The sequence below is a fragment of the Dermacentor silvarum genome, chromosome 4 (assembly GCF_013339745.2).
Source record: "Dermacentor silvarum isolate Dsil-2018 chromosome 4, BIME_Dsil_1.4, whole genome shotgun sequence".
NCBI classification, from domain to species: domain Eukaryota; kingdom Metazoa; phylum Arthropoda; class Arachnida; order Ixodida; family Ixodidae; genus Dermacentor; species Dermacentor silvarum.
Genome location: NC_051157.2, coordinates 190,044,053 through 190,107,921, shown reverse-complemented (window position 1 = coordinate 190,107,921; position 63,869 = coordinate 190,044,053). Strand labels below are relative to the sequence as shown.

At 47.2% G+C, this 63,869-nt stretch overlaps 1 protein-coding gene across 1 annotated transcript; it reads left to right on the top strand.

Moving 5' to 3' along the window:
* Positions 1-3,615: 3,615 nt before the first annotated feature.
* Positions 3,616-33,456, top strand: LOC125945089 (beta-hexosaminidase subunit beta-like). The gene is made up of 6 exons (XM_049666661.1): positions 3,616-3,624; positions 4,631-5,111; positions 27,597-27,712; positions 32,189-32,299; positions 33,260-33,361; positions 33,451-33,456. Exons 1-6 carry the CDS (start codon positions 3,616-3,618, stop codon positions 33,454-33,456), a joined length of 825 nt encoding a protein of 274 aa, XP_049522618.1.
* Positions 33,457-63,869: the final 30,413 nt, after the last annotated feature.

The window sequence follows — 63,869 nt, the reverse complement described above, 5'->3', positions numbered from 1 at the left end:
AAAAAAAGAAAAAAAAAGAAGAGGGGGAGTTAAAGGAAAGATACCAAGACCTGGTCGTGCCAGACAAAGTAAAGGGCGAAAGACGAGAAACACGAAAGAAGAAGAAATAACCTGCAAATGTAGTAACAGCGTGGCGAAATCAGCATGAAATTGAAAAGCAAGGGCAAAACACGAGAAACACGAAAGAAGAAGAAGCAGCCTGCAAATATGACAGTAACAGCGTGACGAAATCAGCATGAAATTGAAATTGAAAAGCAAGGGCAAAACACGAGAAACACGAAACAAGAAGAAATAACCTGCAAATATAATAGTAACAGCGTGGCAAAATAAGCATGAAATTAAAAAGCAAGGCACAATAATGTGGGTGGTTCGGTCCGCTCCCCCACTGGGGTAGTGCGCATTCTTTCGACATCACACACGTGTTCGGCTTGCCTATGCGGGGATTAAGTTCTGATTTTAGCTAATTTAACTTATGGACAAAGAAACGAGAGGTTTCCCATGTGTTCATTTATGCCGTGCGTGATTGTTCTAAATTTGTGGATAAAATATGACTCTCTTTGTTCCCGTTCACGAGAAGAGCGGAAGCCTGACTGGAGAAGAGTGACACGTATTTTATCAAATGAATGCTCAGGCAGACTGATATGTTTTGAGAATGGGAGATGTGGTAGTGCGCGGGTGTGAGCTCTGTGGTTATTTAGACGGAGTCTGAACGCGGTTCCAGTCTGGCCTATATACTGTTGGTCGCACACTTCACAATGGAGCATGTAGATCACATTGCTGCTGTCACAATTTAGAGGTTCCTTAATTTTGAATGCGAAATCAGAGGAAGTAGCCTTAGCAAGACAGGTTGATGTCATGTGCTTACAGACCTTGCAGCGGGGTTTACCACAAGGTCTGCAGCCTGATTCTATGTTTTGAACCGTGGTTGTCCTAGCTCTGACGAGGATATCTCTTAGATTTCTTCCCCGGCGATATACAACTCGGGGTGGCTCTGTGAAAATTGAAGACAAACGTGTGCTCTGCTGAATGATATTAAAGTGTTTGGCTAGGATGTTGTTCACGTGCGGTAATGTAGATGAGTAATGTAGATGTTGTTCACCGCACGTGAACAACATCCTAGCCAAACACTTTAATATCATTCAGCAGAGCACACGTTTGTCTTCAATTTTCACAGAGCCACCCCGAGTTGTATATCGCCGGGGAAGAAATCTAAGAGATATCCTCGTCAGAGCTAGGACAACCACGGTTCAAAACATAGAATCAGGCTGCAGACCTTGTGGTAAACCCCGCTGCAAGGTCTGTAAGCACATGACATCAACCTGTCTTGCTAAGGCTACTTCCTCTGATTTCGCATTCAAAATTAAGGAACCTCTAAATTGTGACAGCAGCAATGTGATCTACATGCTCCATTGTGAAGTGTGCGACCAACAGTATATAGGCCAGACTGGAACCGCGTTCAGACTCCGTCTAAATAACCACAGAGCTCACACCCGCGCACTACCACATCTCCCATTCTCAAAACATATCAGTCTGCCTGAGCATTCATTTGATAAAATACGTGTCACTCTTCTCCAGTCAGGCTTCCGCTCTTCTCGTGAACGGGAACAAAGAGAGTCATATTTTATCCACAAATTTAGAACAATCACGCACGGCATAAATGAACACATGGGAAACCTCTCGTTTCTTTGTCCATAAGTTAAATTAGCTAAAATCAGAACTTAATCCCCGCATAGGCAAGCCGAACACGTGTGTGATGTCGAAAGAATGCGCACTACCCCAGTGGGGGAGCGGACCGAACCACCCACATTATTGTGCCTTGCTTTTTAATTTCATGCTTATTTTGCCACGCTGTTACTATTATATTTGCAGGTTATTTCTTCTTGTTTCGTGTTTCTCGTGTTTTGCCCTTGCTTTTCAATTTCAATTTCATGCTGATTTCGTCACGCTGTTACTGTCATATTTGCAGGCTGCTTCTTCTTCTTTCGTGTTTCTCGTGTTTTGCCCTTGCTTTTCAATTTCATGCTGATTTCGCCACGCTGTTACTACATTTGCAGGTTATTTCTTCTTCTTTCGTGTTTCTCGTCTTTCGCCCTTTACTTTGTCTGGCACGACCAGGTCTTGGTGTCTTTCCTTTAACTCCCCCTCTTCTTTTTTTTTCTTTTTTTTTTCTTTTGCATGCTCAACTTAACATGACAGGCGTGTCCGTCAATTGTGCATGTGTAAGACGCTTAACAGCTGAACAGCGACTTTGCCCTTTGCTTCGTCTGGCACGACCAGGTCTTGGTGTCTTTCCTTTAACTCCCCCTCTCTTTTTTTTTTTTTTTTTTTTTTTTTTTTTTGCATGTTCAACTTAACATGACAAGCGTGTCCGTCAATTGTGCACGTGAAACAGGCTTAACAGCGACCTTGCCCTTTGCTTTGTCTGGCACGACCAGGTCTTGGTGTCTTTCCTTTAACTCTCCCTCCTTTTTTTTTCTTTTCTTTTTTTTTTCTTTTTTTTTTCTTTCTTTTTTTTCTTTCTTTTTTCTTTTTTTTCATGTTCAACTTTGTTATATATCTCGCTATCTCTCCTTTCTCACTTTTTTTGGCGCCTTCTTTCTCTACCTGAAGATATAAAAAGACTGTTGCAAGATTTTCCTGTATCCCTTGAAAAAGGTCGGTCCACCGACCGAAACTGTTGGGAAAATAATAAACCTAAGATAACCGCGAAGTTGTGCTTCTGATTTTCCTAAATACGCTTGGCCCATTGAAAAATCCAGTTACTACTATATATATATATATATATATATATATATATATATATATATATATATATATATATATCGTTTTCTTCCTTTACCGTTTTAGGCTGAACCTGTGGCCACTAATACTGTTCCCGAAGCAGCAAATGGCAGCACGTGCATGCATAACTATGGAAACACCCGGTCACCATAAATTTTTTTCCACTGGCTCTAAGAGGAAGCGATTAACCGTCAACTGACAATTCGAGGCTTAGTTCTGCCTGCCATTCACCCTCATGCACGGCCCTTCCTCTCTTTTGTGGTGAGCTCTGCCCTCTCCCCCTCCCCATTTTCTTCGCTGGACAATGCCATTGAAAAAGTGTATTTATTATAAACATGTTCTCGCGTGATTAGATTATTTAAGTACTTCCTGCGTGTGCATTTCCTACCCGCCGCGGTGGCTCAGTTAGCTAAGGCATTGCTCAGCACAAGGTCGCGGGATCGAATCCCAGTCGCGGCGGCCGCATTTCGATGGAGGCGAAATGCAAATACGCCCATGTGCTTGCGTTGTAGGGCACGTTAAAGAACCCCAGGTGGTCAAAATTAATCCGGAACCCTCCACTACGGCGTGCCTCATAATCAGAACTGGTTTTGGCACGTAAAACCCCAGAAAGAAGAAGTGTGCATTTCCTATGTGTCTGTAAGCAGTTGCCTGACAGTGCTGCCGACGGTCTTTGCAACTTCTTTGCAAATACTTCTCTTTCGTAACTACTTGCGCAATGTTTCATCAATGCTCTGTTGCTTTTATTGTATACATTCATGTTACATTATGTCCTTGAAGAAGTACACTTCCTGATAGTCTATACGCCTGCGATTACGTTATTTCACTTCCAGCATGTCTCCTGTATGTAACTACATTTCCCGGTTGTGCGTTTCTTCGTTGTCTGTTAGCACACGCCTGACGATGGTTCCTTGGCTCACGGGGGCAGTTGTGTCCTACTATGCATGAACTATGTACTGCGTAGCCCCAAGCTTTGTTTTATTGATTGTGTTTACATCTTACATGGAAATTAGTTGCGCAATGTAGCAACAATTATTATTTTGCCTGGAGTGTATAAACGAGCTGTCACGGGTCTGTAAAATCATTCTTTATCCCGCATGTGGATATTGTTGGCTTGGCTCACTCCGGCAGCAAGGTGTTTTTTCGTCCACTATTGTTTCCCTTTGCTTTATCATTTCCACATTTCAACTAAAACAACATATAATGCCCCCTATTATTTCCTTGGGTTCACTGTCTGTTGGCTTCATATTGTTGCTACGACATCGGACTCCTCGGTTTCCCCCCTTCCTCTCGTTCATGTGGTTCTGTGGTATCACACTTCCCTCCTTCAAGGAACACAACACTGCACGCATATATTGTAACATGCTGTTCTCTTGCTTCATTACTGTCACTTTCATGGTGCCCCAGATAATTAAAATCAGTTGTTTATCATTTGGAAACTTCCGGAAGGTTTATTGTGATCATAATTACATGCATGTGTCAGTGTATGTAAGGCTGATTTCGTTTTTCTCCAAACAATCTGCGCACAAACTTTATGTCATGTTGCAAAGTGAGAGAATATTCGACTATCGATTCCTATATTCGATGATATTCTTTGCTTTTCGGATTCGTATTCTATTCCATTAGGAAATTTCGAGTACAACTTGAAGCAGCGCGAATATGACGAGGACAAGAATCGAAAACAAACACAACAGGACGAGCGCTGTTGTGCTTGCTTTCGATTATTGTCCTCGTCTTATTCGTGCTGCTTCAAGTTATACTCAAGATGGACCAACTCGCCCAAATCAAGTTGTCGTTACTACAGAAATTTCGCTATTCAAACACCATTGCTTGATATCCCTCTTTATAGTGTCTCTTTATTGAGTGCCGTTTCGGTCGTGGCCGAAAGTCGGCTCGCACCGCAGGCCTCATCTGGCCGCGCCCTCAGAGCCACAAGGTCGGATCCGGCGTGCTCTTCCTGGACGCGGGCACCTTTTATCTCGCATTCTCACCGCGGGTGCCGCCGCCATCAACATCGACGGCCTCTCCGCCGACGGACCCTTCGCCGACTTCGGTGACAGCAACGCCACGGCCAGGCGCACACCCGGCACCACCCTGTCCGCTGGTGGAGCGAGCGATGCGGCGCTATCGCGAACGGTGGCTGTTCGGCGACTGCGTCTCCCGGCACTCGAGCGAGGCCGACGCCGCGAGTGCTCGGGCTCAGGCGAAGCTACGCTGGGATCGGAGCAGACACGACCACGCAGCTCTCTGGGGCACCCTCGTGGAGGCACTGATTGTCAACCTCACGGGGCCTTGTGAGGACACTCCACACGAAAACATGGATGAAAGCTGTGAGCATTTTAAAATGTATTGTTCACTTTATTTGCGAAAGACAATTTACAGAGCCTGTTACGAGAATAGTAGGTTAGGACTGACATTGCCTCACCAAGACCCTTTAGCAGCTAGAAATTCGCAACTAAACAAGACGCAAAAGAAGAAGAAAGAAAGTAAGGAAACAAACAAACTTGTTTATATCTTTCATACCTTTTCATCGGGCCTTTGTTAAAGTAACCCCTTCTTAACTTTATATATCTGTTTACCTGAGTTTTCCCGTTTAAAGGGTGCGGCCTTGCTGCTACCCACTTTTCGAAAGCATTCGCCAAATGCGTCGTTGAAATATAAAAATCAGACAGAACAGCCGGAATAGCCCGGGCTTCGTTCGCCATATCATCAGCACTCCCCCCGGCGTTTTGCGACTCGACCCCTTTTATAGCACTGCTGTATGTTGGGCATGCCGGGGGTCTAACCTGGATTACATTCTATTGCGATAGCAATTATATGCACACTCCAGGCGCATTTCTGCCGTTGTATAGTAGTCGCGATTTTCCCTTTAAAGTCCAAGCGCGATAACATAGTCCCCGCTCACCGTATGCTGAATGTGCGAGTGAAAGCTTGCAAGGGTCGGCCGACGATCGCGGCTCAATGTCGCGCGCGCAAAGGAGGAAAGCAAGGAGGAAGCGTGCCATCATCCGTCGCGCCCGAGGCACCGGGGTTAGTGGAGGGACGGGGGAGGGCGTTCTACTCAGGCGGCTGCTGCGTACGGCGCGGACGCGTGGGTGCGGTCTCTTGAAAGCGATATGCAATGTGGACAAAGTGCGTGGTCGCGCGGGTCTCATCTTCGAAGCGATCTGGGATGTGGACAAAGTGCGCCGAGTGCTGGTAGCTTCGTATAAGCTGTGCTTTCGACACTTAGTTCGTGTTTAAGTGAGAGGCAGCACGAAGGCAGCACGCTTCTTTACTTCAGCGTTTTGACAGCGAGCTTGCGCGGTCATTGAGTGAGATGCGATCATGTTTACCTGCGCGCGTGACACCGTGCTTGTTAATTTAGTCAGTGAGCGTATGTTTGCAAGTTTATACGGCCGATAAAACTAATATCCTTACTTCGTATAGCTGTGTACCAATTTGCTATCGCAATCGATGCTTCGCCTTTCGGGCAAAACTGCGACTTTTTCAGCGCCAGCGGACGAGTACAGATGGGGCACGTTTGACAACACAATGAGGTAACTTCAATAATTTATTCCCAGAGAAAACCACATTTATAAACGCGAGTGCCATCTTAGTATAATAATTTCGGAAAACGGGACCTGGCAAAATGCGATCGCACTCTTGAAAGAAAAACTCTAAGGTCGGAACGCCGACGGCAAGTTTTTGGGGAAAAGCTCAGAGGAAGTCGTAGATTTCCTGAAAGAAAATTCTGACATAAGGTTTTCTGGGTGCTCTTTTCACACAAATGACTTGCATTACTCTAATTGCCAGTTCTCGGACCAACACACGTGTTCGATATATAAGCCTAGAGCTAATAAGCACTTAATTTTGTTATCATAGAAATCCGCCCATTAAAAACATGTTAAAAGGAGCATTGCTAAACTATGTCTTGGAAATGCTTTAAGAAAGGGATGCCATCACAGGATTTAACCAAGCCTGAGGAATGAATCGGAACGGTTGTCTACTGATGGGTTTCCGAAGTCCTTGCAAGTTTCTGTAGCAGAGGATTTGCTAAAACTACGTGGTGTAGAAAATAGCACTCGGGACACCGCAAACGAACAGACGCAAAACAAGCGAAAGGTAGCGGTTGTGCCCTACCTACACATGACGGCACACTGTTTTAATAACATTGCTAGTTGCGTGAACACAAAAGTAGTTTTTTTTTCAGCTTTAGAAAACTTCGTAAAGTGTGTCGTTTGACAAACCCGTGCGCAAAATCTGTGATGGGGGTTCAACGGGACATCACAATCCTTTTGTGGATTGTGAATAGGCAGTGTTGTTCGAGTTGCTGCTGTCCTGCGATAAAAAGCACATATGACAGACAGGACGGTGTCTTAGTGATTGCTTTAGAGAGTATAGTTTATATGTGAAGAATTACTGTGACGGTCATCGGTCTGTTCGCTGTCATGAATGCGGCTGCATTCCTTTGTTTGGTGATTGTCTGGTTCCGGCCAGGCAAAGAGGTAAACATGTGCGTGAAATTGTTGAAGCACAGGCTATCAATCGGAGTGGTAAAATTCGTGTAAGCACCCCATCTATCGACCTGTTATATATAGATAAAGAAACTGCCATTCTGGAAAGCTCAGTTTCACGTATTGATCAGGTGTGGCGCCAGTGCGCGTGGTGTGTGAAGGTGGATTTTTCTGGGAATAAATTGTTGAAGTTAGCGCACTGTGTTGTCAACGTCTCCATTCTGTCTTCGTCCGCTGTCTCTACAATGTTATTGCAGTTAACGCTTTTATAGCTATAACATTTACAGACCCTGGAAATTGGTGCATACATTTGCGCCCGTTTTCGCTCGGCTTTGGGGCCGTAGCTGACACGCTGGCGCAGGCGAATACCTCTGCAGCCTTTGTCACGAATGCTAACAACAATAATTCATACAAGGTGTGCGCACCACAGTTGCACACTGGAGCCCTCCATTCCCTTCCCACTCCATTCCGGAGAGTGCATGGAAATCGCCGTTAATTCCACTCCTCCAGCATTTCGATGGAGGGCGAAATGCGAAAGCACCCGTGTACTTAGATTTAGATGCACGTTAAACAACCCTTGGTGGTTCAAGTTATTCCGGAGTCCCCCACTACGGCGTGGCTCATAATCAGATCGTGGTTTTGGCACGTAAAACCCCATAATGTTAACCCCACTCCTTTTAAGTCCCCGGAATGGTGAGAGTGGCTGTGCTGGTCCAACCCGTTCCTCCAATTCAAGTAAAGGAAACGCTTTCTCTATGATCGTTTACATCTTGCGCTTGCGTGCCTACCAAAAAAAAGAAAAAAAACTAAGACACAAAAATTTGGCGGAACCCATCTCACGATGACTGTCTCCGGTAATGCGTTAGCATTGAATCAATACAACACCACAACGTATTGCCACCACCAGAACGAGTTATGACGAGGTGCGTACTGCAGCGGGACCTCGCTTTTGCACTTCCCTAAGAACACTGGCAGCCATCCAGCGCCGCCGCCGCGAAGCCTGGGATGGCATCCAAAATGCATGGCTCACCGGTGCGCGCGAACGCTGAGAACCGCCTCATGCGGCAACGGGGCTACAGTGGCTAGAATTCTAGCCACTGTAACGGGGCTCCTCTCTCGCCCTTCTTTCTGTACACGCTGTTCCTTCTAGCGGCGCTACCCAGAAGTCCGCCCGTGGCCTGTGAGACGAGAAGCGCGGCGAGCCGGTGCGTGCGAACGCTGAGAATTGTTCCCTCGCTTTCCACACACTTAGTGCGCCATACTTCGTGACCCGAGTTGGCGAGACGCTCCTTGAAGAGCGGCACATACCCAGTGCATTTGTGGCGCAACCTGCTAATGCCTCGGGTTGTAGTCCTTGAGGAGCCCTTGTGGCGTGGGCTCGTTTCCACTCGGGATCTGAGAAATGTAAGGGATATTTTTCGTCATTGTATAGTGGCACATACCTATAATTACCCCGGTTGGCGTCAAACACGATCATTGAAGAGCGACGCATACCTACTGGCTCATACCCAGTGAAGAAAGTTGGCATGAAAGAGGTTCAGTGGAGACCAACACAGATTGATTGGCACATAGCCAGTACTCTAAGTGGGCGTCAAAGACAGCGGTGCCTACCCGGTCCCGCATCTATAGTGACCCATGTCGGTGTGAAAGAGCTTCGTTGAAGAGAGACACGTATGTACACACTGGCACAAACTCAGCAACCCAAGTTGATCCGGTGTTTGGTTAGAACTGTGTTACCTTGGCACAGCTGCCCGATGCGCTAAACATCCGACCATGGACTACCCAGTGACCCAGATAGGCGGGACAATGGCTAGATGCATAAATACATACAACCATACGCACATAGATAGCCCACGGAAAGTACGTTAAGTACGCTGAGAATGCTGACGCATTAAAAATAATATATTTGAAGCCTTCACAACCTAACAAATATCTTTACGCACGATTTTCTCGCGCAAGGGGAAACACGCTTTGCGGCGTTATGTCTCCTCAGAACATTGTTGCCTGCTATCCCTGCAATTATTAATCATTCCAGTAAAGCAAGTACAAAATAATCTTGCCGTACTTCCCGTAGTGAGTGCAGCGCAAATATTTTAGTTAGAAGCTGGCAATCAAAATTAAGATGATGGCATTAAGGCTGAATGCTGCTGTTGCGGTAAATGAGCTCAGAACAGATGCAATCGCTGCGCTCTATCTGCTGCCTTTTTTCACATTTACTGGCATATTAACGGTAACCATTTTCCAACGCACCTCTCTGACCGCGTGTTGTCGCGGCTTATAGAGATACTCGAGCGTAGGTGAAAAAAATATCATGCGCTTTCCAAATCACCATCACGGACTGGCGTAGAGGGTAACAATTTGCGACCTGGCCGTTTTTGCCCTGCATTCCTTTGTCGTAGTTCAAGCAGGCTCTTGTAAAATTGAATATTTCCTGGCAAACTTAACTCCTTAACTAAGTGTTAAGAAGTTAGCTAAATCTAAGGTGTTAACTAAGTTAACTCCTTAAAAACGTTAAGGAGTTCACTCTAAGTAAAAGTTGCTGTCTTTAAATGCCCTCGACCAGCGTATAACGTAGAAAAGTTCCCGGGTTATCAGATGTGTAGAATGAGAAAACCGTGTTGTTTATAATTATTGTTGCAGACATAGTCGCATATCGGTGACTACCTTCACGCTCGCCTATTACTGAAAGAGGAAAATTGAGGAACAATTGATAAATGTAGTAAATTCGTCCCATGTACTTTTTCAAACTGACGGATTTACCGGTTTTGTAACTACGCTGAAAATCAACATTTAGTGCGCCGGAACCATGTGCCCATTCTATTCAAGCGCCCCTCCAGAATATCGGGCTTCCATTCCGTTCGAATTTCATGTGCCAGAGTGGTGCCATCATTCCATTCCCATTCCATTCCGGATATTTGAAAATATGTAATGGTTCGGTGATCGTTTCCAATCCGAGGTTGCCATTTCGGAACACATGGTGTGCACCCGATAATGTTTAGGCTCTGTACTTAGCGACATGTTACTCGCGCACTGCGACAGGGAAGTTGCAACTGTCGCGTCTCACAAGGGCGTCTTCCTGTGTCGACTGTTCACCATGGTAATTCTTGACACTGCTAACCACTCGTTCCACGCTGCGGGTTGTCGGTGCGATGTATACTTAGAGATTGTCTAAAACCCAGAGTCACGAGGTACTAAACGTAAGGGTTCACTAAGGTTACTCGATTCCAGATTAAATTTTTATACTGAGCATGTTTGTTGAATGCGTGAACCCTGAAATAAGAGGCCTTTGTCGCGGTATCACCTCGTCCATTCAAAATTGAAGCGCCATTTGAACCCTTCATAAATCCAGGTACCCAGAGATGCTGTTTGGCCTGTTGGCCCTGCAGTCCCGCTCGGGAAAGCAAAGTGTCACGAAAAGTAACTAAAAAGCAGCACTGAATTACGGTTATTATTATTTATATTCACGGCGTGTCTAATATAGTCAGGAGTGTAGGTAAGCTAGCGAAGGTTGCAGTTGTCCTATCTTTTCCCATGAATTTTTCACAGCTCTTCAGAAAAAGCTTCTGGTGCATAAAAGGCGCTGAAGCTCTAATAATTGCAAACGGCACTTTAAATGAGCAGACTGTGTGGTTTATAGTCCGTCTTTCGTGTGGTAGATGTTACGCACTTCAGACGACCGGCTAACACAGCATGAAAACCTAGTTCTCCGAGAAGGCGATACTAGTCTTTCAATACACCGTAAAGGCTTTGTGTCACCACCGCGCTTTTTTAATTGCACCATCATAAACTGCGAACAAAGACAAGTGCTCGGAGGAACTAATCGCAGCCGCAGAAATTGTGCTTCCCCCCTACTTGTTCCTTGTTGTCCCTTGTTGTTCCTAATTACTCAGTATACCAGGTGCGCTTTGTTCAAACAAACTTTCTTTAATTCTGGCAGATAGCACAATTGTAGTCCTGCAGCTGGATTACTCGAATTGGCGGCCGTTACTTGCACGACAAGCAGAAATATATGCTTTAATATTAATAATGGCCAATGTTTAACTTTTAAAGAACTACACTAAAGGGACACTAAAGCAAAACGATAAATCAACTTAGATTGATAAAGTATTCTTCGAAAACTCTCCTGTCGTTAATTACAATGCAATAGGTCAATTATTACAATAAAAATGAAGCTCAAAGTTATGTTTTTTAAGTTCGCGCGGTAACCCCGACGTCAGCACTTCAGTGTGACGTCACGACTTTTAAAGTAATTTTTCGTATTTGGGGCACGTTGGCTCAGTAAAAGTTCGCGAACCTTGCCATATGCAGTCTTGGGCTCCTTTAGAACACAATGTAGTCAATCTTTACCGCTAAAAAATTAACTGGGACATAGAAAACTTGATAATGGCAAAGCCTTTAGCGCAATTAAAAAAAAGGACAGGAATGTGACAGAGACACAGGACCGCGCCAACTTTCAACGGACGTTTATCGAAACACGGAGGCAAATATGTAGCGAAGCAGGTATGAATGATACAAAAATACAAAAGATAAATCACACTCTACTCATGCGCACGTCAATACCGTCCAGGAACGCGAGTTCCTTGTCGGAAAGATTAAATGACGGTGTACTAACACAGTCTGCTCCCTTTTTTCGAATCAGCCGGGCTTCGATTATCTCACGCATGCTGCGGTCCTTGCTCCTGGCCTCCGCTGTACAGGTGCCGAATTTTGGTTTGCACGTTTTGCTGGGACAATCATTGCAATGTTCAGAAAGGTTTCCTTCCTTTGGTTTTGCCACATTTCGTTTGTGTTCCGCAAGGCTTTTATTGGGACATCTCCCAGTTTGCCGTATGTATATATCCGACCACAAGTTAGCAGAATACGGTATAAACCACCCCTTGCGAGCACTCCACAAACTTATTCCTATGCTTCGCTTTACATCCCTTTGATTGTTTAGGAAAAGGGTCTGTGAGCTTACACAACTTTGATAGCTTCTCTGGAGCAGAGAATATCAACTTCACATTCGCCTTATTAGCAATCTCCTTCAGCCTATGGTAGATACCATGCATGTACGGAATCACCGCCTTATTTTTCTTTTGTGTGGCTTGTTCACCGCGGCTCGTCTTGCACTTCCTCATCAAGCCACATTTCGCAGAACATGTCATTCGTGTCACTCTGAACGTCGCTTACTTTTTTAGAGAGACCGGCCACCATTCTCTCTTTTTTCTTTCGCCATTCTCGCTCTTTTCTAGAGAGACCGGCCACCAACGTCAGCTCGCGCTCTAGAGCGCGAGCTGACGTTTGTAGCATGTTCTGAAATTCACCCGATCACCCGAGAGCATCTATAGGTGATTTGATGACGCAATTATTAGATGCGAAGCATCTTATGCTCGGGACTATGGCACTCCCTCCCTCCCTCCCTCCGCCGTGCGGCGTCCACTTCCGGTTCCGCTTCCGGTCCCACTTCCGGTTCCACTTGCGGTTCCGGCTTCCGGAGAACACTTCCGGCGTTTTGCCCGAATGATCCCCAGGTGCTTCGCCCACTCATCATCATTCACTTCGTCCTCTCATTCTCCTCCCGCAACGCCGCGATGAGTGCCACGGACAGCGCCAGCGTCAACGCCAGTGTCAGCGCCGTGGACAGCGCCACGGAGAAGGGGGCTCGAGCCGCTGCCACGAAGCGGCAGCGGCGACAGGCCGATCTGAAAACTAATGGGAACTTGAGTCGACCCCATGGCTGCTTCGCATACTACTCAGGGTTCCGCTACGGGAAGATGGTGTAATTTTTGGAAACGGTCTGACATGGGCCCCGCCATTCGATTCCATAGTCGCCGATCGCGCTTTTTGGCATCACCTCCGAACGGTTCCCTGGTTTCAAGCTCACACATTTCTTCAATAATTGGTTAATAGCTTATTCCTCTTCTTCACCTGGCCGTGCAGAGCCACACACACGGAAGTATGCATTCATGATTCTCCAACGAAATGCATCCCTGCTCCAATTAAAATACGGTAATTGTTTCATGGGCTTTAATGTCCCAAAGTTACTCTGGGACTCAGAGAGAGGCCGCAGTACAGGGCTGTGAAATAATTTAGACCACCTGGTGTTCTTTAACGTGCTCTTAAATATATGTACACGGATGCGTTTGTATATCGTTCCCAACCAGCTTTTAAATTAATGTGTTGCATTGCGTAAGACGGTCTCTTGATTAAAGAAATTCCCGCCGAACAACGGTGCACAATTTTGTCGCTGGTTTGAGGGCGCTTGTATCAAATTTACGCGTGCAGATGGAGAATTTATTATTGCAGTTTGTTCACTAAAAGTTATGAAAGCTTAGCAGAGTTCATAGAATCAGTTTGTGACAGGTGGGAAAAAATGAAATGTTGCCACTGCACTTATTCGCAGCAGCGCACCAACGATAAAGGCGAGGCCCGAGTGCTCTATCCAAAAGCTTTCGCCCTTTCGCTGATTGATTGAGCAGCGAAAGGAAGCGCATGTGCGTTAGTTTTCAACACTTTTGTTTGATATTTCATTACATTGTGTTTCTTCGTTTTCGGCTGTGTATTGAGACGCCGCGATAAGTGGGCCTAGCCGCACGTTTGCATTGTTGCTCATGTTATTGCGCTGTGCCTTCAACCGGAGCGCCCGTGAACTGAAAGGTCCTCAAGTTGCATATGTCCGAAGCGGAGAATCAGTGCAAGAATGTCATGAGCCAATAAAGGAAGAAAGAAAGAAGAAGAAAAAAGCAGAAGATAAGAACAGAACAAGAAGACAAGAGGAGTTGGGGAAGCCACAGAAGTTGTCGGCTGACAGTTGCAAGTTGACAGAAGCACCAGGCCCGGCTGCGCAGGTGCGCCAGCATCGTTCGTCCGCTCTCAAGCCGAACAGCCTTGCCCGAGATCGCCTAGCCCTGACCCAGCCTACTTCCGGGTTTGCTGTCAAGTAGCCGGCGGTTATTCTCTTACATTTATTGTTTTATTTCACATCTTTTTTGATTGAAAGTCGTGGTTCTTTTTGAGTTGATGTCTGTCTCATCTCCAGGCCAGAGGGCCTCCCTCTGGTCTGCTTCCATTTCTCCTCAGGATATATCGGTGGAGCTGTTTCTTCGAAGCGGAACCAGCAGCGTTCCTGTGGCTTTGGTACCCACAAATGGGGGGATGATCCGTATGAAGAATCCAAAAGCCATTCAAACGGAACTTCGGGCAGTCTCCAATCACTTCCAGCTAATCACCGAGGTTCGACAGTTTGGACGAGGGGGGATCCTCTGCTCGTCGCCGGACCAGGCTTGTGTGCAAGATCTGCTAAAATGCACTAATTTCGCTTCGCACCCGGTGAGCTGTCACATCCCTCCTCACTTAGCTTGCTGCAAAGTCCTAGTCCGCGGTGTAGATGTAAGCCTAAGTCCAGCAGAAATCTTAGACATTTTTTCCCCGACAGGTGTAGTATCTGTTTATCGATGCACAAGGGTAGTCGACAACAAGAAGGTCCCTACTGAAACAGTTATCGTAACGTTTGCAGGGACGGCTCGCCCATCAGAGATTAAGGCCTGGCCATTGATTTACAGGGTTGAACCCCTAGCCCCACGAGCACTACAGTGCCTGAAGTGTTGGCGTTTTGGCCATAGCACTAACGGTTGCCGATCAACCACTCATTGCCGTAAATGCGGGGATGAACATAGTGACAACAATTGCACATCTCCAGATGAATCATGCTGTTTGTGCAATGGAAATCATCCCGCTGACGATTCTAACTGCCCCGCAAGATCAAAGGAGCTTCAAGTAGTTGAAATAATAGAAAGGAGACGTTGCTCTCGTCGAGAAGCTCTTGCAGAAATTTAGAGCAGAACACAGGGATATGCTGGAGTTACAGCCCGCCATTCACTCAGTATGGACTCATCTTTTCCCAGACGATCACAAACGTAATAGAGAAAGCTGTTGAAAAAGCAATAGAAAAGCTTCTAGGAAATCTGAAAGACTCATTGGCGCAAGTACTGTCGACACAATTCTCAGAGATATCTCAGATTGTAACAAAATGTAATGTCCAAAATCAGATCTCCACTCTTTCTCAGTCTCCTAAATCACAATTGCCGAAATCACTCCCCTCTGCGAGCACAGATTTAGCGCGGGCTTCAAGTTCACAACAATTCGATCAAGAAGTTCACTCGGAATCACAGTCGCTAGGCAATCAGGATGTAGACATGGACCCTCAGACTCATAAACGCACCAGATCTCCTACTAACAAACTGCCTAATTCTCCTACTAACTCCAAAACAAAAAAGTGTGCCAAAAATTTCCTTAATAGGACAGACTTTCTGAAAGAGAGCATTTTGGAGCAAGCAGTGGCTGCTGCTCAGCTTTCGTCAACATAGGGTGCCTTAGGGTACTCCAATGGAATTGCCGATCAATACTTTCTGCTACGACTGATTTATTATATCTAATTACCCAACATACTCCTGATATTATACTGTTGCAAGAGACATGGTTGACAGCTGGTCAAGATTTTCATTTAAGAAACTATCGTTGCTTTCGATTGGATAGGCCTTCCCGAGGTGGCGGGTTGGCTTCGTTCATTTCATCTAAAATTTGTCATACAGCGAATATTTCATATCAGACTACGACTCCTGAATGCGAAATTTTAGTATTAGAGATAACACTTCCAGGCTGCGCACCACTTTCTGTAGTCAATACCTACTTCCCTGCTGCGATACAAGATGTCAGTACACTTGAGGTCACCTTGACCTACTGCAAAAAGAACACGTTGTTCACGGGTGATTTCAATTCACATCATGTGGCGTGGGGCTTCCGCACTGATGCATCCGGGAAACGTTTGTGGGATTGGGCTTCTTCGAACAATTTTACTTGCTTAAATACTAAAGTTGCAACTTTTGTTCGCTGTCAGCCGCGCTCTGTCTTAGACTTATCATTTGCTAGCTCAAGTTTATCATCCTCATCTTGGGCTGTCGTTGATGACGCCACAAGTAGTGATCACCGTCCTATACTGATGGATACTGTCTGCCCCTTAATTTCTTTAGATAATGACGTACATGTATTTGTAGACTATTCAAAATTTAAGAAAACATTACAGTCCACGTTAGCATCTTTGATAGGTATGGAGAGAGATACTAAAGCTATACGCCTTTGCGCGGTTTCGAAGGGTACCCTAAAAAAATCTGAGTTTACAGTATCGAAAGCAAAAGCTAGTTCTGGCTGTCCCTGGTGGAACTCTGACTGTGCACGAGATTATAGACACCGAAAGGCTGCGTGGAATAAACTTCTTCTTAACCAATGCCCTACAAATTGGAGTAACTATACGTATGCTACAGCTACGTTTAAACGAACAGTATCTTTAGCAAAAAGTAATTATGATGAAAAACGATATAATTTTCTGTCGAAGAGTGGCAATAAAAAAGCGCTTTTTAGGTTTCTTCGGTTTCGCAAGGCTATACCAACGCCAGTAAATATTGATTCAGTAATCCTATCGCCTAAAGAATTATCAGAATCATTGGAAAAAATTGCCAGAGGACTAGAAAACCGTTTTACAGCTCAGCTACAATTGAACTTTGTCAAGATTGCATCCGAGGACAGTTTAATAAATGTGACGATTGAAGAGCTTGCGCACGTTGTAAGACAGCTACCTGCCTCAGCTCCAGGTCCAGATGGCATAACAACGAGCATGCTAAAAATATTATTCGACGTATCTCCACAGGACCTACTTAATATCATCAACTACTCCCTAAAGAACAGTTGGATTCCTCCAGATTGGAGGCTTGCTGAAATTCTCCCCCTACTTAAGAAACAAGGAGCGGGATTGCATATGGACAACATAAGGCCCATTGCATTAACATCCAACATTATGAAACTAATAGAAAGAGTGTTATACATCCGTATAATGAGGTTTTTAACGACTAACACATTACTGAGCTCATGTCAGATCGGATTTAGACCGGGATGCTCGATTTGGTGTGCGCACGTTGATTTGGAGGGACGTATTAAGCTTGCTCGTCACAGGCGACAGTTTGCAGCGCTAGTGGCTCTTGATATAGCTAAGGCATACGACAGTGTAGAGCATATCATTCTCCTCAATATCCTAAAGAACATGAATTTTCCTCCATATATCACAAATTGGATTTATGAATTCCTAAGATGTAGAAAATTCTAGTGCTCACAAGGCGGTGTTTCGACGTCAAAATATAATCAGTCCAGGGGAGTTCCACAGGATTCCGTTCTTTCTCCCATTTTGTTTAATATTCTAATGAGCTCAATTCCACTGTGTGATGATGTATGTTTACGCAAATGACGTCGCATTCTTTGCATCAGCGAGCGACATTCACTCTCTACAAAGAATATTACAATCATATCTAGCAATACTTGAAGATTGCCTTGATGATATTCGTATGACATTAAATGTTAGCAAGAGTGCCTTGCTTGTATTTCCCTTAAATATACCGGTTAATGTCTCCCTTCAATACGGTCAAGAAATAATCCCTCAGCGTGACTTTACTAAGTATCTAGGCGTTATATACGATCAAAAACTTAGTTGGCGCAACCACATCGAACATGTTACGTCTAAGGCAGCGCGCGCTGCTGGCATGATTCAAAAACTCGGTCACCGCCGCTCTGGCCTACGCAGAGACACTCTCATTATGATTTATTGTATGTATGTTCGACCCATATTGGAATTTGGGTGTGTTTTATTCTCTGGTGGTCCAGCATACAAGATCAACCCCCTCGTTCCTCTAGAGCGACAGGCCCTCCGGATTTGTCTTGGATTGCCAAAATTTGTTGCTAATAATGTATTATATCAAGAAGCCCGATTACCCACACTCGTTATCAGATTCCGCATACTTACAGTAAAAACATACTTAAACATTTACGCATCTTCATTGAGACGATTGCAGTATGTATTTATTACGGAAAGATCTGCCTTCTTTGAAGAAACATGGTCCCGTCTATACAATCCGCAGGTTCTTTTTGTGCAAACTCAACTAGAACCATTAAAGGTTCAGATACGCGAGATCATTCCCCTCAAAAAACCCATGAATGCTATCAGAATTGAATTTGATGACATATTTCCTTCCAATGCTAAACTCCTGCCAACTAAATATCTAAGCGGATTACTGCAAGATCATTTAGCGCAAATGAAAATCAATACTGTAATAGCGACGGATGCTTCAGTGTGTGGCGAGAAAGCGGGTATAGGTATTTTTTCTGAGGCGCTATCCTGGTCTTATTCAATGCGACTGCCTGATTTCACACCTATATTTCAGGCAGAATTATTAGCAATTATATTAGCTCTTCGTAAACTTCCTGGAAATTCTTCGACAGCTGTAATAGTAACTCATTCGTTGTCAGTTTGCACAGCACTCACCTCATCCTCAGACAATACAGTTTTGAACGACCTAGAAAGATTAATCCCTTCGACCTTACGTCTCGTGCGTTTAATATGGGTACCAGGTCACCATGGTTTGTTCTTAAATGAAATGGCCGACGCCCTCGCACGTACATCCCTACAGGGACCAGTCATGCATGTTCTGCCCACTTCTGCCTATATCACCGCGGCTAGGTTTAGAAAACTATGTCTCTTAAATTACTCTGCAAAACATACATTTCAAATCACAGACTTAAAGCATTTGCTTTACCCTTGGGATAATCAATGGTGTGCCACACGTAAATTGGAAATCTCAATTACAAAATTACGATGCCGTATTCCACCCCTAAATTTTTATCTACACAGGTCTGGTCTGGCGATGTCCCCTCTATGTCATTTCTGCAATGAATCTGAAACCATTGATAATTATTTATTAAACTGCCGCCGATTCGCAACCCAGAGAAAGAAATACTTCGAAATTCCGTTCCGAAAATTAGGCATCGCTATAAACACTGAAAATATTCTATCTTTCGGGGCATATACACTGGGTTTTAGCCACAGGAACGTATGCAGGGCCGTATGCGAGTTCCTCGGTGAAACAAGGAGAATACCAAGTTAATTTACTGATATATTGTTTATTATTATTTTACAAAATTCCAATTTACGTTAATTTACTGATTGATTATTTATTAATTTCGAAAATTCCAATTAAACTGATTGAAATTTATTACCTTCTACCTTGATCTCCTTCCAAAAAGCACACTAATTCCCTATGACATAAAATAAAATACGGCTCTAACATCAGTTAGTTTCATTGCATAATTTCAACCCATCTGTTTAACCGCCGGCTTCTTGGCCAATCCCCCGTGGTGGGTATGCGCCATGGCATAGGAAGCAAGCAAGCAAGCAAGGAGTTGGTGGCAGAAATAAAGAAGCTAGAAAATAAAAGCATCTGAATAAAAGGAATACAATATGAAAGCACACGAAGAAGCGCAAAAGTGCACGCTCAGCTAATTAAAGTCGCAAAATCACAATTATTATTATTATTATTATTATTATTATTATTATTATTATTATTATTATTATTATTATTATTATTATTATTATTGAAAATTTACGTCTATCCTTTACTGTATTTAATCTATGATTAAATTCATATTGCTATTCCTGTCCAGGCAAGGCTGACTAACTTAGTATCGACTACTTGATTCTTTTATTATCGCTTTCTTTCTAATCTTCAATTATTCATTTATTTTCATTTTTATTACTTATTTATTTATAAATCAATTTATTTTAAATTTATATCATAATGCCACCCGGTTCGTGGCCTATCCCCACAGTGGGTTGTGCCATTGATTCAGGAATCATCATCATCATCATCATCTACGTGACCAACGATGCGAAAGGACACGTAGCCGATGAGAGCAGCCCAGCTACGCTCTTGGACGAAGGCAGGCAGATGGAGCTGAAGGTGGTACAGGACGCGGAGGCGGCGACAACACAGTGGAAGCTGTTCTTCAGCTGCCACGGCCACGACCCGCGAGCTGAGTGGACGACGTCCCACCGGAAGCCGCAGCTGCAGGCTGACGGCGCCGCTTCCCGGATTCCCTGCGGCTACGATCCGCAGGCTTGCGGAGTTGACCGGGTGCTCTAGGCGCCTAGGTCACCCCACCTTCCTGAACCCCTGACCAGCTCAACCGTGGGGCCGAACGTCGGACTCAGCGACGCCGACTTTACGACACATCAGCGGGCCCAACAACGTCTCGCCGAAAGCAGTGACGACGACGTGACGTGGCCACGTCGATGGACTTTATGTAAACATTTTCAACTTTATAATACGTCGTGTGCGAGGACTTAAGCCAATATTTTCAATCAACTAGCTTTGTATATAGTTTGTCGTATGTTAAGGTTTTGCTATTGGGTTGGTGACGCGTGCTTTCTAGATATATGTATTTTTCTAATGCTCATGCCCCATAAAGGCTTTTCCTAACTCAAACGTTCCTTGCGTCGTGTTTACCACCCTGAGACCGTGACAAAATATTGGCGAGCCTGCCAGGATTTATTTCCTGAATACTCGGTCTCACACTTCGCAGGAACATGGATTATGAGAAGCTGTTGGGGGTAGCCAGTTCTCTGGGACTTAGCCGCGAAGAATTGCTGAGCCTTTTTGATCGAGCACAATAAGAAGCTCGAGAAGCATGCGAAGCGGGAAAAGAAATTTTGTTGTTAAAGTTGCGTTTGGCCGATGTGTCTTTCGGAAGAGATGATGCGGACAGATCTTCGGTTTCTTCGGAAATGGAGCCGCAAAGAACAAAGACAATATGTCCACGAAAGATAATGGCTACATTTGACGATAAGCGATGTGACCTTGAAGGTTATCTGCATCGTTTTGAAAGGATTACTTTAGGACAATGCTGGGAGCGATCTGAGTGGGCGACAGCGCTTAGTTTGTGTTTAGTTGGAGAAGCCTTGAACGTGTTCGGAAGAATGCCAGCATCTGAGTCAATGGACTACGACAAAGTCAAGAAAGCATTACTGCAGAGATTCAGGCTAACTGCAGAAGGATTGCGTGAGAAATTCCGGAATAGTAAACAAGAGCAATCAGAAACTGGTAAACAGTTTGCTTGCGGTTTCACAAATTATTTTCATAGATGGATGGAAATGGCAAACACAGAGAAGACGTACGAAGGAGTCAGGGAGCGCATTGTGATTGAGCAGTTCTTGACTTGTAGCCCAAAACTGAATGTTTTTATAAAGAACGTTCATTTAAACGTCTATATGACTTCGCTGAATCTGCTGACTAATTTCTGGAAGTGCAAGGCTTGAGGAATTTAGGTAAAAACGAAGACGGAACTCGTAAAAGAGACGATGATGTAATCCAAGTTAGGCAAGGTGTGGTACCTAAGGTACTTAGATGTTTCCAGTGCAACCGAGTCGGTCATCGTGCAGTAGATTGTCGTGTAGGAGGGAACCGCGACTACAGGCGCATATCATTTGTCAGCACTGCAAGAGACGAGGACACCACACAGAAGACTGCAGATTACAGAACCGAGAAAAGGCAGCAGGCGTGGTTTTGTTAAATGGCGGAAAGGCAGCATCATCGCAAGAATCGACCAAGGATACCCAGGATACACAGGATACGTCGTAAACCATGGTCTCGGACAACAAGGACGCGTTCGAGAAGACGAGACTATCACTGGGTGTTCCTGTAGTTAACGGAGAGATAAACCGAATACGAGTCTCGGTTCTTCAAAATAGTGTACAACACGGCATTGGTGAGACGAAGTTTGATTCGGGAGCAAGAACTAACAGGAGAAACAGCGGCGGCTATCGTGGTTGACAGCACGGTTAGGCATTTACCTAAGGCCAGAATTCAAGTTTCTACTCCCTACTACTCCGGATGGCTGATAGTGAAGTGTGTAGATAAGCCGCTATACGATTTAATATTGGGCAATCTACCAGGGGTAAGAAGCGTAAATGACAATGATATCAAGTGGAAAAGCAGTTGCGCCGACATGGGAAAAGCGAAGGAAAAAGAAAAACAGCAGGAGTGCGATCCTAACATGGCGACACAAAGAATTAAGATTACGGAGGATATTCAAGCAGTGTCGTTGGCGATAGCTACAAGATCAAGTACGCAGCGAACATTAAGGACACTGAAGGTACCTACAAACGAAGTCCTTGCGGTGACGCCAAAAGAATTTGCGGGAATGCAAAGAAAGGATGATTCACTACAAGCCTACTTTGAAAAGGAAGGAAAGGTGACTACAAATAAAAGAGGAAGAACCATTTTTGAATTCCAGAAAAAAATGGATTGTTGTACAGAAGATGCAAGTTTACCTCGGGCAGAGAAGTGATACAATTGGTGGTTCCTAAATCACTACGGTGGACGGTCTTGAATTTGGGACACGACAGCATCATGGCCGGGCACCAAGGCATGAAAAGAACGGTGGCGAGGATCACAGAAGAATTTTTCTGGCCAGGACTACAAAGCGAAGTAAAAAGATATGTAAAATCCTGTGACATTTGCCAGCGGACGATACCAAAAGGACGGGTGAACCGAGTTCCACTTGGGAATATGCCAACCATTGACATGCCATTTCAGAGAGGAGCGATAGACATCGTAGGACCAATAAAGCCGGTATCAGCAAAAGGAAATCACTATGTTCTCACGATGGTCGATGTGACGACAAGATATCCAGAAGCTATTGCCTTAAGAGGCATAGATTCAATTCAGGTTGCCGAGGCTCTAATAGAGATGTTCTCTCGGTGTGGTCTTCCCCGAGACATTCTTAGTGACCGGGGATCCAAGTTCACATCTGACCTAATGAAGGAGTTCAACAGGTTGCTCTCGATAAAGCAGTTGCTCACAACGTCGTATCATCCTATGGCGAATGGCCTGGTAGAAAGATTTAATGGCACGTTGAAGAACATGATAAAGAAGAGGTGTCAAGAAAGACCTACGAATTGGGACCGTTACCTACCAGCATTATTGTTTGCATACAGAGAAGTGCCACAAGCAAGTCTCAATTTGTCACCGTTCGAGATGTTGTATGGACGCACGGTTAGAGGTCCGTTAACTATCCTCAAGAAGGTATGGGCAAATGAAGGACTCGACGCCGAAGTCAAAACAACATACACCTACGTGTTGGAACTTCGAGAGAAGCTGGAAGAAACGTGCAAGTTTGCACATCGTAGTTTGGAGGGAGCCAAAGAACGCTATAAAACCTATTACAACAAGAGGGCAGTAGCAATACGACTCAATCTAGGAGACAAAGCACTTATCCTTCTACTCAGTGATGGAAATAAACTGTTAATGCAGTAGAAGGAACCATTTGAGGTAATCCAGAAAAGGAACGAGATGGATTACGAGCTCCTGGTGAACGATTCTAAAAAGTATTTCACATCAACATGTTAAAGAAATATGAAAAGAGACCTAATTCGCAAGAATCCGAAGTTGTCAACATGGTAGTCACAGAAGAGAAAGACGACTTGGAAGTACACACCTACAACTACAAGAAAACCATGGGGCTAGAAAAAGCTGTCATTAATCCATGTCTGGACGGAGAAGAAGCAGCAGAGTTAAAGTTATTATTGCAAAAGTATGAGAAGTTATTCTCAGACCCTCCCAGGAAGAACAAATGTTACTGAGTGCAAGTTAGAATGCACCACGGACACACCAGTGTGCGTCAAACAATACCCATTGCCACTTGTGGTTCAAGAGTCTATCGAGAAGAAGTTGACGAGATGTTACGTCAAGACATCATTGAGAGGTCTACATCAGCTTACAACGCACCTCTGGCCGTTGTGAAGAAACCAAATGGCTTTAATAGGCTTTGTGGAGACTTCAGGAGGTTAAACAGCGTATTAGTGTGTGACTCTGAGCCAATACTAAGAGTGGACGTTGTTTTTGCAAAGGTGGCAAGAAAAAAGTTCTTTTCAAAGCTTGATTTAGCGAAGGGGTACTGGCAAATACCCATGGAGAAGACATCCAAAGAAAAGACGGCATTTTCAAGTACAAATGGGCTATTTCAATTCAAGTACATGCCATTTGGACTAAAGACAGTCGCTGCAGTATTTACGAAACTCATGAGAAGAGTACTTCATGGTCTGAAAAATGTGGAACATTATATTGACGATGTTTTGGTGGTGACAGACACTTGGGAAGAGCAGCTGGAAGCATTAGAAAGATTATTTTATAGATTACAGGAAGCCAAGCTGACCATCAAGCCAACGAAGTGTGAATTTGGTTTTTACGCGGTGTCGTTTCCTGGACACAAGTTAGGTATGGGACGCATTTCGACGAAAGAGGAAATACTAGAGAAGATTTAAGAAGCAAGCCCAACGAAGAACAAGAAAGAAGTACAGTCTTTTTTGGGATTGACGGGGTTTTAGAGGGACTTCATTCCACATTATGCGGAGATAGCTGATCCTTTGGTGGAATTAACAAAGAAAGGTGCAAGCAATATAGTGATATGGACAAAAGCGCAAGAGGACGCATTTGTAACACTCAAGTAGCACATGACCAATCCTCCGGTTCTTGTGGCGCCCTACTTAAAAAGCGAGTTTGTTTTGCGCATATATGCTTCATAGAAAGCGCTTGGGGCGGTGTTGCTGAAAGAAAACGACAAGGTATTACATCCGGTATTCTATGCAAGCAAACGATTGCTCGAAAGGGAAAGGCATTGCTCGACTGTGGATAAAGAATGTTTAGCTCTTCTATGGGCAGTCAAACGGTTTAACTTATGCCTGTATGGAAATCATTTTAGGGTGCGGAGAGATCATCAACCCCTTGAGTTCTTAAATAAATCAAAGTTGACTAATTCCAGAGTGATGAGATGGAGCCTTGCGCTTCAAGAATATAGCTTCCATTTAGAATACATCAAGGGAAGAGAAAATGTTGGAGCAGATTTTATGAGTAGAACTTCATAGTACATCGCGTGACAGGTGTTATAACAGTTTACTCTCGCATTTAGGAGTATTGGACAATGACTTTTTGTGTGCAATAGTGAACTCGCCGATGTGTACAGCGCAGTGAATAAGTGAAGTAAAGTGATGTGTGGGGAAGGTACCCAGTGGTTCAAATGACAAAAATGGTGGAAGACATCAAGCGTTAATGTTGGACCGACATTTGAAGACGATGGAAACATCCAATACAAGGAAAAAGAAGCAGTTTTTCATATGGAAAAACTCTTGAAGGTGGGCATATGTCATAAGCCAATAAAGGAAGAAAGAAAGAAGAAAAAGCAGAAGATAAGAAGAGAACAAGAAGCCACGAGGAGTGGGGGGCAGAAATAAATAAAAAAGAAGTTAGAAAATAAAGCGTCTGAATAAAAGGAATACAATATGAATGCAGACGAAAAGCGCGAAAGTGAACGCGCAGCTACGTGGCCAACTATGCGAAAGGAGACGTAGCGAAAGAGAGCAGATCAGCTACGCTCTGGGACGAAGGCAGGCAGAAGGAGCTGAAGGTGATACAGGACGCGGAGGCGGCGACAACACAGTGGAAGCTGTTGTTCAGCTGCTGCGGCCACGACCCGCGAGCTGAGTGGACGACGTCCCACCGGAAGCCGCAGCTGCAGGCTGACGGCGCCGCTTCCCGGATTCCCTGCGGCTACGATCCGCAGGCTTGCGGAGTTGACCGGGCGCTCCAGGCGCCTAGGTCACCCCACCTTCCTGAACCCCTGACCAGCTCACCGTGGGCCGAACGTCGGACTCAGCGACGCCGAGTCTACGACACATCAGCGGGCCCAACAACGTGTCGCCGGAAGCAGCGACGACGACGTGACGTGGCCACGTCGATGGACTTTATGTAAATATTTTGAACTTTATAATACGTCGTGTGCAAGGACCTAAGCAATATTTTCAATCAACTAGCTTTGTATATAGTTTGTCGTATGTTAAGGTTTTGCTATTGGGTTGGTAACGCGTGCTTTCTGGATATATGTATTTTTCTTATGCTCAAGCCCCATAAAGGCTTTTCCTAGCTCAAACGTTTCTTGCGTCATGTTTACCACCATCAGACCGTGACAAAGAATTAAGCAGTGCGCAGAGCGCCAGCGAAATAATAAACGCGCAACGCGCTATCGCACGTAAACTTAATACGTGCTGCGGAGAACGGAGGAAGCAGCACACAGAACCATGTCCTGACAGGGAACTTGTCGGTCATGTAGGTCCTCCATTTCCACAGGACATGATTGTGCCGCCTGATGCACAATTTCAAATACCAGGCTCGAAGGGAGCATCTAACGCGAATGGAGAAACCACACTTCTAATTACTTGCATGCATGTAGCGGTCAGCCTACCACTTTCTTATGCAACGTGTTTTCTTGAGGACGCAATGGAACTGGGACATTGTATAGCAATGCAAGATTGGTATACTGTCTTGACACAAAAATTCGAGAGCGACTGAGGAATTCTTGAGGGCACTATAGCTCACGTTCGAAGCGCACGTTACTGAAAAAAGAGGCTCGGAGTTTAAGTTTCACTTTCAAAGCAATATGCCTCTTGAAAATATCGTCTGGACGGATATACTAGGGTGCATGTTCGCTGGCGTACATTGTTTGTCAGTGACAATGCAATGACGTCTCGTGTTGAATTAATCGCTGAAAGATGAAGGCGATTGTTGTACTTCGCCGTCCTGAAAAGCCGCACGGTGCCAATCGCGGAACCTCGCAGCGTACAGCCGCCGGGCAATTACGCCGTAACAAAGATGGCGGACGTGGCCAGTGTTGCCAAATGTCAGTGTATTCTGAATATATTCGATTAGGCAAGTATAAGTGCCAAGTCTTTTATGGAACCATCCAAACCACAGAATGCGTTTTTCTTGCGGAGAAATTTTAGCAAGAAAAAAGCAGCGTATTATTTGTTGCCGATGTTAAAGGGAATAAACGTATAGGTCTGTTTCAAGAAATGAGTAACACCGAAAAGAAGAGTGCTTCAGAATTACTTTCACATACAGGAAGTGATGTAATGTACACCGAAATATAAGTATTTAGACTCAATCTCAACTCATTTACAGCGCAGCCCAAGGTACAAGGCGTACACAGGCAATAATATTGCACAGCGGAATACAGTTTCGGGCGTAACTGTCTGATCAATTTCAGGATTAGAGTTTTGTTACTGCTCGGTACACGGTACGTTTCAGCGATACGTGATATCTAGTACATTTGCGCATGAGCGTCGTATACGGCGAATTCAGCAGCCGCTGAGCAGGTGACGCGGCGCGGATGAACACATCTCGAGAGGCATTGCGCCTTTCTATTGGCTACGGAGTCTTGCATCTTCCACAGTGCTACAAGCCATCTGTGAGATGGAGTACAACTAAGCATTTTCAGTTGGAGCCTTTCGGAATGCACCCAGCGCGCGCGACCATAAATTTTGTCCGCGGCTTTGTGCTCTATAGCACAATGTCGTAGCCATGGAGCCACTTCTGTGGATGACTCGTTAACTTGCAAATCTGCCATAACTTGCAGACCACCTAGTACTTTCATGCTCACGGCCGTCGGTACTGACCTCCCGCTCTACATGGGGCCTTATGCGCGGCCTGGAGTCCTTCAGTCAACTCGTGCGCCGCTACAACGCCACACATGTGAGTTCTTCATACTTCGGTTAGAGTACTGTAATGCAAGGTACTAAAATTGCTCACTTCTTGTTATTCCTTCAAATGAAGTTGCCGGCTATAACTTGCAAATCGAGTCGCATTCTTCAACATGACTAGGACATCAGTTAATTTATTATTTTCAGTTATGAGTGCTCCAACATGCATTAAATTCGGCAATGAGAATGTTAGCCACCTTTTTTTTACAATGTCAGTCACCATGCCGTCCTTGTCCGTTTGATTACCGTTTCACTTTGCCCTTTTATTGCGATAGCAATTATATGGACACTCAAAAGCAGATTTCTGCCGTCGGCGTCGCCGTCGCCGTGAGGTTCCGTATGACGTCATTTGGAGATGAAATAGTCGCCGCGCACCGAACGCTGCATGTGCGAGTGAAAGGGCGCGAGGGGCGCGTCTTTCACGGGGAGTGAACGCACGGCGGAGAACAAACGCGCGTTCTGCGCCGTGCTCGCTTAAGGGCTGCAGAAGTAGGCGTCTCTTTTCTCCTTTAGAATCACCATATATGTAGAGCAAACGTGCCTTCTTCAGACGCGCGAGAGGCCGTGGGGGAGGGGGAAGGAAGGGAGGCGACGTTTAGCTGCGGCACCAAGTGCCTATTTATATCAGAGGCTCCGGCAACAGTCACCAACGCCGCACGCATTTTGAGCTAACGTGGGCAAAACGCTGATGGCGTCGACAACAGTTCTGCGTGTTGCCGATGCTGCTGCATGTCCAAGTTTATACAGCTGATAAAGCTAATATCATTACTCCGTATAGCTCTCTACAAGTTTGCTATCGCAATTGATGCTTCGCCTTTCAGGTGAAACTGCGACAACTTTTGTTATCCGATTCTCTTCATGCACCCTCCCTTCACTTATATTGGTGTTCGTGGCCTGTTCAGAGAGCAGACATTGCAGCTTTTGTGGCATGCTTTGATGATGCTTTTCTTTCACTAAGTGTCCAGCTCTATCCCTCGGAAACGTGTTGCAGTGCGTCTCTATAGTGACTGCTTTTAGGGGCGAAGCTCCTTAGGGTGTGGGTCGTTCCCTCCTCTGTAGTAGTAGTAGTAGTAGTAGTAGTAGTAGTAGTAGTAGTAGTAGTATGTAGCCACCTCTAGTTTATGAATTGCTCAATAGATGGCGTTGTGTGTCCGTAGCCACCTTTAGTTTTATGAAGTGTTCACTAGATGGCGTTCTGGTTCCGGTTCCACTTCCGGTTCCACTTTGCGCGCGTTCGGTGCGAACGGGGGCAAAACGCCGACGGCGTCGACAACAGTTCTGCGCGTTGCTGGTGCTGCTGCATGTCCAAGTTTATACAGCTGATACAACTACCTTGAGTCGACCCCATGGCGGCTTCGCATACTACTCAGGGTTCCCCTACGGAAGATGGTGTAATTTTCTCTCTCGTTCCCGACGCGCGCTCTCTTTATCTCTCGTCCGTAGCTGTGGTTTACCCGAATGATCCCCCGGTGCTTCGCCCACTCATCATCATTCACTTCGTGGATATGCTGTGATTTTTTTCAATCGGAAAGACCAGCGCCCATAGACATACGTGCTGCAAATGTACAAGTTGCAGGCAGATGCAGGTGGTCTACAATTTGGTCAAATATCATAGGTATAACATCAAATATCATAAACTTAATACCGTCGTCAACCTATGACATAGCCTATGACATAGCCTATGACATAGACTGGTCAGACGCACCGCTGTTCTAGCCTCGGCGGCTAATGCAGGGTCTACTCGAGCTCATGCAGTCGCTATTGCTTTCGGTACCAATGCCACAGGTGGCGCCACTATAAATGTGAGCTACTTTTGTGCGTAAAGGAACGGAAACGCTTGGAGGAAGTATGACGTCAGGCAGCTAGCCTCGAATAGCCAACCTTCTTTGACACCATCCCTCCTTCTTTCTCGCTCCCTTAAGGGTGCATGCGCGACGACTTTTTGGAAAGAGGTCTTCCACACTATTACCGAACTTGTTTGGTGAATGGTAGCTCTTATGGTCGCGTCCGCGTCACTACCAGCCTACATCTCTCTCCATCCTGCTGTCTACTACGTTTAGGGCGGCGGGAAGTTTCCCCTTGCTTAACACGCTGAGATGGCTATTTTTCCCATTAGCCTTCTTTTACATATCCTGTGACTTCTAGCCTTTTTCATTTCCTCGTGCCTTTGTGTGCTCTAGCAGTGTCTTTGATTTGGCTAGTTTGCCAGATATACTAGTAGAGGTATTCTGGCGAAAAAAAAAATCGCAGCCGATCCACGAAGTGAATGCTGATGATGGAGCGAAGCTCCTTGGACGATTACAGCTGCTGTTCGAGCTTTCGCTTCGGAGTCTTGCTGCCGTTGCCGGCGTGCTGCTGCTTCTCGTGCTCGTAGCTCGGGGTTAGCTTCGCCGCGTTGCCGTTGGGCTGCCGCGTCTCGTTCTCGAAGTGTAGGATCAGAGTCACGACGTTTGCGCTTACGTTCGCGCTCCTCCATCCGTGGTAAGTGTAGCGACAGCGGCGCGGCGCCGGCGCAACACCTGCGCGCGGTCGGTATGCGCGCTGCGTGCGCTTTGCGAACGGCTCTGCGCATGACGTCATGCGCTTGCTGGGAGAGGGGTTTCGGAGCGGCGCCGGCACAGTGCTACACCTGTCTGCGCTCGGTATGCGCGCTGCGTGCGCGACAGGGAGCTACGACGACGACGGCGACAACGTACATCGTGAGAGCCTAAGGAGCTTCGCTCCTAAAAAATGTCACAGTTTCGCCATAAGGGCGAAGCAATGAATGCGATAGCAACACAGCAATGTCATACGAAGTAAGGTGAGCGGCTTTGGTAGCAATATGAATTGTAGTAAACATGAGCTGATTATGTAAGCAGGTGTGCTGCGGCGTAAGTAGACCGACATGAAGAGAGGCTCGATGACCACGAGAAGGCGCGTGTGAAACGGTGGTGTTGATGAGAAGCGCTTCCCGTGGGCAGCGCGTGCGAAGGGACACACCTGTAGCGCTGCACTACGATCCGGGCAGCATTGCATGTGTAGCGTGCGTTGGAAAATGTTACCCGACTATTACTAACTGAATGAACAAGCGTGGTGTGAGCACGCACAAACAAACACGAATAGATCACACTGAATGACTGCAGACAACGACTGTCAAAACGCTGGCAGCAAGCATACGCCGCTGCGGGCGAAGGTACGTGCGGTCTATCGCTTCAACGGAAACTGAGCGGCGAATGCACGGCGCATAAAGGTCAGAGCCGTGTGGAGATAAGAGACGGTGCGGACGAGCGACGAGCGCGGTTGTTGACGGAGTAGAAGTGCGCCCCCCCCCGCTCTTTCCGGCGCTGGCTTCTTGCTTCCTTGCTTGCACGTGGGAGATTGAGTGCGTTCGCTCTCCGTGATAGCGCGCGTCCCCGCACGCTTCCGCTCGGGCATACGGCGCGCGGCTAAGATTTTATCTATAGGGAACCTCACGGCGACGGCGACGACGACGGCGACGACAACGGCAGAAATTCGGTTGAAGTGTCCATATAATTGCTATCGCAATAAAAGTTGTTGCAGTTTCACCTGAAAGGCGAAGCATCAATTGTGATAGAAAATTTGTAGAGAGCTATAACGGAGTAATGATAGTAGCTTTATCAGCTGTATAAACTTGGATATGCAGCAGCACCGGCAACACGCAGAACTGTTGTCGACGCCGTCGGCGTTTTGCCCGCGTTCGCACAAAATGCGTGCGGCGTTGGTGATTGTTGCCGGAGCCTCTGATATAAATAGGCACTTGCATTGTGCCGCAGCTAAACGTTGCCTCCCTTCCCCCCCTCCCCCCCCCCAACGGCCTTTCGCGCGTCGGAAGAAGGCGCATTTGCTCTACATATATGATGATTGTAAAGGAGGAAAGAGATGCCTACGTCTGCAGACCTTAGGGAGCACGGCGCAGAACACGCGTTTGTTCTCCGCCGTGCGTTCACTCCCCGTGAAAGCGCGCGTCCCTCGCGCCCTTTCACTCGCACATACAGCGTTCGGCGCGCGGCGACGATTTCATCTCCATTGACGTCATACGGAACCTCACGGCGACGGCGATGGCGACGCCGACGGCAGAAATCTGCTTTGGAGTGTCCATATAATTGCTATCGCAATAAAAAAACACGAGTACCAATGATACGAGGATCCGTCTACAGGATGATGACGCCCACGCTGACGATGAGTGTTCTTTTGTACTGGCTTTTCTCGCGTCGTAATCATTTGTGTGTTCCTTCTTACAAGGTATTTATTGTTCAGCGCCAAGAAACCAGTTAAGTTTACGAACAGGGGTAGTTGGTTCGGGTTGAGCGAATGCATTCATTTAGCGGAGTGATTAAAGACGCCGACAGGGACATCAAGAACATGTCAACTGTAGCATGTTGCGGTAAAAAGAAGCGACCGAAAATGACTTCGTGGATGGCTCCATGATTACCACGGCTGTGAAACCTGTGCTTCCGTGTACTTCCAGTTCTGGGCCAACGAAAGCGAGGTGGTGGACGCTCCCAGGTTCTCACACCGTGGCCTACTACTGAACACCGGCCGCCATTTTCTTCCAGTCGCCACCATCGTCGAAGTGCTGGCGAGTGCCCTTTTTGTCATACGCGTTTGTGCGCTTAGTCTTTTGCAGCTATAGTCAGTTTTAAGCTAGGAGTACTGGACAAGCTCTTCAAAAAAAAAAAAAAAAAGCCTGGTGCGCATGCCAGGTGCGCCTCCGCGCGTCAAGATATAGCGCCTTTGCAGAATCTACCAGGTGAAGTCAAGGAACCGCCGTTCAGCGGCACCACACTCGCCAGCATCCTAAATCGCCAAGTGCGTGAATAAAAAAGCTTACAACTGAGACAGATTGTTTGTAAAGGCACTATTAGAAAAACTTAACATTTATTTATTTATGTATTCTTTTATTTATTTATTTATTTTGTGGAAGGGAATTATTCGCCAACTTTCACAATCACAAGTTTGTAGGTGTGCGCCACGGAAGTTGAATGACCCCGTTGATTTATTCGCAGTGGGCGCGTCTCCTGGTTCCCAGAGAAGGGTGATAAGTTTCACTACAAGGATAAGGCTATCCGGTGGCGCATAAATACATGTTCCCTCCGATGGGCACTTGCCGCTTTATTCTTGAACTGTCACTCAACGTGTGGTCAGGCCACTTAACAAAGCTGTTCCAGTTCTGTGAAGTCTCTATCATAGCACATACGAATCTTGCCTTGTTAATAAAGAATTCAAAAAGGTGTCTACGATTTGGAGGGGCACACCAAATTTTCAGGCCTTATAAATGTCCAGTGAACAAAAGTACTGAGGCTTGGTTCAATTCTCCTGCCATCCCGGTTGGACGGCAGCGCACTTTCATCGACGTTGCAGTGCTCTGTCATGCCTGAAATGTGTGAATGCTACGTTATGCTGGGGCGCATTCCAAGATATTCTTTTAGGTATAACACTGAGCTCTGGAAGCTTCATCAGCTTCATTTCTTGTGCTGCATTTCGTCGGAGACTGCACACTGGTTGTGGCAATGGCTCCTTTTTTTCATTTCGCGTGCAGGACGCCATGTCATTCAACAAAATGAATGTCCTTCACTGGCGCATCGTGGATGAATATTCTTTTCCGTTCGTCAGCCAAGCGTTCCCGGACCTCAGCTTGAAGGTGGGTTGGGTCTACACTGCAGAACATTAATAGCGTTTGCTTCACATTGTTATCTTTTCTTTTGATGGACCGCTTTTGTGTTCCTTTAGGGATGATGTAGGAGTGGCAACGAGAAGGCATCAATGCCTGCGGCGGACGCACGGGGAGAACTGCTAAGCAGTAGAACTGCTTATAACATACGGTTAGATTGTACTTTCTATAATTTAGGCCGCAAAAAAATTGCAATTCGCAGAACGTAGTAATCAGAAGTATCTTGAGACTGCATCTATAAACAGCATCCAGCAACTCCGCAGTTTCATTGCAATAAAGAAGAGGTGTAAAAGCTGCGTGTGCATGAAGATTTGGACAAGGGTGATTTATTCGTTTTCGAAGCACTCTTTTTCCATAGTTTCGCCTTCCTTGTACTTATAACATACGTCGCAGGCTTTACTACATGTTAAATGTTCTTTTAATGTTCAAATAAGATATGTCCAAAATAATGGACTGAACATTGGGATGATTCTGTTCGGATGATTATCACATTTTTTCAAATAGCGTGTTGATATTAGTACACAATAAGTCATTTCGCACTGTAGTTTCTTGCACTTGGTGTTGGCTTTAGCTTTGGCCTTGATCGCTCGTTATTACTTTATTTTTGACAGATAGCTATTTTGACCATGAAATTAGCACTCTTAAGTTTTCTTATTAACTCTGTCATAGAAAGCCCACGGAATACAAACATCCGCGCAGTTTCCTTCTGGGTCCTCGTTTTGCAAGAAAGATATGTAATATTGATAGCACAGCCATAAACAATATCAAAAGGAGCACAGAATTTTCTTTTAAGGGAGGGCTACTCGTGATGTGCGGATTGAAATCTGTCTTAAACTTATAAACAAATAGCTTTCCCGTCGAACTTTTAGCCGTATTGATCACTTTTGTGCAGGACACGTGCCACGCCAATAGGACGCCTTTGAAAGTAGCTGGGTTGCTCCCTTCTATATTGCTTGAGGGGGTACACCTGCGTAAATCTGTGTGTGTGTGACCACTGTCAAAGGTGGCACATTGCAGCTGATGCGCAGCCCGTTTACACAAAGAAAGCCTTAATATTGGATTAAGGGAAAAGAAGGCGATCGCCGGGACATTGCGCGCGTTCAGCCATCTTGAACATCTCTGCAAATAGTTTGTTTATACACCGTGCTTCTCCTTTCATCTATTTGACGCCCCGTCACACATTGGTAGAGTTGCGGGGTATTCTCGCCAGATGACGGAGCTCCGAAGCGGTCGGCGCTGCGGTGTGACCACCATGGCACAATAACCAGAATCTGCATCTGCGCCAACAATTGTGTTAGCCCACCCTCGAGCCCCTGGAACTGCGGCACACCCCTACAATCCTGACGCTGCCATGACATGGTCCAGCCGCTCGCCGTCACCTAGAGGTCACCAGTCGCGTTCGCAACCGTACCGCCGTCCGTCCTCCCGCTCCCGGCCACCTCGCCGCGCGACGTCGCCGAGCAACCGAGGCTCCTTCACACCGGAAAACTAGACGGTGCAGTACCCGGAGGTAAAGCGTTATCCACGACTCCGCCCCAAAACACTCTAGTTACTCTGCCGACGCTACGATGCATGCTGGACGTTGACGTTGATGGCGTGACGATCTCTGCACTTGTTGACACCGGGGCTTATATTTCTGTCATGAGCTCTGGTCTTCGCCGTCGCCTAAAGAAGTTGGTCACACCTGCTGTATCCCGCGTTGTAAGAGTGGGCGATGGCGGAACTCCCACCATCCTTGGAATGTGCACCACCCGCAACACCATCGCCGCTCACCCAAGTTCTGTTTTATTTGCAGTTCTATGATCAATGTCCTTATGACGGTATATTCGGTCTGGACTTTCTAACAACTCATTCTGCCCTAATTGAGTGTGCCACTTCATGCCCTCCTGCAGCTCGAAATACCTCACCTAGCGGATTCTCCAACCACGCCTTCGGCCTGTCTCTGCTCTCTCGACTATGTGCGCATGTCCCCGCAAGCCGCCATGCATATCGCCATGGTCTCGAGCCTTCCTGTCGCTGATGGCAATTAAGTGCTATCCCCGGTAACAGACGTTCTGCTCGCCAAGAACGTCGCCGTGCCTAGCACCCTCGTGACTGTCGCCGGCAATCGCATCTCCATTCCCATTTTAAACTTCAGCGCCTCTCCTCAACTGACTCCGGCAGGCACGTCACTCGCCACCATCACTGCTGCCGAAGACTACGGAATTTGCGCGTTGGATCCCACCAGTCCCTCCAGTTCGTCCTTCATTTGTACCACAACCAGTTCGCCGGGCGCTGCCTTTGTCGCAATGATCCTTGCTGACCTTTTTTTATTTACATATTCTGCAGACCAATATATGGTTATAGCAGGAGTGGGAACATTATACATTACTACACATTAAAAACATTCACATACAGAAAAAACGAAAAAAGGAAGCGATTTACATGTTAGCGAGGTGCTTAGTGGTGGTAGCTATGAAATCTTTTAGTGATAGTGAACGAATGTCGCCGGGGAGAGAATTCCATAACTCAATTGTACGTGGAAAGAAAAAAACTGTATTTGAATGTGTTAGCACGGGCGAAGATAGATGTTATGTTCAAGGCGTGGGAGCTCCGGGTACAACTTGCGTTTTTAAATGTGATGTAGTTACAATCAAAAAGACCAGAGGTGGAGTTATTAATTGTGTATAAAAGATTTAAGGCCTCGATGCGATAACGTGAAAGTAATGACTCGATGTTCAGAGATTGTTGAGCCTGTGTCGGCGAGAAATTGCGGCTGTAATTTTGGCAAATGAGACGGATAGATTTTCGTTGAACATTATTGAGTGAAATTATTTCACAATGTTTTTAGGGAAACTAGACAACAGATTCACATTCTAGAACTGGGAGAATTACCGTTTTATATAAGTGTACACTCGCGAAGGGTCTTAGCTAAAGTGCGGCGCAAATAACCTAACTTTTAGGGCTTTCCCGTTTATATTGTCACGGGGATTCACAAGTACACTGGAGAGAGAATATATACAGGCTGCTGCTACCAGAGAAGGGCTGACAGCATCACACGAGGCTTGTCCCGTTTTCTTCCTCTTCGCCTAGCACAGCGGTCCTTTAATGGCAGGCTCATACACAATGCCTCGTAACATCACCGCCGGGGGTGATGTTACGACACGCTGGCCCCCGACATAACCCCCGACAGCGCAGACACGTTGGCCACTGAGATGCCTTGCGGGAGAGCTTGGGTCGAGTTGCTGAAGTTGAGAAGCGGGAGCTGGACGTGGTTGTCGACCACAGTCACGAGGGTGTGCGGCACAGCAATATTTCTGGTCAACAGTACTTCAACTAGTGGAGACACTATGTAGTCGCCATCTGGAACTGGTGATGCGGTTGTCAAGGCAACACACGTGGCGGCTTTCGGTGACAACCAAACATATTCGACAGAGCATAAGCGGTGTGACGGTAAATCCGGAACATCTGCCAGCTGAGGAAGCTCAAGTTGAAGGACGCCGGTTGCACAGTAAATGAGAGCTGCATGGGCCGACAAGAAATCGAGTCCGAGAATGACGTCGTTGGGGCACTGCTCGAGAACAGTAAACAAAACAGATATATGGTGACCGGCGATGGTGATGCGAGCTGTGCACATTCCGATGACTGCGGGACTTCTTCCATCAGCGACGCGAATAATACCAGTAGCGGCGGAAGTAAGTACTTTCTTGAGGCGGCGACGAAGGTGATTACTCATCATGGATATTTATGCCCCAGTATCGGCGAGTGCGGGAACAGTTAAGCCGTCAACGTCAACGTCGATCAAGTTTCGTCGCGTCGGCAATACGAGGAGAGGATTTGAGGTGGAAGTCGAAGATGCAGCGTCACCTCTAAGAGCTGCATCCCTTAGTTTCCCTGTTGAAAATTGAGCGGCGATGTCGAACGTCGTCGTAGAGGCGAAGGAGACGACGGCCGATGCGCTGGCGGCGAACGGGACTGGTGACCTCGGGGCGACGGAGAACGGCGGTGCGGCGTAGGGGTGGCACCGACGGTGTACGGCTCAAAAGGCTGGAAGCGGCGGTAGCTGTCAGTGTTGTATGGCTGGTATGACTGAGCGGGCTGAAAACGGCGGTAGCTGTCGGTGCGGCTAGCAGTGTCATCCCGGATTAACGGCGACACCCAACGGTTGTTGCAATGGCGCGCGACGTGACCGATACGGCGGCAGTGGAAGCAAATCGGCCGATCATCGGCCGTCCGCAATTCAGCCGGATTACGAGAGCGCGGATAAAACCGTTGTTCCTGGGGCGGTGATTTCGGGCGATGCGGCGGCCTAGGGCGAAAGTCAGTTGTCCGAGACTGAGCAATGGTGCAGACGGCGAAACCCAAGTTGCCAAGTTCCTCCCGCACAATGGACTGGACCAGGGAAACGGCCGGCAAGTGAAAATCGCCGTGGCCGTTGTTGGGGAGAGCAGGGGCAATTGCTTCAATTTCCCGACGAACGATTTGTGTAATTTCCGATGGTGGCGACGACTGCAGACGAGGCCTCTCCGTCTTCGCATGATGACGTCGGGGTGGTGTTCGGTGGCCGAACGAATGACCTCGCAATACGCCGACTTTTGACCTGCTCAAAACGCCGGCATTCTTAAATAATTGCGTCGATGGTCGCACAATTTCTGCACAGTAATAGGTCGAACGCATCGTCTGCGATTCCCTTTAGTACATGACCAACCTTGTCCGACTCCGTCATGTTCATGTCCACTTTACGACAAAGAGCCACGACGTCCTGAATGTAGGATATGTATGGTTCCGTGGACGTCTGAGCGCGGATGGATAGGTCTTGCGTAGCGGCCCCCTTTCGACCTATGAGCTTCCCAAACAAGGCACTAAGTTTTGTTTTGAAAGTGTCCCAACTTCCAATCTCTGCCTCATGGTTCTCGAACCACACCTTTGCCGTTCCTTTGAGGTAAAACAGCACGTTCGCCAGGATCATCGTCGGGTCCCAACGATTGACCTCACTGATGCGTTTATAATTGGCAATCCAATCGTCGACGTCAACTTCATCCGTACTGCAGAACGTTCCCGGGTCTTTAGGATGCGTAACGACGATCGTTGACGTTATTGTCGGGGCTGGTGCAGGTGTCGCACTGGCTGGCGCAGGCGGCGTGGTCGTGGTCTCGTCTGTCATAATGATGACCCCGACTCGACGACCACTGCGGAGCTTCGTTGTACAGCGCTTGATGATTATTGTTGTTTATTGGCGCAAGGGCCAGGTGTGGCCAAAGAGCGCCAGGACGATGGTAATGGCTTGTTAGTGGTATATTAATAGTCAATTATATGAAGGTTAGATGTGGCATGGCTGTAAAGGGGCCTAAAAGCAGTCGCTGTAAAGTGCGTAAAATCTATACGTAATAAAATTATGGCAATGACTAATGATGTGTACTATAGACATGAACAATACATTGCGAAAGAATGATATGACTTCCAAAATATTGCAGATGCAAGAATTAGCCAGAAGCGCAAGTGCCTAAACAGAGCCCTTGAGACACAAGGGCCTGGAGGCATGTGCTATAAAAAACAATCACAGCAACATCCTCTGGAGAGAGGATGCGCTACGAACTTGTTGGGCTAATAACATGTAGCACAACATCATTCAGGAATGCGAGGACTGCTTTGGTGTTAAAGAGCGGTTCTTTACCGAGAAACATAGTGGGATGTAGAGGGACATAATAGCGATATGCTAGAGGAAAGTGTTTCTTCCTTTCTCTTTCGGCTTCCCGACACTCCAGGAGAACGTGGAGGACGGTGAGCCTCTCGCCACATCTACCACAGGTTGGAGGGTCATTACCACTCAATAGAAAATTGTGGGTGCCGTACGTGTGTCCTATTCTTAGACGACAGAACAGGATATCAGTTCGCCGGGTTTTTGTTATGGAAGGCCAGTAACCTAATTGCGGCTTAATCAAATGAAGTTTATTACTTGTTTCTGCGTCCCACAAGCGTTGCCAGTGGCTTCGCAGTTTCTTTCGCAAGAAAGGTTTTAAATCTGTTGCAGGAACAGCAGCTGTAGGGTTGATAGCGGGTGATGTGACTGATGTGGCCATTTGGTCGGCAAGAACATTGCCCTCGATGCCTCTATGCCCTGGCACCCAGCATATAATGACATGCTGGTTAGTTGCGTATGCTCTACAAAGAACAGAATAGAGCTCAATGAGAACAGGGTTTTTCTGTTTACAGGGTGACTTCAAGGCTTTTACGACGTTTTGGGAGTCTGTAAATATAATCGTTTTTTGAAGTTTAGATTCCTTTATATGCTTTACAGCTGACAATATTGCGTAGGCCTCAGCCGTAAAGATGCTTGTTTCGGGGTGGAGTACGCCGGATTCCGAGAAGGACGGACCGACGGCTGCATAAGATACTCCGACATGTGACTTAGAAGCGTCTGTGTAGAATTCTGTGCACGAGTACTTGGATTGTAATTCTAGGAAATGCATTCGGATTTCGACTTCTGAAGCGTGCTTTGTAACCTCTACAAATGATATATCACATGCTACTACCTGCCACTCCCAAGGTGGTAACAGCTTGGCTGAAGGCATTAGGCGATGTTCGAAGAGTGGGATATCCATTTCTTCACTAAGCTCCCTGACACGCAGTGAGAAAGGTTGTCTTACAGAGGGACGATTACGAAAAAGTGTAGCGCACGTCATATTGTTAACGGTATTAAAACACGGATGCTGATGATTAGAGTGGACTTTAAGGAAATATGTGAGGCTGGTGTATGTTCTCTGCAGATGGAGTGACCACTCATTTGATTCGACGTATAAACTTTCAATGGGGCTTGTTCTGAAAGCGCCAGTGGCCAGGCGGATACCTAGATGGTGGACGGGGTCCAACATCTTCAACGCGGTTGGGGTGGCTGACTGATAAATTATGGCCCCGTAGTCTAGGCGTGTTCGTATGAGGCTTTTATACAAGTTTAACAGACACTTTTTGTCACTACCCCATGTAGTGCGTGACAGCACTTTTAAAATATTCATTGTTTTCATGCATTTGTTTTTTAGATGTTTTAGGTGTGGTATGAATGTTAGCTTTGTGTCAAGAATTATGCCTAAGAATTTGTGTTCCGTTTTTACAGGTAGACTCTGTCCTTGCAGGTCAATGTCGGGGTCAGGGTACAGTCCTCTCTTTCGAGAAAAAAGGACGCAGGTGCTCTTTTGTGGATTTAGGCAGAACCCATTCTCGTCTGCCCATTTAGCCACCCTGTTCAGACCAAGCTGAACCTGCCGCTCACAGATTGCAAGGTTGCATGATTTAAATCCAATCTGTACATCATCGACATACGTTGAATAAAACATGTTGCGTGGGATGTATAGACGCAAGGAATTCATTTTTATAATGAAGAGAGTGCAACTGAGCACCCCACCCTGTGGGACTCCAGTTTCCTGCACAAAAGGTCGTGATAAAGCGCTGCCAACCCGAACACGGAATGTGCGATTCAGCAGGTAACTTTCAATGACATTTAACATATTACCACGTATACCAAAGTGGGAAAGGTCTCTCAATATACCAAACCGCCATGTGGTGTCGTAGGCCTTTTCCATGTCTAGGAACACAGATAAAAAGAATTGTTTGTGAACAAAAGCTTCACGTATCTGTGCCTCAATGCGTATCAGATGGTCAGTGGTGGATCGACCCTCGCGAAAACCGCACTGGTATGGGTCAAGGAGCTTGTTTGATTCTAGGAAATGTATCAGACGGCGGTTTATCATCTTCTCGAAGACCTTGCAGAGGCAGCTTGTTAGAGCTATGGGCCTGTAACTCGATACGGACGATGGATCCTTGCCCTGCTTCAGGATGGGGATCACTATGGCCTCTTTCCAGGCAGAGGGGATCTCGCCGGAGGTCCATATAGAATTATAGAGACAGAGAAGGGTTTTCTTCGTTTCAGAGGGTAGGTTTTTCAACATGTCATATAGTATACGGTCAGGGCCTGGGGCAGATTGCTTGCAACAGGTGAGTGATGCATGCAGCTCTGCTAGGGAGAAAGGTAGGTTATATGGCTCGTTCCCAGTGCTCTTTCGGTCTATTTTTTGTTTTTCTATAGCTGATTTATATCTTATAAATGCTGGTGAATAGTGTGAGGAACTGGACACATGTTCAAAATGTGCACCCAGATGGTTCGCTTGGTCCTCAAGGCTGTCTCCCTGCGTGTGTACCAGGGGAGGTGGATGTGTTTGTCGTCCTCTTACTCTATTGACCCTGCTCCAAACCTTGGCCTCATCCGTGTACGAGTTGATACTTGATAAAAATGTTTTCCAGCTGTCTCTCCTGGCTTGTCTGCGTGTTCTCCTACCTTGGGACTTGATTTTCTTGAAATTTACAAGGTTTTCAGCAGTAGGATAATCGCGAAGCTGCCTCCATGCTTTGTTCTGCTGCCTACGTGCATTCCGGCATTGTTCATTCCACCACGGAACACGACGTTTGCTAGAAAGTCCACTTGTTTGGGGAATACACTTAGAGGCTGCATCAATTATGAATTTAGTAAAATACTCGACGGCACCATCAATTCCGAGCGATGAAATGTCAGCCCACGAGAGTTTACTGGTAAGAGTTTGGAATTTATCCCAGACCGCTGCATCGACCTTCCACCGGGGGGCATGTGGTGGAGACTCGTATTGTCTTGTTGCTCTCAGCAGTACTGGGAAATGGTCGCTCCCGTAAGGGTTTTTTATAACTTCCCATTCAAGTTCAGGTAATATGGATGGAGAAGCTATGCTGAGGTCTATAGAGGAAAAGGTTTTGTTTGCAAGACAATAATATGTCGGTTCTTTTTTGTTAAGCAGACAAGCACCGGATGAGAAAAGAAAATCTTGAATTAGACGGCCTCGCGCATCGATGCGAGCGTCGCCCCACAGACTGTTGTGTGCATTTAGATCGCCAAGAACAAGATAGGGCTCTGGCAATTCGTCTATCAAGGACTGAAATTCGTGTTTGTGTAAGCGGTAATGTGGGGGTATGTATAGCGAGCAAATGGTGATGAGTTTGTTAAGGAGAATCAGTCGAACTGCCACTGCTTCAAGGGGCGTTTGAAGCTGCAAACGTTGACATGCTATGCTTTTGTGAGTCACAATGGCAACACCGCCTGATGATGCGAGACCATCATCGCGATCTTTACGAAACGTAACATACTGTCGAAGAAAGTTTGTATGTGTCGATTTTAAATGAGTTTCCTGTACACACAGCACTTTTGGATTGTGTTTGTGGAGAAGTTCTTGCACATCATCGAGGTTCCTAAGAAGGCCTCTGATGTTCCATTGTATAATTTGTGTGGCCATACTGAATGTAAATGGGTGCTGTGTGTACTAAAAACAAAAAGGAAGTGTTGTATTAGATTACAGAGCCCTTTCCAGGCCCTGTAACGCGGGATTTGTCTTTTCTGAAGCGGTCGAGGGAACCTCGCCGCTCCTTAGGCGCTTGGTGCGCCGTCGGGGTGGGTGTGGTGTCCATTGCCTCTTGTGAGGCGCCGGACACGCGCTCTTGCGAGCGAGAAGTTTCACGAGAAAGTCTCGCCGCGAAGGACGAGACATTTGTGCCCACCAGCCCGGATGTCGATGGGGCTGCCTTTGGGCCTGAGCTGCGCCGGCTGTTGCCAGCACCAGCAGGGGCCGGAGAGGGTGAGGCAGCCTTGACTGCACCCACCGTGGGAGCTGCTGGCGGGCCTGTGGGTTCGCTACGCGAAGCGCAGGCTGCCACCGAGGACTGTTGTGGTGCCGGCAACCCTAGGGTAACCGGGCCTGTTCGCTGGTTGGGTGGTGTAGACTTAGCTCCTTCCACCCTGGGGGCAGGAGCCACAAGCGACAGCTCGCTGCGCGCGGGCTGGGCAGGTGGCAGTAGCCGCTGCGACGCTGCCCCTTGACGCGCCGCATCAGCATAAGTGGTTGTGTGGAATGGTGAGCACCTTTTGCGTGCTTCCCTGAACGATATGTTTTCACGGACTTTCAGTGTTAGAATTTCTTTTTCTTTTTTCCAGCTTGGACAGGACCGGGAGTATGCTGGATGGTCACCATCGCAGTTAACGCAGTGAGGTGTGGCCTCACAATTGTCTGAGGCATGACCTTGTATTCCACACTTAGCACAGGTGAGTCGACCACGGCAGCTCTGCGAGCCATGGCCGAATCTTTGGCATTGGTAGCATCGCCTAGGATTTGGGATGTATGGTCTTATGGATGTCTTTGTGTAGCCTGTTTCAATGCTTTGTGGCAAAACGCTCAATTCAAAGGTAAGTATCAGGTGTTTCGTGCGAATTTCTTTATTGTCCCGTCTCATAACAATGCGCTGCACATTCGTGACATTTTGCTCCTTCCATCCTTCCAACAGTTCGGTTTCAGATAGGTCGATGAGGTCTGCTTCAGATACTACCCCCCGTACTGTGTTCATGGATCGATGCGGTGAAACGGAAACTGGGACATCACCAAAAGTAACAAGTTTGCCGAGTCTATTGTATTGTTCTTTATCATGTAGTTCAAGGAGAAGGTCTCCGCTTGGCATTTTGGTGACCTTGTAGCCAGGGCCTAGTGCGTTGGTCAAGCTTTTTGCAACTACAAATGGGGATATGGTTCTTGCTAGTTTTTCGGTTCTTTCACTGTGGACTACTTGAAATCGTGGGAAAACGTCTTTAGGTCGGGTGAACAAGTTTATAATCTCATCGGTGCGTCCCCTCTTCTGAGGGAGACGATCAAGAAGCCTAGGAAAAGCGGGTGTTCCCATAGCAATTTGGTGTAGTTCGGCAGCAATGGCAGCCACCCACCTCGGAGTCCAACAAGGGGACGCTGCAGCACTTAACGTGTAAGGCTGCAGGCGCCAGCCGTACATTGCCGCTATAACCTTATATACAAACCCAAGGGAGGGCACCTACACAAGGTTAACCCAAGCCGCCTATGAAAAGTGAGGAAGTAACTGAAGAGAAGAGGTGACAGGACAGTGAGGACAGAAAAATAGAGAAGAAAAAGATCGGAGAGGGGGACAGGAAAAGGCGACCACCGATTTCCCCCGGGTGGGTCAGTCCGGGGGTGCCGTCTATGTGAAGCAGAGGCCAAAGAGGTGTGTTGCCTCCGCCGGGGGGCCTTAAAGGTCCAAACACCCGGCATTAGCTCAACCTCCAGGATCCCCCTTTCCCCAGACACGGCTAAGCCACGCACGGCTACGCGTGGGAGGGTCCAACCCCCATGTGCTCAGGTACGTGGTGGCGCAACTCACCAAACGCCTGCTTGCGCAGACGCCCTTGCGGGTTTGTACAGCGCTTCTTCTGGTACCCCGCACCTCCACCAAATTGTCACGGCGATTCACAAGTACACTGGAGAGAGAATATATACAGGCTGCTGCTACCAGAGAATGGCTGACAGCATCACACGAGGCTTGTCCCGTCTTCTTCCTCTGCGCCTAGCACAGTTCCGTGGGAGAATCAAACTGCGAAAATTTGGGAAAAAATAAGTCGAACTGCTTTTCTCTGTATTCTTTCGAGCTTGTTAATGTTAACTTCAGTATAGGGATCCCAGACGACACATGCATACTCAAGTATGGGCCGAATAAAGGAAATATAGCACAAAAGTTTTACACTAGCCGGGGCTTTTCTTAATTTGTGTCGGAGTAGACATAGTTTACGAAAGGCTGATGCACATACGTTGTCGATATGAATGTTCCATGACAAATTGTTAGTAATGGTGACTCCCAAGTATTTGTAGTTAGTAACCTCTTATAAGACTGACTATGTGTTTAGACCACGAAAGATGTTCTGTTCAAATGACTCCTAAGTATTTATATTGAGACACTCTTTTAAGTGGGATGCCATCCAGAGAATAATCGAATGAGAGGGGGCTCTGTCTATTGGCAAATGACAACACGACTGTTTTACTACAGTTGATGTTCATTTGCCACGTTTTGTACGAAGTGCAGAAAGACATAAGGGATTGTGGAAGACGGTGACGGTTAGCAATGTAGCTAACAGATTCGTATAATCCACAGTCATCTGCATAAAGCCTGATTTTAGTTAAGGTGCTACGAGGCAAACCATTCATATATATGAGAAATAATAGAGGGCCTAATACGGATCCCTGAGGAACGCCTGATGTGACGTCAGCACGAGTTGATTCCGCTGAGTTAAACAAATTGAGAGCTACAATGAAGAAAACTAGCTATCTAAGAAACAAGACAGGGATTACTGAATATCGCGTTTAGTTTTACCAGTAGTTTAGAATGAATCACAGAGTCAAAAGCTTTAGAGAAGTCCTGATCAAGCGACCGACCTTCGCCGCCTCCTGGAGTCATACCACGACATTTTCGACTTTGACTATGTTCTCTGAGCCGTTTGTTTGTTGTGCAGCGTCGAATCGACACAGGGGACGCGAGACCTATCCGCCACCGTCCCTATCGTGTCTCCCTCGCCAAAAATCGTGTGATCCAAGGGGAAGTTGACAAAATGCTTACAAAAGGTGTGATGGAACCTTCTTCAAGTCCATGGGCGTCCCCTTTGGTGCTAGTCAAAAAGACGGCAGCTGGCGCTTTTGTGTTGACTACCGACACTTGAACAACATCACACGCAAGGACGTCTACCCCCTCCCCCGAATCAATGACGCCTTGGACTGCCTCCAGGGCGCCGCGTGCTTTTCCTCCATCGACCTGCGCTCTGGATACTGGCAGATTACCGTTGATGCCATGGGCCACGAGAAGACTGCGTTCGTCACACCAGATGGACTTTACCAGTTCAAGGTTATGCCTTTTGGATTGTGTAATGCCCCCGCAACCTTCGAGCGCATGATGTATTCTCTCCTTCAGGGCTATAAGTGGTCTACTTGTCTTTTCTATCTAGATGACGTGATTATCGTTTTGACTACCTGACCTGCCTGTCGGCCATTCTCGATATGTTTCGCCACGCTGGCCTGCAACCTAACTCCTCCAAGTGTCGTTTCGCTCGGCGTGACATCACCATTCTTGGTCACCTTGTTCGTGCAAGCGGTGTCCAACCTGACCCCAACAAGGTGCGTGCCGTCCGAGACTTTCCTGTTCCTCGCTCAGTCAGAGATGTCCTGAGCTTTGTCGGCTTGTGCTCTTACTTCCGCCGCTTTGTCATGAATTTTGCCGACATTACCCGTCCGCTTACTGACCTACTCAAGAAGGACATCTATTTTTCTTGGGGTCATGAACAAGCTACCGTATTCACCACCCTGGTCAGTTTACTTCACCGCCCATTTTGGCGCATTATGACCCGTCGGCGCCTACAGAAGTTCGCACCGACGCCAGCCGCCTTCTCTCGTCGTCAGAGCGGAATTTCTCGATAACTGATCGCGAATGCCTCGCTTTAGTCTGGGCTGTGGCAAAATTCCGCCCTTACTTATACGGCCGCACGTTTTCTGTCATAGTGGAACACCATGCCCTTTGCTGACTCTCGTCACTGAAGGATCCTACAGGAAGGCTTGGTCGCTGGGCGTTACCGCTACAGGAGTACACCTTTGACGTTCTGTTCAAGTCTGGCGGGACGCACCAAGATGCTGACTGTTTATCACGCTACCCTGTTGACCCTCTCAACACTGCCGAGCGTGATACGGGTGAATTCTTCATGGATATTGCAGATTTGGCCAACGTACGCGCTGAACAGCAAAGTGACGACACGTTACGATCTATAATCTGCCGCCTCCATTCTCGTCAGCCCGACCCATCGCTGCGCCTGTTTGAGCTTCACGACTATATTCTTTACCGCCGTAGTACCACTCCCGTCGTCCCAGCGCTTCTGCTTGTTCTCCCCAAGCAACTTCGTGCTACTGTTCTCAGAGAACTCCACGATGCCCCAACCGCTGGCCATCTTGGCGTATCCCGCACATACGACCGCGTGCGGTGCCGGTTTTTCTGGCCTGGCCTGTACCGATCTGTTCAACGCTACGTTGTTGCGTGTGACCTTTGCTAGCGACGTAAACTGTCCTTGGCGTTGCCTGCAGGCCTTCTGCAGCCCATTGACATACCCAAGGAGCCATTCTACCGCATCAGTCTTGACCTCCTCTGTCCATTCCCTACGTCTGCTTCAGGGAACAAGTGGGTCGCAGTTGCGACCGACTACGCTACGCTGTATGCCATCACGCGAGCTTTGCCGACTAGTTGCGCCACTGACGTTGCCGATTTCCTCCTTCATGAGTCATCCTTCATCAAGGTGCCCCTGGGCAACTGCTCACAGACCGAGGCCACTACTTCTTGTCCAAAGTTGTCGATGGCCTCCTTCGTTCCTGTTGTGTGGAGCACAAGCTCACTACTGCGTACCATCCGCAGACCAACGGGCTCACCGAGAGGCTGAACCGCACCTCAACCGATATGCTAGCTATGTACGTGTATGACGATCATCGGGACTGGGACAGCGCCATGCCATACGTCAGGTTCGCGTACAACTCATCCCGTCACGACACCGCCGGTTTTCGCCATTGTATCTCCTGTTTGGCCACCACCCTGCATTGCCTTTTGACACGCTACTACCAGCTGTTGTACAACATAGTACGGAGTATACCCGCGATGCTGCCACGCGAGCCCATCTGGCAGGTAAGATCGCCCGTGAGCGACTATCCAACCAGCAGTTATGCCTAAAGGACAGTTATGACCGCAGTCACCGACACCTCTGCTTTTCTCCGGGATCTCTTATACTTCTCTGGAGTCCGTCTCGTCACGTCAGTCTTTCCGAAAAGCTTTTGTCGCCTTACACCGGACCTTACAAGGTTTTACGGCAACTTGGTGACGTGAACTATGAGATCACCCCATGGCACAGTTTTTCACCATCAACCCTGTTATCTCGTGACGTCGTGCACGTATCCCGGTTGAAACCATACTTTTCCGCCGCATTTTCCTTGTGTAATTTCCGCCAGGGAGGTTAGATGTTACGAACAGCCTCCTTCGATTAATGAAGAAGACGACGAGCGCGTGTTCAGCCATCTTGAACATCTCTGTAAATAGTCTGTTTATATATCGTGCTGTTCCTTTCATCTATTTGACGCCCCGTCACAATATATACTGCGATAACATCGAAATGAAGTAATATACCGAATTTCTTTTATTGCGATTGAAACATTCTTGGTGAGTTCAGTCCAGTTTAAATGCAAGAGCAATTACATGGATATTCCAGGCGCATTTCTGTTGTCGTCGTTGCCGTGAGGTTCCGTTAAAGTCCAAGAGCGATAAAATCGTCGCCGCGCGCTGTGTGATGTATGTGCAAGTGAAAGCGTGGGTGGGTGAACTGGCGATAGCGCCTCAATCTCGCGCACGCAACGGAGGGAAGCGGGAAGGAAGTGAGCCGTCTTCTGTCGCGCGCAACGCTCCGGGGGGATGGTAGGGAGGGCGGAGGCGTTGTGCTCCGGGCCGCTGTATCTTGAAAGCCATCTGCGACAGGGAACAGAGTCCGCCGTGCGCTGTGTTTCGCGGCTTATTCCGCGTTGATGTGAGAGGCACCACGCAGGTGTATTCGCTCGCTGCTGCCGCCGCGCTTGCTCTCTCCAGCTTTTTGACAGCGAGTTTCGGCGGTCATCGAGTGAGATGTGTTCATATTTGCTTGTGTGCGCGTGACACTATGCTTGTTAATTTTGTTTGTATGCTTACGTTTCCAAGTCTATACGACCGAAAAGACTACTATCCTTACTTCGTATAGCTGTCCACTAGTTTGCTATCGCAATCGATGCTTCGCCTTTGGGGCGAAACTGCGACTTTTTTACGACAACTATCAGGCGACTCTCTTGCGACGATCTTTTTCCGTGGGCCAATCGCACACATAGTGCAGTACAAAAATGGGGGCCGATGCCGAAGACCACTGGGTGTGTGCCGCTCTTCAACGAACCTCCCTGAAGCAAATTTTCTCTGTGGCACAAATACATGCTGCGAATCGAGTCTGCACAAGTTCCGCCCCTTCACGCGTAGGCATAATCGCCTCGAAGCTCTCTCAGTGAACAAGTGTGTGCTACTGGTGACTTGGAAATAGGAAAAGAGAAAAAAGGATGCACACGATTGGCTGTTCACTCTGCTCAAACCAGACACTGGCTTGGCATTCGGCGTGTGGCTTCGAAGCAGCGCGGGAGTCGACGCTGTGTTTCTGCCAGGCTCGTTGCAGTTCCCCCGAGGGGCACACTTTCGTCGCTCTTCGTATTGAGCAGCCCGAAGATAGTGCAGTCTAAACTGTGGGCCGATCCTGAAGAGCACTGGGTATGTGCCTCTTGGGCCATTGGTTATGTGCAGCTTTTCAATCAATCTCTCTGACGCCATAACAAAACAAAAGCAAATCTATATCACTTTACAATACTTCGCGAAACCATGAACCGTTCGCTGCAGAATAGATACATGAGCTATAACAACTCTTCTATACCGAACCGCGCATACTTGGCATACCAGGGTCGTAGCCATGGGGAGGGGGGGGGGGTAATGGGGCTTCAGCCTCCCGCCGAAATTTTTTGCCGGCGCCGTACAAACCAACCACCGACGCCGGGAATCATTCTGGATTTTGTCGACAATATGTTTTTACGCTCGAAAAGACATTTCGGCACGAACATTGCTAACTCGGGCTGGATTTCGCGGCAAAGCCCATGCACCTGGAGTCACATAACGCAAGGAGCCCCATCCGAGCACAAAATTTCAAGGGCTTTTCGATAGCGAGCGGGTGCGTCGCGGCATCTCGCAGCGGCCGTGGAATCTACGGAGCGCATGGATTTCAATTCCGAAACTTTAAGGGTATAAAGTTCTCATAAACTTTTGACGCGAAAGGTGCACTGACATGTGGAAAGGCGTGCTTTAGATTTTCAATTCCGGAACTTAATGGGTTAATGTTCTTATAAACTTAGGCCAACGTGCGTGCACTGGGGCACTCGTATTCACGCCGTTCGAGAAATGGAAGCACGGGCTCGCTATCTTCCATACACGAAAATACTAAACATCGCCGTGACTATCAGCTGGCAGCTGATAATTTTCTCCAAACAATTGCAGGAAGCGTGCCCAAAGTGATAGATCAGATAGACCAGGGCAGGCAAAGTAAAATAAGAGAGAACAGAAGAAAGTTAACGGCCTCTTATTGAGACAGTTCTTTCTTGCGGACGACAAAGTCTGGCTCTCCATGGCCATATATAGGGACAGTGGTCCTATGGATTTAAGCAATGCGCCGGCTGGAAATACTGGTATTTTCAAAGCGCTTGTTCGCATGCGAGCTGATTGTGGAGATACATATCTGAAGAACCATTTGGAAAGTTGCCCTAGTAATGCCTCGTATTTAAGTCCAGGTGTACAAAACCAAATTACAGAAATTTGTGGTGAAATTATCGAAGAAAGCCTAGATGCAAAAGTGAACGCTGCAGGCTGCTTCTCCGTACTTGCTGACGAAACGACGTATATTGCTGGAATCGAACAGCTTACTGTTTGTGCAAGGTACCTAAACAAGGATGCCAACGACATTGATGAAGTGTTTTTAGGTTGTAGCACCGGAATAGATGTCCTCTCTTATTGCGACTGGAGGTTCTATGTAAATGTGTACAAACTGCTGAAAATTCTAGTCACCCTTCTAGTGACCACTGTCAGCGCGGAGGAAATATTTTCAAACATGTGATTACTAAAAAACTATTTGCGCTCTATAATGTCGAAGGAACGCGTGGTTATGCTGGCGATTTGATACGCCCACAGAGACATCGACATCAACGTGTCCGAAGTCATTGACCGCTTCCCATAACTGCCCCGCCGAGTGAAGCTTGTCGTTTAGACAGCGAAGCAGCAAAAATCAATTGAAATAAGAAGCTCTGTGCCTTCAGGTCCATACACTTCTAATTACGAAAACGTGTGACTGTTCATTAGCTTTTAAAACCGCAGAAATGTCCGACATTTATTCTAACAGTTAGCATCATGAACAAAATTATTATGCGAATACGAAAATTACGAGGACATCAATAACCAATTTTGACCGACCTTGCTCATTGAAAGAATAATAACACGAGATGTAAAGATGAAGTCGACGAAAACTATGAATGTGGCTATGAAAAGCATAAAAACATGGTAAAAAAGGTAGCGCTGAGGCGTTGTTTCAGTGTAAAACCAACCATAAAAAAATCGCAAAATTTGAACGGCAAGAAGGATTTCTACAAGGCACATTCCAGAAAATTAACTTCTTCTGGCAATAACGAGAGAGACGGCGTGCTGATACACTTGTCGCCTGTTTTTAATATGTAAAAAGCTTCAACAATCTCCCTTTCGGTCTGGTCCCTCGATTTGAACAAGAACGTTGTGTTTTTGAGAATCGGTTTGCAAGGATTATTTCTTCCGCCCTCATCATTTCCTCTGCATCTATTACAGTGTTGGGCCAAAGTGCCTCCTGCATTGTTCTTTACATGCCACTGGTGTTCCCGTGCCCTTTCATTAAAACACCTGCCCGTTTGACCAATATAAATGCTGTCACAAGTCAAGGGAATTGAGTACACTACCCCACAAACACACTCGGTGTAGTTCGTTTCGTGCCTGGTTGAGCACTGGGGTCTAATCTTTTTCTTACCTGTCACCAATGGGCACACTCTACTAAGTTTGCATGGAGCCGAAAATACGACCTTGACCCCGTAGCGGCTTGCCACCTTTTTGATGTTGTGTGAAACTCGATGAATGTAGGGCATGACTTGCAGTTTATCTTTCTTAATATCCTCTTTCTGTTGTTTTCTACCTTTCAATTTTTGCAAGAGACTTTGGTGACAGGTAAGAAAAAGATTAGACCCCAGTGCTCAACCAGGCACGAAACGAACTACACCGAGTGTGTTTGTGGGGTAGTGTACTCAATTCCCTTGACTTGTGACAGCATTTATATTGGTCAAACGGGCAGGTGTTTTAATGAAAGGGCACGGGAACACCAGTGGCATGTAAAGAACAATGCAGGAGGCACTTTGGCCCAACACTGTAATAGATGCAGAGGAAATGATGAGGGCGGAAGAAATAATCCTTGCAAACCGATTCTCAAAAACACAACGTTCTTGTTCAAATCGAGGGACCAGACCGAAAGGGAGATTGTTGAAGCTTTTTACATATTAAAAACAGGCGACAAGTGTATCAGCACGCCGTCTCTCTCGTTATTGCCAGAAGAAGTTAATTTTCTGGAATGTGCCTTGTAGAAATCCTTCTTGCCGTTCAAATTTTGCGATTTTTTTATGGTTGGTTTTACACTGAAACAACGCCTCAGCGCTACCTTTTTTACCATGACCTTGCTCATTGAAAGCCCGGCCCACGCAGCGTTTCCCAACAAACACACTCGGATATTGGGTAGTTCAACTTGCCGCATCATCTGTGGCTTTCGTTTGTCCTTTTCTTTCCTTTTTGGCTACGCCACTGGCTACGCCACTGCATAGCACGAGCGTACGAACGCGCCAGCTGTGGACGAAGACGACGACGCTCGAACGCAATCATATGGTTTGCATAAAAGCGCGTTGTGCAAGCGTCGCTCTATGGCCTAGTGGTTACGACGCTCGCTTTGGGACAGGGGGTACGCGGGCTCGAATCCCACCTCGGCAGAAACTTTCGTTTATTTTCTTTCTTGGTAGTGTCCTTGCTACGTACCACAAATTACGGCTGACTTAAACAGCTTCTGTGTTAAAACAGGTGCAGTCATCATTGAGTAAACTTTAAATATTTCCTTTGTTTAATTCTAACGAAATCTTGTCGTTGTGCTCAGCTTTTTATTCTTCATGAGGCCGAGTTTGGTTAGCAAAAGGCAGTAATTGCATTATCTGCGAAACATGATGAAAGTTATATTTAACTGTCAATTGTAAATTCTTGTATCTGTACTCGTACAGGAGATGCAGTGAGTGCAAAATGCGTGGTCAGAAAAGTAAAGTGTTGTGATAGGCAATAAACGAACAGAAATCTTATATTGGGTAGAGCACCGCTCAGTCCCGTCTACTCTTAGTGTTCATATATATTGTACTTTATTTTACCTATTTAAATAATATACCAGCATTCCCATCATTGTACTTGCTAGTTTTATTTTGTGATTGTGCACATTCTCATTAAAAATCTCGCCTATGAAAACAACATCAAAAACAGAGAAAACGGGAGTGGAGATTTGTGGTGTCACTAGAATAGACAGTTCAGATGGAAATATTTGACTGCGAACAGCTGATGACACGCAAAAATAACTAAAGCAATGAAAGAGTGGCCAGTGGATCAATTGGCGCACCTCATCCAACCAATTTCTCCGCATGCAATTAATTCCTCACCAAAATACACCGAGACTCACACAAGGCTAAACCAGTGTAGCTTTAATATTTTCTTCTGTCTCCACAATGCTGCTGCGATTTTGTTCGGCCATTCTAGATAACTTGCTCTCTGGAACCTTTTTCCTTTATTTCGATTCACCGCCCACTCAGGGGTCGTACAACCCGGAGACACTCGTGTACCAGCCTTCGGACGTTGACCGGGTCATCAGCGAGGCCAAGGACCGAGGGATTCGGATAGTGCCCGAGCTGGGCAACCCCGGCAAGTATTGTCTGGATGTTTTTCTAAACGTTTAAAATTATTTTCCTTATTAGCTGATAGAAATAAGATATACAAGATACTATTGTTTCCTCTCGGAAATTATTTTGGCTGGATGCCTTCCTCGTTCGTGTGTTTGTTCTATATAGGTGTCAAATCTGCAGCCTGTAGGAGTTCGGGACGGGCGCCACCAGTTGTAAGAGTTGGGGTCGTGGCCTCGCCAGCAGTTGTAAGAGTTGGAGTCGGGCATATCCAAAGTGGTAGCTGGCCCATGCCGTCGTCCGCCTCATCCACGCTGAAGACGTTGTTGAAGGGAGGAACAGGTCCTCATCGAGAACGAAGAGTACTGGGTTTATTTACATTATATACATGAGAAGTCGAGAACGTTACATCTCATCAGTCTAGCATGACTGGATCGAAGCACTGGCTACATCTCAGGGCAGATAGGAGTGCACTCCCGATGGCCCGCAAAAGTCCGCTTAAAACCCCCTCTGGCCAAGCTGCGGTCCCGTCATCCTCCAATTGGAGCGTCGAGAGTGACCGAAGGGTCCACCTTGAGGGCGAGGGTGCGCATAATCCCCCGGCGCCTTCGTTTCCCGAACACATTCGGAGAAGTGCCCTCGGGCACACACTGCTTAGTCCCCCACAGAAAGGAAGGGACACTCGTAGACAGTCGGCTTCGCGCCTGACTTGAACTGACGCGTCTGTTGTTCCTGGAATGGGCCAGCCATCGACGGGTTTGTTTGAAGAACGGCCTTGGCGGCCAGCTGGTCTGTAGAGCGGCCGTGAGAAAGCGGTGTAGTAGCGGCCCTTTTCCAAGAGTCTCCTCTTCCTAGCGTTGTGGTCGGCGCCCGGGTGACACGTATTCTTTGAAAGGTGTAGAGGCATGGTGTCGCCGCTGATCTTTCCCGGTGGGACGTTTTTCAGCCTCCCGAAGCGATTCGTCACAGGCAATCAAGATCGCTGCCCCCGCTGGTCGCCGAACGTAACAAGCCCCAACGGTCATTGAAGCACAATGCATAAGTAGCACTGAGCCTCTGTGGCCTAAGCCGAAGCCATTGAGCCTCCATGTAGAGCATAGTAGCCCATATGAGCCTCTCACCGATGGAAAATAGTTGCAGCGACGTCCAAATGTGAAGCAGCTGTTATGGCTAAGCTCTAAGAACGCCTACATAACTGAATCAAGAAAGGAACAGTTCCATGATGGAATTGATGGAATTGATGGAATTGCTCGGCGGTGCGCACCGCCCATATTGCGGCGTCGTCTGCTTGCGTGCTATAGGAGAACAGATAGTTTATATTTGATCCCGTTAGCGCATTCATCGTGGCTTAAGCGTATTGCTAAATAACGTTTAAATGAACAAGCACATTTTTCATAACAGCAATTCACAGTTGTGCTAAAGTGTTCCTGACAAGTCCGGCAAGTTGGGCGGGTTGGTAAAGTTGCATCGTGAATGCGAAACAGCCTATAAAAAATGGACGACAAACGTATGCCTTTCCTTCGTCCTCGTATTTTTTCAGGGCTGTTTTCATTCAAAATGTTCCTCTTGTAAACATTGAATGCATAGGAATACTACTGGACTCACACATGTGTATTCACGCAATCATTTTAAAGCGAAACTTTCTCTTTGGCTTTTTGTAAGACAGTGCAGTGCAGATAGCTTTTTTTTCCTGCGACGGATTTTGTGGCGGTGGTGGGCATCAAATTATGTGGAGATCACTGAATCCCCAACATTCAAGCCAAGAATTCTTAATAGCCTTCCAATTAATGAATTAGGGACAATGAGAAGTAATTATATGTCTAGCCCCAGTGCCAAGATATCCTGTAAACCTGCGGAGAAATGCATTGGCGTTCCTATTGCCAATAATTTGCCAAAAAGCCTTCCTCTGCAATGCGAGAGCAAGCTACGTGGAATATCAACAGGTTTTGGGACTGAGTTTCAGGTTGAATATCTCTAATCAGATGTCACAGTTCAGGATATTTAGTAAGTGGAGATGCCTTGGTCCTTGACTTGCTTCATATTCATATTTACAACGTGTTTAAAATAAAATAACAAATTTCAAATGAAGGTAAAACATTTAGGGAGTGATTAAGTAATTATCATACATTTACTGAGGCTCGCTATCACTAGTAATGCGTCGACGAAAAAAGAACACGCCAACATCTGCACTATGCTTTCTTTAAAAAAAACATTGCGTCTTCTGATTTATTTGTATGTCTTGATTACTAGCCGCTGAGGCCGTTAGGGCGTTATTAATATTATTATGCATTTTGAAGAGCCACATAATAAATAAATATTGTGAATACTGCCTACCACACATTATGTTATGTAACAGTCGTAACCCATCAACCTGCGCGACCAATCACTATTGCCTTTGTAGTAGACACTCGCTTTCTAAGAACTACTTATAGTGCGTCAGTGAAGCAACGGACAATATTGTCGGTGGACCGCAACACGTTACAGAATGTGTTCACAAATTGTTAGTAGGGTTTCAAAATAAAATTAGACTGGGACTTTATAGAATGTGCACTTGCTTACGCGTCGTCGAACGTTTAGGGAGAAACCAGAAGGCCAAGTCACCACCTGCTTCCAAGGAATCCAAAGTGAATCTTGAAGTGCTGCATAGAATAGCGCAGGCAACTATTCCTCTAATATCAATGGATAAACTGATGTGAAAGAAAGTGTGAAAGACGATGGTCAACGCGAGGCGGCAACGTAAAACTGGCAGTCATCTTCTCTAGCAGAAAAGAATAAACTACACAGCTAGATCGCGTGGCCTAGTCACCTTCAAAGCATTACTACCAGTTCACCTGTAGCAGATTTAATTTCCACCGAAGTAGCAGTTTTTGCAAGGTGCACTGAAATTTAAAAATTCATAGACCCGGTAATATCACTGCACTTTGGTTTTGTATAACAGCTATATTAGGTATATATATTCTTAGAAACTAAGGCATACGTGTACGAAAAGGAAAAATTGTCATCCGCACAGGAGTACCACAAAGCATCAAAGGAAGACCACACGAATTTCTCAGATAAGAAGCTTCACCGTTGAAGAAAAATTCGGGAACCTTGCTCCACCTTGTGAGATTCCGCAGAACCCATTTATTAGGCATACGTATAGTATGTGACTGGCAGTGACTGGGGCAGGACGAAAGGAGGTCGACTTAACAAGGAGAGCATGGTAGTCTTCGGGAGCCCGTTAAGGCTAATAGGTTGACAATGGAGCTAGTAAATATTTATATATTCCCGACATCAGTAAAATAAACCAAGATAAAATGCACAGGAAGGGCATGGGTTTCCTAATGCCAGTAGCCAATAGCCCAGCTTTCAGCAATACAAGCTATAGCGCCGAGAAAGAGAACTTGATAAGAATATGTTATAGCCGAATAGATGAGGCATGCCAAGTGTCTGCACATGTATTCATTGCTCTAGAACAAGCAGAATTTTATTGGGAAAACTGAGCATACACACAATGCGATTCTGAACTCACACTCTTTTTTTCTTGCTCGCTTCGACCTCATAGGTCGCACGAGGTCCTGGGGCAGGGCGTTCCCCCACCTTCTGGCCAGATGCGAGGACGAGGAAAGCAGCGGAAACGTGGGCTTTCTCAACCCGACACGGAATACCACGTTCGAGTTCCTGGACAGGCTCTTGGCAGAAGTGGCACGCCTGTTCCCCGATGATTACCTACACCTGGGCGGAGACGAGCTAGGACTCGACTGCTGGTAGGCTTTCGAAGGCTGACCTATACCGTACTCAAAAAAATTAAATTATGGGGTTTTACGTGCCAAAACCAGTTCTGATTATGAGGCACGCCGTAGTGGGGGACTCCGGAAATTTGGACCACCTGGGGTTCTTTAACGTGCACCTAAATCTAAGTACACGGGTGTTTTCGCATTTCGCCCCCATCGAAATGCGGCCGCCGTGGCCGGGATACGATCCCGCGACCTCGTGCTCAGCAGCCCAACACCATAGCCACTGAGCAACCACGGCGGGTCCTATACCGTACTCAGATCGTGGTACTCACTAGAGGCATTTCCATCGCTTATTGCGAAAAAGGAATATAGAAAATACGACAGGACACAAAGATCAGAAAGGGCAGTGATTGAAATAACCAAAGTGGTGACGATATTTAGATGGGTTGTGTTGAGTTTATTTTTCCGCAACACGTACAGTACTCACGGATTGAAATAGGACACTCGGAGCGCGTGACCGCTGGTACATGCAGCGCCGCCCGTGGGCGCTCATGGAACCAAAGTGTTGCATTGTGGTATATCGCGAGGGGGAGAACATCTACGGAGCAGAATTGCTCCTCCCGGTTGCCAACGAGCCGGCCTGTAGTTCACCACACTGCTATCGTGGCGCTGCAAGGCTAGCGCGCTTAAAGTCCCTTGATGTAGGAAAGTACCGCCACTCTTTGTACTCTGCCGCCGGCGCGCGAGCTCCTCGCCTCCTCCTCGCCCCTCGCGAGTCCCCTCCGCGGCAGACGATCTTGCGCCCGTTTTCCTGCACGATGATTGGTCTCCCTGCCGTTGCCCTTGGAAACGAGCGGAGCTTGCGTTTTGCTTGTGTTTTGCTTTTTCGTTCGCGCCATTTTGCGCCTCAGCTCGGCTGGCTCGGCGTATAGAGAACGTCACACGCTAAGCATTGCACGCTGTTTCATGCACTCTGCTGGCGCTATGCCGTGCTGCTGCGCATATAACTGCAGCAAGAAGCGTGATGATGGCTATGCAGTTTTTACGATACCGCAAGGAAAGCGTGATGGCTTGCGCAAGAAGCAGTGGCTGCACAACATTGGCCAGGAAGAACTTTGTTCCGACAAGGAACAGTGTTGTTTGCGAGGTAAGGCGCCTTTCTTATTGCTCGTATCAAAGCATCCCCTAATGCTGCATTTTTTGAATTCTTCCGGCCTGCTCATTAGCGTTTTTGCTGCGGCAATTTGTACGTTGCATAAAAATGGGGTTCTCCTCAGAATACTGAATATTCTGCTGGGACCCCATCACCTCGCACGTCGTCAACTCTTATTCAATCGGAAATGGCATATTTGTACACTAGCATTGTTTCTCATTCTGAATATTATATGATACTCTTCTACGTTATCTGTATCTTCTCAAATAACGTTTTTTGCGCGTGCACGAAAATAAAGCATCTTACTGACCATTCTTTTTGTTTTTTGTGATAAATGTTTTTCTGATTTCTAATCAAAATCATAATTTTAACTATCCGCCTACTACACAATTTAACGGTATGTTGGTGTGAACTATCAAAATACCTTTTCCAGAGGCGTTTCTTTTGCCTAAAAATATAGAATGCCTTCTCCCATAGGTATACCGATTATTTTTTAAGCTTCATTGACACCGACGCCTAAAGAATAATCTGTAAATACCTTTCCTCAGATTCTGTTATTAGTGGGTGATGAGTGGCTGCCGGCAGCCGTTTCATCGCACTGAAATTGCGCAGCAGTCGTTGTCATGAGTAAGAGGCCGGAGGCAAAATAAAAGAAGACAAGGACGATGTGATCGGAGCGTTCCGAACGGCGCGAGCGCGCGTGATCCGAGCTGTCATCGGGGGAGAAGCAAGGCTGAGCGAGCATGATCGACGTGGCTCCGGGCCAGGAAGGTCGCATGGCCAGCTCCGCTCTGGCGACGGGGGACTTGGGGGTCTGGCCGAGTCCGTGACGTTGGCCGTCCAAGGTGTGGCCGTCGACCTCGGCAAGTTCGAGTGAGGCTCCTGGACCGGCTGCAGCCTCTCACGGCAGGACCGGGCACCCCAGAAAGGACCCCTCTTCCACGGCAGACCGGCACGTTCGATGATCCCCGGAACGCCACGTCGGCACTCGGGAAAGGACCGAGACGGAGGCGGCGGCCGAGCACGTCGCTAGGCCTAAGCCATCGCGCCTCCCTGCCACGTCAGCAGCGACCGGGTTGTCCAGGCTCCCGAGAAGAGCGAGTTGAAGGACCGACCGCAAGGCAGCAACGACTATACGACAGTCGGCGGAGCCACCGACATTAAGAAAGGTCCAACGAGATCCCCGCCGGGAGAAGACGAGCAACGAGGCCGAACTCCGTAAGAGTGAGTGAGTGAGTGAGTGAACTTTATTGGGTCCACAATAGACGCGAGTAAACTCGACGTCACCTGGCTAGGCCCACTCGGGGACCATCAGGTCAAACCTGATGACCCTCTCGCGGGCCCTCTGGACTGCCAGGATTTGAGAGGTCTGATCCTGGGCCTTAATAAGCATCATCATTTCCTCTTGGGTGAAAGGGGGACCGGCAAATGCGCAGCCCCACAGGACATGCTCGAAGTCCGCATAACCACCACACAGGGGGCAGTCCGGGCTTGGGAACCGTTCGGGGTACATTGTGTGCAGTACTGCAGGGCTTGGGTAAGTGCTGGTTTGTAGAAGTCTGAGAGTCACTGCCTGGGCCCTGCACAGTGAGGAGTGCGGCAGAGGCAGAAGTCTTCTTGATAAGTAATTGTGCTTGCATATCTCGTTGTATGAGCAGAGAGGCTCGGGTCGCCCTAGAGAGGACGCATTACCCGGCGCACGGTCAGTCAAACCTCGTGCAGCCGAGTGTGCCTCCTCGTTGGGGTTGAGCGAGGCACCTTCAATGTTTCCAAGGTGCGCAGGGAACCAGGCCAATGAGTGATCTTTGAGGTCTTTGGCGTTTTGGATGATACGTAGGGCCTGGGGAGCCACCATTCCCATCTGGAAGGCCCTGATAGCGGTCTTGGAGTCTGAATAAATTGTGTCATGTATATCGTCCGTCAATGCAAGAGCGATGGCAACCTGTTCTGCAACGCTGGAACTAGAAGTGCGGATGGTAGCACAGCTGATGATTTTCGAATCACAGTTGATGACCACTGAGGAGAAGGCTTGTTCTTGAGCGTACGAAGCAGCGTCTACGAAGCATGTTCGATCCTTGTCCAAGCGGGCACTGGCGAGCAAAGCTTTACCCCTGGCTCGTCTTCGTCCTTCGTTGTAGGTCGGATGCATATTGCGTGGCATCCGGTATATAGAAATCTTGGATCTTATGTTGTTGGGCAGCTTCACAGCGTCGGGACCAACGACCGTGGGGTTACGTCCCAGCATGCCAAGTATGGCTCGGCCCGCTGGGGTGCCGGACAGTCTGACAAACTGAGAAAACTCTTGGGCTTCAACAATTTCTTCGAACGTGTTGTGGATGCCCAACTTGAGGAGGTCTTCTGTGTGCGTTCGGACGGGAAGGCCAAGGGCAAGCTTGAATACTCTTCTGATTAGGGCATTGATCTTGTTGCGCTCCGACACCAGCCAGTTGTGCATAGCCGCCGAATAAGCGAGGTGACATAGCACAAATGCGTGGATAATCCGGATCAGATTGTCCTCCCTGATTCCGCGGTACCTGTTGGCGATTCTTCGGATCAGTCCGAGGGCGCTTTCGGTCTTGGAACAAATGCGTTTGACAGCGGCTCCATTGGCCCCGTTAGACTCGATAAACATTCCTAGGATCCTGATAGTGTCCACCCGCGGAACTGGGGAGCCGTTACCAGTGAATAACGTAATGTGGCTCTCCGTTGCTGGCTTCCAGGACCGGTGAGAACCACCTCTGGGCCTCTTCTTGTAGAGTAACAGCTCGGATTTGGTGGGCGAGCACCTTAGCCCAGTGGGGATGAGATACCGCTCCGTCACATCGATGGCCTCTTGCAAAGCACCCTCGATCTGACCCTCACATCCGCTGGGACACCAGATGGGACTCCGTAAGAACGACTTTCTTGCATCGCCACAACAGTAGGCCAGTGATGCCAGCTGGGACTCCGTAAGAACGACTTTCTTGCATCGCCACAACAGTAGGCCAGTGATGCCAGACTTTGGTGTAGGAATAGCCCAGAACTATCGTGGATAGGAGTTTAGGGCATGTTTATCGCTTTATTAAGTTGTGTATTTGTTGGTAGTTTTTCATTCAGTGTGTGTTAGTTTGAGTGAGCTTTATGTCGTGTTTCGAGTTTGCGTGTAATTAAAACCTGCTTGCTGTGTTGCCATGCCTCTTCCCTCTCCATCTCTCATAACACCCGCACGCCCCCGAGATCGGTGACAAAAACACATCACAATTGGCGAGCCTGCCAGGATCCGTTCCCGGATTCTATCCAGCCCAGTCACTGATACTCGGGAGTTGCAGAGATGGATTGGGAGGCGATATCGGACACTATTCGCAAGCAGAAGCTCAGCAAGGAGCAGGGCCTCAAACTAATTGAGGATGAAAGGAAACGCGTAGAGGCCGCTCGATTAGCAGAACTTGCTGTAGTTAAGAGAGCTTATATGGAAAGAAAACAGCGCCTAGAGAAAGAGATAAAGATGCTACAAGAGAAAGCTCAGGCATCGAAAATGAAAGAGAGTGAGTCCGAGTTAAAGATAGAGATTAGGCTCACTAGCGTAATAGAGTAGCCTGAAAGCAGAGGGACGTCAGAAGACGCAGAAAGAGTATATAGATAGCGCCCGTGATGGCGTAGAGGAAAGGCTCTTGACTAGAGAACCCTTGAGTAAGGACTATGACATGAGGATGGGCGACATCCCGACCGAGGTTTGTGTAACCAAGGAGCCGAGGGTTGTAGAGGAACAAGTAGCTTCACCTCGTAACGACATGGGCTTTGTAATGGAAAACGATTTCAAGGATAGAAAAGCATCAGAATCGATAAGTCAGCCAACCTCAGAGGGAAATGAGAAGGACGATAGACGCCCCAGCCACCTAAAAAACGCAATGCGTAAGGGTAGAAGGATTCCTAGGAGGTTGAAGACACGGCGGCGTAAGAAACCGCGTGTGCATGAGAAGATGAGCGGGTCGAGGAGAAAGAAAAAGAGTAAAGCTGGTAGATACCCTAATCGTCCTAGACGTGTAACACGTACGGGTAGGAAGAAGAGTCAAAGGAGGTGTAAAGAAAAGCAGCGTAAGAAAACGCGTGCGCATGAGATATGTGCGTCAATGAGAAAGTTGATGAAGTAGCCACAGTTAAGGCAGAGCCACTCCAAGCTGCACGAGAAATGTGCCAGAGCAAGAAAGCGAAGGAAACAGGCCGTACGTAGGGAAGCGTGGGAGCTCCGTAAAAGGAGGAAAAAATAGAACAGCTATAACTGGTAGGCTAGAAGAGAAATATAATTTAGGAACGCCCTTGAATTGTTAGTCCTGACAAATGTGTCTTGGGAACAAGTTTATTCATGTAGAAGGTGTAGGGACAATGAACTTCAGTTCAGTGCAGTATGTGCCGAAATGTGAATGGTGCGCGAAAGTGTGGTGATGAGTAGTGAGACACGTCGATGCACGAAAAAGTAAGAAAAGTACGCAAGCTACAATGAGAGAAGAGTTCATCACAGAAAAGAAGGACAAGAGAAAGCAGTTTTTTGGAAAAAAACTCTTGAAGGAGGGGGCCATTGTCATGAGTAAGAGGCCGGAGGCGAAATAAAAGAAGACAAGGACGATGTAATCGGAGCGTTCCGAACGGCGCGAGCGCGCGAGGCGCGTGATCCGAGCTGTCATCGGGGGAGAAGCAAGGCTGAGCGAGCATTATCGACGTGGCTCCGGGCCAGGAAGGTTGCATCGCCAGCTCCGCTCTGGCGACGGGAGACTTGGGGGTCTGGCCGAGTCCGTGACGTTGGCCGTCCAAGGTGTGGCCGTCGACCTCGGCAAGTTCGAGTGAGGCTCCTGGACCGGCTGCAGCCTCTCACGGCAGGACCGGGCACCCCAGAAAGGACCCCTCTTCCACGGCAGACCGGCACGTTCGATGATCCCCGGAACGCCACGTCGGCACTCGGGAAAGGACTGAGACGGAGGCGGCGGCCGAGCACGTCGCTAGGCCTAAGCCGTCGCGCCTCCCTGCCACGTCAGCAGCGACCGGGTTATCCAGGCTCCCGAGAAGAGCGAGTTGAAGGACCGACCGCAAGGCAGCAACGACTATATGACAGTCGGCGGAGGCACCGACATTAAGAAAGGTCCAACGAGATCCCCGCCGGGAGAAGAGCAACGAGGCCGAACTCCGTAAGAACGACT

What these genes read in the sequence shown, in the direction of transcription:
- LOC125945089 (XM_049666661.1), top strand. An exon ending in GCCGCTACAACGCCACACAT is followed by an intron (nt 27,713 to 32,188) that starts GTGAGTTCTTCA and finishes GTGTACTTCCAG; the next exon opens with TTCTGGGCCAACGAAAGCGA. An exon ending in CCACCATCGTCGAAGTGCTG is followed by an intron (nt 32,300 to 33,259) that starts GCGAGTGCCCTT and finishes TTTCGCGTGCAG; the next exon opens with GACGCCATGTCATTCAACAA.